Source organism: Gallinula chloropus (assembly GCF_964237585.1).
Source record: "Gallinula chloropus genome assembly, chromosome: 1".
Classification (NCBI taxonomy): Eukaryota; Metazoa; Chordata; class Aves; order Gruiformes; family Rallidae; genus Gallinula; species Gallinula chloropus.
The window spans coordinates 139,256,762-139,328,850 of record NC_140085.1 but is presented as its reverse complement, the minus strand read 5'-3'; the positions used below and the strand labels follow the sequence as shown (position 1 = coordinate 139,328,850).

Genomic DNA, 72,089 nt, shown 5'->3' with positions numbered 1-72,089 from the left:
ATTTAGTATGCCAGAAATTGTGAAGTGTAAATATTAGAACCTAAGAGTTGGATTTACTTTGAATGCATGACAGCAATTGCCTAAGCTCTTCCAACCTCCTTGATGCATCTGGGGTGCTCTTAATTAGACATAGTCTAAAATAAAAAACAAGTTGGTCTAGTTTTGTAGGGATATCATTTGAGAAGCTAGATGTTTATTAGGTATTATTCATATTGGCATTCATATCGTTCTTAGGTTCATTTCATATTCTGTAGCTGTGCTTGACAATAATACTAATGTTACTATTATGTTTATTAACGTATCAATAACAGGTGCTGCACTGTGCAGTAGTTCCATGGTGTTCTTAGAAGAGGCTTCCAGACAGAGACAAAGAATCACAGACTGGTTTGGGTTGGAAGGGACCTCAAAGACCATATAGTTACAACCCCCCTGCCATGGGCAGGGACACCCTCCAATAGACCAGGCTGCCCAAAACTCCATCCAACCTGGCCTTGAACACTGCCAGCGAGGGGGCAACCACAGCTTCTCTGGGCAACCTGGGCCAGGGCCTCACCACCTGAACAGTGAATTCCTTCTCTATATCTAATCTAAATCTCCCTCCTTCAGCTTGAGGCCATTACTGCTTGTCCTGCCACTACCTGCCCATGTAAACAGTCCCTCTCCAGCTTCCCTGTAGGCCCCCTTAGGCAGGCTGCACTAAGGTCTCCCCAGAGATGTCCCCATCATGTCTCTCCCTCAGCAGGGCGCTCACTCACCTGACTCCTGAGTGGCATTTCCAAACCCACCTGCTGCAGCTCTCGGCAATGGTTTCTTTCCTCCTCCATGGCTTGATGCATCTGCTGGAGGCAGAACCTGTGACCTGCTGATCACTTGTGTGCAGCACAGAGTAAAGGGAGTGATCCAGAACTCAGATTCCACTTTGTTGTCATGTTGTCCCCATCGTGCTCCCGCCCTCCCCCCGGTGGCACATTCCCCAGCAGCAGGAGAGCTCCTTTCCCTCTCAGTGGGGGCACGGCAGGAGCAGCTCCTGCGGCAGTGCCTCCATCCTCAAAGTCCTTCAGGCTGCAGCAGCCTCACTTCATGGAGCAGCTGCTGCATATGTCGGTCAGAACTCAGTTCTGCAGAAAGCTCTGGTCTTAACCGAATTCTTTTCTGAATCTAGGCGCTACGTCAAACCAGAAGATGGTTGTGGCTTTGATGCAGTAGATGGATGGTGACTGTCAACACAGAGGAGGGCTGATGTTTCTGGGGCTGTGTTTCAGGGACACGGATTTTTCAGCTTCAGCCCAGCTAGGTATTCTAGTTTTCATGCAAAATCACTTAGATTCAATTAGGCCAGACTATAGGAAATCATTAGGAGCTCAAAGATTTCTAAATTAGATCTAGCCAAAGGGTGAAATGTACATTTTCACGTAGCATGCACAGCAGCTGCCAGGGGAGGTCTGGTGGGGCCGTTCCAGCTCCCTACTAGCAACTCCCTTCTGACAGGAGTAAAAAAAAAAAGCACCAAAAGTTTAGCCAGCTTGAGGCATTATATAAGATCAAAAATAGGGTTAGAATGAAATTACAATTACAAAGTGCTAATTGAAGCAGAGGCACAGTGACTGCCAGAGCTAATTAGAAAGGGACATGATGCCTGTGTACCAGTCTCTCACTCAGGATGGGATATGCCCCAGTTCAGATTCTTTGCAGCACTTGATTTCCGCTCAAAGCAGCTACTGGCAGGTGAAGAGGTGTTTGGCTAATGTCATTTCCCATCTTGGCATTATAACTTAAAATACTTCAGGGAGAGGAGGGCTTACCAACATGTGATATTCTTCCATGTAAGATCATTCAGATTAAAACACAGCTTTATTGCACATTAGTGCCAGGTGAATGATAAATGTTTTGCAACTGTTCATGGGAGCATCAGAGCTCGAATTCTTCCAAGGCAAACACAATTACAAGAGATTGTTCATCAGGCAAGAATTAAGGAATATTAACAACAGTATAACGGAATTATTTCAACTGTGTGGAGGATTAGGCCTCCCTTCTTTTTTATGTGCTTTTAGTGGATGTTAATTCTGTTCTATATGGTATAATATACCTCTAACAACAAAATAAAAAGCACTGCAAAACTCATTGTTACCTTTCTAAAGCTCTTTATGCTTTTATTTCTCTTATAACGTAGGTGCTGTAAAAGATAATCATATGCTATTATGGATGATTTATTCATATTTGCACAGTTCTTTTAAAAGGAAGGAAATGGCTGTGTTATCATTGCAATTTTTGGCTATTTTTACTATTCTGCTACATTTGCCAGTTCAGCACAGAGTAGAGCAAAGTCACTTGCTAAATAAAAACACCTCTCTCCTAAAAGCAGGAAATGGGAGGAAGGAAAGCTTGCATTGGCGTGCTAGCTACTGCAAGAAGCGTAAATTACAGCCCAACTTTAGCTGCTATTATTTGGTTTGAAATAAAACTAAAATCCTCTACCATTTCTGGGCTTTGGTAATGTGTATACTTATGTTAAGTATGATACTTAGGTGTGCGCAAAACTGAAGCGTGTGTGATGTGTCACTGCCTGAGAACGAGACCTATAAAAATCAACAGCATATTGACAGACTCAGAAGGAGGTGAAAGTGGGAGATATTTCACCCCCTGGCATCATGAGCTGAGTTTTCCAGTTCAGCAATGTGGAAGTGTTAGAACAAGAACAACCTATATACTTGTTAACCAGCGTGACCAGCAGGTCGAGGGACTGCGGCCAGCTCTGGGGTCCCCAGTGCAGGAAAGAAATGGACCCATTGACACCTCCCATCTGAAGACAGGCTGAGAGAGTTGGGCTTGTTCAGCCTGGAGAAGAGAATGCTCCTGGGAGACCTTAGTGCAGCCTACCAGTATGTGAAGGGGGCCTACAGGGAAGCTGGAGAGGGACTGTTTACATGGGCGGGTAATGACAGGACAAGCAGTAATGGCCTTAAGCTGAAGGAGGATATAAGGAAGATATAAGGAAGAAATTCCCTGTTCAGGTGGTGAGGCCCTGGCCCAGGTTGCCCAGAGCAGCTGTGGCCGCCCCCTCCTTGTCAGTGTTCAAGGCCAGGTTGGATGGGGCTTTGGGCAACCTGGTCTAGTGGAGGTGTTCCTGCCCATGGCAGAGGGTTGGAACCAGAAGGTCTCTGAGATCCCTTCCAACCCAAACCAGTCTGTGATTCTCTGATTTACACAATGTTGTAGTTTTGTGTGGCTGGGTTCTGGTGGAGAAGGGGGGCTGCAGGGGTGGCTTCTGCAAGCAGCAGCCAGAAGCTCTCTGAGAGTCCGACAGAGCAAACACCAGCCGGCTCAAGGCCGGAGTCATTGCTGACCAAGGCTGAGCCCATCAACGACGGTCACAGCGCCTCTGGGAATCACATTTAGGAGAAAAAAACCACAAGCAGCCACTTTTTGCCACCAGAGGAGGGAGTGAGAAGATGTAAGAAACTGTGCAGGCACCAAGGCCAGGGAAGGGGTAGGGGAGGAGGTGCCCCAGGTGCCAGAGACCACAACCCCTGCAGCCCATGGAGAAACCCATGGTGGAGCGGGTGTCCCCCTGCCGCCCATGGGAAAGGACGAGACCCCAGCTGCAGCCCATGTAGAGGCCCCGCACTGGAGCAGGTGGAGACATACAGAAGATGCTGCGACTGCGTTGTAGCAAGCCCCTGCCAGCAATTGCAGCCTGTGGAGAGAGATACAGACACAGAGACAAGAGACAGAGAGAGATCCGTGCCAGAGCAGGTTTGCCTGGGGGAGGGCTTGTGACTCCATGGAGAGTCAGGCTGGAGCAGTCTGGGCCTGAGAGTCTGAGAGACATTCGATGATTTATGACTGCACCCCATAGCAGTGACCTACGCTGAGGCAGTTCGTGAAGAGCTGAAGCCTGTGGCAAAGGACTCCCGTTGGAGAAGTTAGTGGACAACTGTCTCCTGGGGGTGGGACCCCACAGTGCAGCAGGGGAAGTGTGTGAGGAATGCTCCCCCCCCGCAGCCCCAGCTAAGGAAGAGAACATCTCATGAGAAACTGACGAAAACCCGCATTCCCCCATTCCCTGCCCCTCCCTGTGCCACAATGCGGGGCCAGGAAGAAGGGAGTGAAATCATGACTGAAGTGAAGTCTGCTAAGAAGGGAGGGGTGGGGGGAGGTGCTTTAAGATCTGGTCGCACTTCTCATTATCCATTTCTGGTGTCACTGGGTGTGCAGTGCAGTGTAATAAATTAGAGAGTTTCTTTCCTTTATTCTGCGTTGAGTCTGTTTTGCCCGTGATGCTGATTGCAGAATGATCTCTCCCTGTCCTTATCTCAACTCCTAAGCCTCTCAATGTGTATTTTCTCCCCTGTCCAGTTGAAAAGGGGAGTGATAGAGTGGTTTTGGTGCGCATCTGGCCTCCAGCCAGGGCAAAATTACCACACACATTTTCTACCAATTCATTTTCTTTCAGGTATCACAGGTCTATGTTGGTGGGGTTTTAGCATGTTATCCATAATTACAATTTATTCCCATACCCCCTTTTACAAATAATCCTTCCAAAATAAGAACTAACTGTTACATTCTTGTTTTACAAATAATCCAGAGACTGGAGATTGCTTGTAAAGGATATCAGAGGGATGAAAGAATGACAGAAAAGCATTGATACATTTGCCAATGCAGTTTTTATTTTCATCAGTACTTGTAAATAAATATTTATAAATTATTAAATCAATATTGTAAAGATAAAGGCTGTGCAGCTCAAGGAAAGATGAAGACAGCTTCTCCTACCATAGGCTGATTCAACATTGGACTGGTCTATTGCAGTTCTCCCAAGGAAAAGAACTGAATATAATGATGTAACAACGATGCCAAAAACATGACCAGAATAAATTTTTCTAGATGTGTACCTTTAACAGCATCTAGGAGACCAAAACGCAGACCAAACTCTGACTAGATTAGGTGCTGTCTAGAATTTGAAGACTGCTCCTTATCCAAAAAAGTAGGAAATGTATGCTAGAGGGGATACAGCAAGGCTATCAGACTGGAAGAGACCTTTTAATGCAATGCCTTGTGAGACAAGTGTTTGTAAGATACAGGTTTTCAACTATATCAGACCAAAAGATGACAAAGGATCAGGCAACAGAGGAGGGTGGAAGGAACAACTGTTGCTTCTTGCAGGGGAAATGGACCTTGCCTGCATGTGGCATCATGCCTGGAAACTGGGGAGAGTTGGTCCTAAAGGACCTAAGGTCTCTTATGAGTGTTTCTTCAAATTTAAAAGACTTCTAGGAGTCTGTCTAAAAGAATGAAAAGAAAGTATTTTTTTTTCCATAGCAAGTTTATTTTAGGAAATTAAATAACATTAGAAATCCAAACACCATCAGAGTATTTCAGCACTATTAGCGGCCTCAAGACTTTCAGAATGTCCTTGGTTGTGTATCATAATTTCCAGAAATATTGGAGAAAAAACAAGCTCCCTTAAGTCAGCTCATGCAATGCCAAGTAAAGGAAAAGTTAGGCAGAAGTTTAATTAGGAACTTGATCCTATTACTCTAAATATACATTGAATAAAAATATGAAGAGTTAGAAAAGGGGATCAGAACCGGCCATCAAAATAGAACAGAAGGTAAATATAGTTGCTAATGTCCTCACATGTCTGTAAGCATCACAGCTCATATTTTTTGTCATGCTCAGGCCAATAAACATGAAGAATGCAAGCGGCACAATAAGGTGAGTTACAAATGCCAGACACTTGGACGGCACGGAAGGATCTGGCTGGCTGTAAACACCAGGTAGTTTGTGGAGGCGAGTGATTTTCTGAACCCAGTTCACTTGTATCCTGCAGTAATCTCTTGCCAGCCTCATTTCCTACAGTTTTGCTCCAAGCAGTGAGCTCAGTATCTGCAGCAAAACCTCGGAGCATGGTTCAGGTGAAGCATTTTCCCGGTTTTGTTTTTGAGGAGAGCCGAAGCTTTCAGGCTCTGGCGACGCTTTAATGCGTTGCCCCTAGATGGCACTCTGGAAGGATCCGAGTGAAAACACCGCAGTAAATCCTCCTCAAACTCGGCTTTGTGCACTTCGCTAACCGGTTACACCGAACTTCTTGTAAAATGAAGACAAATTTACAATTTTCTTCTTCGCCAGCAGTAAGAGATAAAGGCGAAGGGGGTGGGGAAGTAATGTTCCTGGTGCTTTGCACCCCAGATTGGGTTGGGAAGTTCTGCTTCCAAGGTCAGGGGGGAATAATCCTTGCTCATCCTCACGTGATCACTGATGACTCCTTTCTCTTTTTAATCTTTGTTTATTTACAGATGATCCCTCCTGAATACGATCTTGCCACTGGCAGAACCGCATCGCGTATTGCTGAGCTATCTTTTGGTTGAGGCAGTCCCGCAAGCTGGAGGGGAAGCAACTCACTAACAAAAGTTTCCTGCTGCTACTGTATGTCTTCTTTTCTTCTGAAAGATAATGTTAACAGAGGGGGGTACTTCACTTCTTGTTGCTGTCACCTCACCAGCCCCAGGAGGGCGGGTTTTTTCCCTGTGGAGGTGTTACATTTCCATGAATCCTCTCTCCTTCGTTTTTCTATCATCCTCTGAACGCCTACCTCTTGGACAGCATGCCAGACCAGCATTCCAGCCTGAAGGATTAAAAAAGGATGCCTGTTTTTCTGTTCAGCCTCAGATTTGAGCATAACCTCCAGGCCTAAGTGTGGAATTACATGCGGGACTGGAAGCAGATCCTCACGCACACTTGGTTGCTCCTCCTGTATGCTGGCCAGGTGTCCGGGGACAGGCAGGCTGCAGAGGTGCAGCGCTGGCACAGGACACTTACTGCTGCCCTCAAAACCCTTGCTCAGAAAAGTGTAGTCTGTATGACCCCTTCATAGCTCATAAAAGGCACCTCGCTCAGGATTAAGGGTATGTAGCCAGATGTGGAGTGGAAACAGCAAGATCTCCACAAACCTAGACTACCTAGGTTTATGTTCATCATCAGGTTCTGTAAGCAGAAAACTGAATGGTGATGTCCAGTGGATGCTCTACCTTTTATGCAGTGTTGAAAATGGCAATTGAGAAGAAAAGAAAGGCAAAAAAGCCTACTATTTGTAGGAAAAATCTAAACAAATCCTGGTATAGTGGAGGGTGTCCCTGCCCATGGCAGGGGGGTTGGAACTAGATGACTGTTAAGGTCCCTTCAAACCCAAAGCATTCTGTGATTCTATGATTATTAGCAGAGACATCCTAATAGAACAATTCAAGTATCCAGAAAGGCTTGGGAAGAATGACTACATTCCAGGGTTTGCCATGCATAGACTTCACTATGATGTTCAAAAGAGTCTTCTGATGAAGATTGATGCTTTCCATTATGTCTAGCTGGGGCCAGTATATAGAGAGCTGAAACCAGTGCCTGACTAAGAGGTAATTGAACTCTACAGTGGTACACAGCACGTCCCCCTGTACCAGATGGGTGACTTCTATGGCAAGGGTCCATCACTTAAGCAATTTATGGACATTTTTTCTCTTCCTGAAATGACACTGCTCTCTTCAGTCATTGACTACTTCATAACCCATGGCACTGAGTTTGACCAGGTGCATCTTTACAAGGATATATCTGATGCTATTAGAGATGTACATGTGAAATGAGTGATGTAGGAGTGGATTGAAAAAGATCTGAAGCAGTATATTCTGCATGGGGATGAAATCTATGCTGTGCTAAACCGACTGGTGAACCACCAGAAAAAATTCTTCCTCGTTACATAACTTTGCCCAGTGGTATTCTGGGGGCTAGAAAGGGACACAACAGAATAGAAGGTAACAACTGTGACAACTGTTTGCAATAATCTTGCAAAAAAAAAACTATTAGGAGAGCATGAGAAGGTGAAAGGTGGATGTAAGATTGATTTTTTTGGAATTCAGTTCACTGTCAGCACAGCAGGGGAGTTTCACTAAAGGCACAAAAAAAGGCTACCCCAAGAACTGGGTAGGATTTCTAGGACTCCAGAGAGCCAACCCACACACCTACGACTGGATTCATAATGTGCTTCAGTCAGTCCTAGCCCTCTGATCAGAAGTCCACATTGCCCAGAGGACTATAAGCTATTGTGGGCTATTCTAGGATGGATTTTTCATAGCTGTTTGCATCCAGCAAGGACAGGTCTTTCCTAATTTCTAGAGGAACTGCTAAGTACCTTTTATACCCATTTCTGCTAGCAGCTCCCAGCACTGGGAACTGCTAGGAATCATCAAAGGCTTTTCTCAAAAAGGAGAAGGAGGACAACAAAAGACAATAGGCTTAAAAGTGCACACAGTTACAGAAGCAAGGCCCTTGAAATCAATCAAGTGGAAAGAAAACCCCACAGGAACAATCCTGTAATTCTGTAATCCATCCCAGATTTAAAGGTTGGCCCTCAGCTCTTCAAGTCCATAAACAGGCTCTCCAGATCAAGCCACTGAAAGCAAAGACTAGGGCAGTGATATGTTTAAAAGAATTCAAATATGCTTAAATAATGGATGTTACAGCTTGTGTATAGTACTTCACCAGCATCTTTTCCCTCTTTATCACTTGCAGAAAGCATGACTGCTGTCTTTTGAGAGGCAAATAATTTAGACTGTGTCTAGGAGAGACAAGATCTAGGATAAATAGTGATCATAAGTGTGATGGAGGCTGAGACAACATGGCAGAGAAGAGCTGGGGAGCTTCATGATCGCAGTCTGATTATTAGTTTGGAGACTTGTTCTATCTGTGCTAGCATAAGAACAAATTTCTATAAATACATCATAGAAAGGTTGTAATTTGTTCTTCATGTAATACCTGTTTTATGCTCTAGTGGAGCCAATTGAGTCTCTGAAGTATCGAGCACCGTTACAGTGCTGCTTTTAAAAGGTATTTCCACAGAATCTGAAATTGTGTCTGCCTGTAATTATTTTATCATCAAAATTTGTGACTATTAATACCCTGCTCCTTGCAAATTGCAGCTGCAATACTGACACCTATTCTTTGAATTGCTAATGTAAGCTGCTGCAAAAAAAAAAAAATCAAGGTGCAGAGGTTTCAGGTTGGACTTTCCATGACAATGGAAAGATTTTCCCTTAGTTCCTCTGCATCTCAGTTTCTTCTCAGTCAAATGGGGAGGGCACCAGCTCATTCTCCCACAGGAACACTGTGACGATGAATTCAGACTCCTGAATCACCTGTATCAAGGAACACAGGAGGAGTCATGGAGAACACTATCATGTGAGCTGGGCTGGGATAATCCCCAGTAAACAACAAAAGAGGCCTCCACAGAGGAGCACAATGACAAAGAAGGAAATAGCTGCTCCGGAAGTAACTCCATCCCCCTTGGTCACAGAGGGGGCCAGTGGGGAAGGAAAGGGAGAAAAAAATAACCTTTTTGAGACTTATTTTATCCTACAGATTTATCCTTTGTGCACAAAGGGCACAAGCCAGCATTTAAGAGCTGCAAAATTGTGCAGCCCTGGTGTATCTTTACTCTTGGAACAGTAAGTTTGTAACCTCACAGAAGTACCATTAACAATTTGGTTAACATTACTGAAAGCCTTTGTCTTATTCACACAGACAAGACGAAAAAATGAAGTCTTCTTGAGCTACAGAGATCAGTCAGATTAAAATGAAATCTAACTTTTCAGCTGTATCCAACCTCCAAGGCCAAAAATGAGCATTTTTTCCCCTGTTAGAAAGCTGCTCACAGCTTTGCACTGGAAAAGCTGTGTGCTGTCTTGTGCTGCTTGGTCAGTATTAATGTATGAAGAGCTGGATACTTCTAAAGGAAAATGCAATAAAACACACTGAAAATATATTTAGCTGTCTCCCAGCCCTCATCTACGTGCCTTCCCACAGAGGGTGACTAAGGGTCCTTTTTCTGCCTTGCATCGAGGACCAATGGAAATCAGGTTTACAGAGAAGAGGGGGAGAGCAGCCACTGTGAGCAGCACTACAGCAGGAGGTGCCTGTTCCATATAGTCCCGTTAATTGCGACATCAGAGCTCCTGACCCAACCACACCCATCCTGGCTTTCAGTGACAAAGGGCTCAGTGCTAAGGGCACACAGGAGGCACCATTTCTGCTGTTGCTTTCGCTGGTTAGGAGGCTGCGAAGCAGCACCTTTATTAGGTAGTCTCACAAACAGCCCTCTTGAACTGCAGGGAAGGAAATACTCACCCAGAGAACGTAGCATAGCACTCAGCACTGCCTGTGCTCTGTCAACTGGCTTCAGAGAGAATAAGGTACTTTGTGGTGCTCCAGATGCCAACGTTCAAAGTGCAGACGTAAAATAAGCTTTGTCTACAGGGAGATGCAGGCAAGTTCCTAACTCTGCATGGAATCTACAGGTCTTTTTTTTTTCCCTCTTTATCTGGAAAGGCTTTTGGTGCCTTTCAAAGGAGAAGAGTGAGCATAAGGTAACACCCTTTCTTCTTGGAGTTACTTACTTGATATACATAAAGCTCAAGTCTTCCTCCCAGTTCTCATATCCCAGGAGTGCATCCTGGCCAGTGAGACGTGCTCATTTGAGCTTCTCTCAACCTCTTTTGCTAAAACTTACTTAAAATTTCACTGGATAAGATGAATCAGAGCTAGAGTCATGCAGAACCCTCCACACTGCACCTGCAGGAGGCACATAGGCTCTCATTTCTGAAGACAAAGAACTTTAACCCTTCCTTATGAAGCAAAAACTCCACCAAACTTAAGAAGATGACAATGAGAGTGTTGCCATGAAAGGGTATCCCCCTGCACACTGAGGTGAGAGTTCTGCAGTGCAGGTTAGAAATGTTGATTCAGCTTCCTTTACCAGGGTTCTTCAGACTGCCTCATAAGGAAACTCAGAGAAGGGAGCGATCGCTGGTGCTTTTTCTTCTCAGGCTTACAGCATATTTAAAAAGCCAGTATGAAAAATGCCCCATTTCTGGGAGAAAACATCTTTGTTCTGCTTTTGCTGACCAACACTTCCGTGCATGCACCAGAAAGCCAGGAAGTGCCCTCCTACTTTGGTTCCTGGATCTCTCCCTGATTTCATCTACCCTCTGCAATGTTTCTATGCCTCAGTTTCTCCACATAGCACACTGTCTTGGGGTATCAGCTGCAAAATAAGGAGAAAAGAATGTGGACACAGGAAGTTGGGAGGTCTGTATTTCTGGAAATTTTGTTTCAAAGTGTTATTAGAAAACTTGCCAGTCTGTCCAACTCCTTGGTAGCCCAAAGGAATGCTCTGAAAAAGGGAGGTGTTTTACACACTGAATACAAACTGTGAGGCCAGTTGGGAGGAGGTGTCATTGTACATCCCCAGCTAAAGATGAAGATGGGAGGGAAAAATAAACCACTGCTGCTAGAAGTAGCAAGCAATTAGCTGTGGTGGACACTTGGAGCAGTCAGGTACATTGTTTGCAGGGACCTAGATACATTTTCTTCTGCTGGAATTAGAACCCTTTTTTTTTTTTTTAAATCCACCATTACACCAGTGGGAAGCAGGTGGGGTTTGTAAGACTGGGAAAGCTAATTTTGGAATAATGAACTGTGAGTCTTTGGCATGAAGCCAGGTACGGTTTGGAAAGCATGAAGCATGAACTATGAAGGAAGTGGGGTTTTCTGCTGTTTTTTTTTTTCATTTAATCTCCAATACCTTGAGCTGGATAAGGCCACCTACCAATCAACAACGTCTCTGAGAAGATGAACAGGGATGTATCCACTTTTCTGTATGAGATGTCAGCTTCTCCTGCTAAGTTTCTACTGTGCAGCTTCATCATAAAATTTCACACTGGGTTAAGTTTTGGCATGATTCAGAAGAGCCAGGAATTAATGAAAAGGAAGATTCAGCAACAAAATAATGGGAAGCTAATGCTGCTGCTGTTTCAAAAACGGGTGGGGGAAAGAAGAGGAAGGGAAATGCAATCAGCAAACAGCATTTGATGTTCTTCATTCTTGTTTGGAGCTGCAGTTCCTCAGAGAGATCAGTTGATCACCCACGATCATTGTCAACAAGACCAGTTGCTTCAGTGATTTCATTACAACCTAGAGATAAAAAATCCAACTTGTGGGGTTGTTGAATACCATCTGCTACCTGGACACCAAGAACTTCTTATGAGGTGGATGAAATGATAATGCCTGATTCAAAGGCTGAATACAGAAGAATTTGTGTATCTGTAAGTTGGGCCCATCCACAACAAATGTTAGTAAAGCAGATCTTTCCTTTCCCCAACCAACAGAGGTATACACCTCTGTTAAGCTCAGTCTAGCTACATTTCTGCTAAAATGGATAATATTAAAAAAGCTCTTATACAAACAAAGCCGACAGTGCTTCCCTTGACAATATACATCCATTATAGCACTTGCACAGAACTCTGACTGTGTGTCCTTTTGCTCTTTACTTGCTCTCCAAGGAGTCAGGATTAGTGTTAAGATGACATCTCAGCTAGCTCTGCTGCTAGTCCCTTATTATAGGTTCTACACTGCAGCTGAGATGAGACTGCATGTCTTATTAAGCCTTGTGATGCATGCTTGGAAAGCCATAACTTTTGTATTTATGAAACAAAGAACAATATCATTATCTTGTACTGGAGTTCTCTCATAACAAGATTTTGCTGTACAAAATTCAAACTGTTATTTCCTCCCTCTATCACTCTTCCAAAGCCTTACCTAAGAGGGCACTGAAGTGATTTGTATAAGGACTTCCTAACAGCTGTTCCTTTGCTATGATTTTCCCTTCCCTTCAGGGCTGTGGAGTGTAATAACTTTCTGCAAAAGAAAAGCAAATTAATCATGATTATTTTTCAGTGCATCCTCACTCATACAAGCCATCATTAATTATCATGTAGGCCCTGCAATCACCAGTGGTGACAAATGCAAAGACAATGAAGTCATCACCTAACTCTGAGGCATGTTTGCCCCTTCAGTTGAAGGAAAAAATGTCTGACAACAGTTTCTTTTCATTTCACATGTAGGACAGGCAGTTGTAGCTGAATTACAACAAAGCCTCCAGGAGGTTCTTAGGTGAGACAGACCCATGGGTCATTTGTTCCCCCTAAGGATGTTGTTACACTTAGGCATACAGCAGTGCAAGGCAACGAGTGAACATCTCTGCACAGCTGGTGCAGAAGCAAGAGTGTGTGCACAACTAGTGGCTTTCGTGACAGTCGCTACTCAGTTTCTGCCTGCTCAGGTTGTTACAGTCTACTAGGTACATGGTCACCTCCCCCCACCCCTCCCTTCTTCCTGGGCTCAACTTCACTCCTGTTCTCTCTACCTCCTCCCCTCACAGCAGCAGAGGGGGCTGGGGAATGGGGGTTGTGGTCAGTTCATCACACTACTAGTTGCCTCCACTGCTCCATCCTCCTCAGGGGGAGGACTCCTCACACTCTCCTCCAGTGTGGGGTCCCTCCCATGGGAAACAGTCCTCTGCAAAATTCTCCAACACAAGTCCATCCCACAGGCTACAGTTCTTCATGAACTGCTCCAGCGTGAGTCACTTCCACAAGGTGCAGAACTTAGGACCAGACTGCTCCAGCATGGATCCCCCATGGGATCACAAGGTCCCGCAGCAAACATGCTCTGGTCTGGGCTCCTCTCTCCATGGGCTGCAGGTTTTGCCAGGAGCCTGTTCCAGTGTGGGCCTCCCACCAAGTCACAGCTTTCTTCAGGTGTCTCCTCCCACTCCAGCATGGGGTCCTCCACAGGCTGCAGGTGGAATCTCTGCTCCCCATCATGTTCCATGGGCTGCAGGAGGACAGCCTGCTTCAACATGGTTTTCCATGTGCTGCAGGGGAATCTCTCTGGGGCCTGAAGTGCCTCCTCCTCCTTCACTGAGCTGGGTGTCTGCAGAGTTGTTCCTCTCACATCTTCTCAATCCTCTCTCTGGCTGCAGAAGCTACTGCTAGGTTGTCTTTCCTTTTTACCTATGTGATCCCAGAGGTACTACCACTGTCACTGATTGGCTCAGCCATTGCCAGAGGTGGGTTCAACCTTCAGCCAGCTGGTATTGGCTCTGTTGTAGCTGGGGAAAGCTTTTAGCTGCTTCTCGTAGTCCCCCACAGTACCAAAACCTTGCCATGCAAACCCAAAACAATTCAACATTCTTAAGGATGTTTCCTGATTAGAAATCTAACATTGCCAGCTGTGGCTTTCTGATCACCTCAGCATGCTCCAGGGTCACTGGTCACATACACATTTTACCCAGCAACAACTTAGTAGCAAAACTCATGTCTATAATGGTGGGGGGTTTTTTGCAGCTCCTTTCATTAATATCCATTTAATTAGGGCAATGCTAGTGGTGATCCCTTCAAGTAACAGAGTCCAGAAACAACAATGAGTATACAGTGTGACCAGAAATGTAGTGGCCTTTTAAGATCTTAAAGAGATGTGGGTAAGAGAGGGAGAGTTAGTCTCCTAAGTCTGCTCTCTGAACAGAGGTGCACTGGAGAGGAAACTGAAGCCATCTCTCCTGTCATGGACTTGCCATGTCCAATGACTACATCATAGGTCACTATCTGCAGCTCCACCTCTAGCTCACCCATATTCACATGGATCTACAAATGCCAGACCCTGTCATGTAAGCATAGGCCTCTTCCTTTCTCCACCAGAGACCCAGCACAGCCTTATCAAAGAGTAACAGGCTTGTACAGAGATGGCTCTTGTGGGGTGGCTTAGCTTGAGGCAGGGTGTTGTGCCATAGCCAACTGTCTTCTCTCTGCTACAGCAGAGATCTGAGCGTCTCATGAGTCAGCTCCAGTTTGCAGCCCAGATTTTTGGTTTACAACTCATATTTGTCACAGGTTTCAGGTCTGTAAATGTCAAGACAGGTTCAAAACACCCACTACTTCCAAGTGCGAGATGTCTGATGAGAGAAAGCCATGCAGCTCACTAATCTTTCTCTCAGGCTCTGGCTTCCAGTTTGATTGCTTCTTCCAGTCAGATGGAAACAAGATGAAACTTTGGAAGACTCGAGTGGTGTTGAACAGCAAAGCAGTGAAGGAGCACTGCCCAGAGAAGACACTATGGGAAGTGCCCTGGAATGGGGAGATGAAGAGGAGGACCTTTGCTCAGCTTCCTTTCTCCTTTCCATGAGGCTTTATGAATCTTGCCTCGGATTTACCTCTATTGGATTAGTATTCTTTATGGGAAAAATGAAGGCCCTACCCCAGGAATTAGGTCACACACATCCAGCAATAAATAATGGAAAAAGAGCTGAATGGAGATATCAGTCAACACAGGGGTGTGTTTTCTTCCTTAAAGCCAGGAAGTCAAAGGTCTAATTCTTTTCTGTTACCCTAATCATGTGAATTTATGTATCTTGGCACCTTCAGGAATCCTGGGAGGTTATCTTTTCATTCCATTAGGCAGGTCATAAATTTTATCGTAAAATTTTACTATTTTTGCTTGTTAGTATCTATTTACTATAACCAAACGGTTCACCCAACTCTAACACAGCTGTGTCTTTTGGTCAACATACACTTTCTGGCAGCTAATCAACTTTTCCTTCTTAAGTTCAGGTTTTATTAAGGCTGGTTTTAATATTGTTATATGGGGGGGGTGGGGGAGGGATGTTTAACTATTTTAAAAAATATTTATTTACCAAAACCAAACCCTCCAAAATCAAATCCAAATTCATCTGTCATCCTGGGCACCAAGAAATATTAATTACTTGATGGCCATTAGCCTCATTTTCCTCTGGACTATTCCCCTCTGCCCCACGTGTCCTGGTGCTTTTACTCAGGCTAGGAGGCCTCTGGAGACTGTGTAGCTCTGTAGTACAGTCACAGAGGGAGGGCGGCCGTTATCAGCACAAGCAGAACACTCAGTGGTCTGCTGACCCTGTAACAGAGCTACAGAGAAAGCAAGATTATTGGCAGCCCTTTCACTTACACCTCTCTCATTCTGTGGAGTTAGGAATTAGAGCAACATGAATCTGGAGGGGCTCTGTTGTAAAAAGCTTCACTGAAGTCAGAACAAAACACACAAATTTAGGTCTTAAAAGAGAGGGGAAACTTTTAGAAGAAGAGCTATTCCTTTAAACAAAACCCTATATAAGATATTCTGTATCTGCAAATAAATAGGAGTAGGAAAAAGACCTACCAGAAGTAAACCAGTTCTTAGTGAAAAAGTTCTGGGGAATCTTGCAAAGTCAGATTGGATTTACTTTACTGCAGCATAAAAAGCCTTTTTCAAAGACAGTGGTATCTGGCTGAACAAGACCTACTAGGAGCCTTCCTTCATTGATATCTGCCAGTGGTAGGCAATACAATGTGGAATGAAGGAATCTGTAGTAACAATGGGAACTTTTAAAACCATGTCATCCTCAGAAATGAAATATATAAAAGTTAGAGGAGCAAACTTCTAAATTAATTACCCCTACTGACCCCTGGAGTCAAACCCAAGCCCTCCAGGAGATCTCTGGGGGGGGAAAAATAATCTTGGGGTTTTATCTGCTCATTTAATTCTAAGAGATCAACCCCTTTGTAGCCTTTGGAAAACCTAGATGCAACATGCCTGACACATTAGTCACATAGGGAGGAAAAAGTCTCCTGTAACAAGAATCTTTACGAAGTAATTAAACAAGTAAAGATGGAAAGCAGGCAAACAATGTCAGGGTGGGGTACATGTACACAAGGGGGGAAAAATTGCAAGCATGACAAACAGGAGATGTATATGAATCACTGAAGGTTATGTGCTGGGAATGCAGATAGCATCAGTAAGAATTTGAAGCTTCCAGAAGAGGGAAGCAAAGAATAATTATCCACATTTTAAGATTTCCAATTAATTCATCAAGATTTTTCCCTGCTGTATTGTTTCTGAAGCTTTCAAACCATATCAAGAACAAGTAGATTGAGCCTCTCCTTAAAAGTTCATGATGTTAATTTAGATTGGCTATTGCTTCTCCTAAAATGTTTGCTAGTTTTCATAGCTGAGCAAAGTCTGAGGAAATTGTTGGTTATGAGATTCATTTGCTTCACAGTCTTGGCAGGCCATTTATAACCAGTGCTCTGCTCAAGGGCTTGCCTGTTAACTCTATTCCATGAAACTTAGCATGTAGTCTAGAGTGGATGTGACATACTCTTTGCATCATTCCAAAATCTCTGCATATATTTCTTTTTGTCTTAAACTTCAGCTCCTAGAATCATGTGATTAAGGGAGACTGTCTAATTTTCATCCTAATTGCAATTCTGCACTTTCTAAGATCTTATGATTTTAAGCCACTGCCATGGGGGTTTTTTGTAACCCAGTACTTATTTGTTGATCAGAATGAAGCTTGTCCCAAACAACTTGTCCTGGCTGACCCTGCTTCGGTAGCGGGAGGTGGACTGGATGATTTCAGAAGAGTCCTTGCAACCTCAATGATACTGTGATTCTGCATTTGCAATGTCAGACACTTCATTATACTTTTAAAGGAGTTCATCTTGTGAACAGTAGAGAGACCTGTTGTTTTCCATTGCTACGTGCTGATCATTTCCCAAACACTTCTTCCTGTGTATGAGGGCACGCACACACGCTGCCCCTTATGCACAAACACACACACACACACACACAGATGTGTCCCTGCTCTTATCTAGCCTGTACAAGTAATGATTTGGGTATACAAAAAGCACAGCTGGAATGTCTTTTAAATGCCTGTGTCAGAATGATAATGTGAGCCAGCATGGAGAGGGCAATTCATTTACTCTGTTAAGTCAGTGACAAACATGAAAAGTATGAATGTGCCAGTCTCAGAATTGTCTCAAAAGCAGCTTGTTATGAGCCTCTGATCTATCTCATCAAGGAGGTCGTGAGATTTGAGAGATAAACCTTCATAGGCACTTACCACTTCCACAGTGACCATGCCTCTCTGTGGATCTGTGTGAAGAAGAGCATTTCAGGAGACTCTTATGACACTGGCACACACTTTAGCTCACCACTTTGCCAAGCAATCATGTGTCAACATGTCTTGAGCAGATCACTTATAGAGCTTGAGCATCGTGAACCTGAAACACAGCAGGAAATCGATTGATGTAATTGCACTGTGCTATATGTTAAAGCTAAACCATACAGCGCAACCTGCATCTAAAGTAAGTAACCATACCTTGCCATTTTTCAAAATATCTCCTTCATGGTGTCTCTTGAGTTGCTGAAGCCACTGGGTCCAGAGCTCTAATGAAAACATAAATAGTGGTCTGCCACGTACCACTAGTTTTACAGCAACTCTTGCCAGCATTTTCTTTCTGCTATTAGCACTGCAGGACTAAGAATAGTAGCTCATTTGCTTTTTTTGGGTCAGATTGCAGGTATTTCACCAGGAAGACTCAGATTTTTTTTTTTTCAAAAGATAATAGCATGAAGAATTGTTTTGAATGCAAATACCTTCTCGAAGCACACTTGAGATAGTATACTTACAGAGGACAGTAGAAAGGAAATCTTGCTGAGATGCAAGTAAAAGAAAAAATTTTCTTTCATTAAAAGATGTAACTATACATGCAGTATACTGACTGCCCAGCAAAGAAATCCTGCAGGAGAGAGAACACTAGATCCAGTTACCAAAAACATGAATGGCTTGCAGAGGGGGATGACCAGCAGTGGAGAAGCTGTGAGGAGCACTTGCTGATCACCTTTCATGAATATATTTTGAATATATTTCAAAACCAGGGACATGCTTTCAAATTCTCAAGTTCCACTAAATAACACACAGAAGGGAAGGTCCAAATGTCAGCATCTTTCAGCATTTTCACCAGCAGCTCTCTATCTGGTATGCTACTCAAACTGTTTAACGCAGCTGCTTGCATAAATATTACTTATTTCCTTGCTATGTAAACTTAAAGTCTCACTGAAGATGGCCATAAAGAAAATATGCCTCCGGCTAAAGGAAACAGTCCTTAGTTTATGGACTCAGGATTTGCAAACGAATGTGTATCCAAGACATCAAGACCAACATTTCCCTGACGCATTACTCTGTGCCTTGCAGTGCTTCACCATCAAAAGTATACAAAACCCACTTAGCTGGTACCTCATCAGTGAGTCTTTAGCTGTAAATGCTGCATTCGTTGAGACTTCCAATAAACTTTTCATATTTAGCATCTGGAACTGCATCAGCTCCATCAGGCTCTTCCAATAGCAATCCAGCAATGCGAATGCAGTAACCTATTTGAAAACCACCATCTGCCAAATGGTAGGATGTTTTGTTTGGCACGGTCAATATATCAATACAGAAAGTCTTACACAATAATATCTACCTAATTTGCCATTCATCTAGTGATGAGAGTGGTCACAAGTTATCATTTTACTGAAAAACCCCCAGAGCAGTTGTTCTAGCTGCAAGGATAGCTTCGCTGCTCGAAACGCCTTAAACTCTCTTTGTGTCTTTTCTCTGTGGACAAAAAAACATAGCATAAATGAACAGGGACTACAAGGTTAAACAGAACAACTGACATTTGTCTCTTGTGCATTCACATTAATCAACTGTTAACAATGTATTTGTAATAAATATTTATGGAACGTTTTCTCTTTGGTCCTGGGAACACACTGTAATTCTTAACATCCGGCTAAAAGCCAAATGTTTCTCTCAGACACACTACTGCACTACTGAATACTTCTTCAATGTTTATATCTATGTATGAAGTGAAATTTTCTCTCTGTCAACCAAGAATAATTAGACATTATTAATAATCATTTATTATTAAGAATCACTGCATATTCTTTCTACAAATATTTATTTTTCTGTGCAAATACAGCTGCAGAATCACTGAAAGTTAGCTGTTCCCTCCATTTTTACAATAGATTTGTTTAGATTTCTGGTCTATTGACCATCTGAATATACAGATTTGTATTGTAGGGCAGCTTCATGAGGAGGCGTAAGCACTATTCCCATGAGTCATCCTGCATTTTACCTAGTCACTGCTTTATGCAAAATACAGAAACAGGCCAAAGACCTTCCCTACAGGCTAAAAGCTCCAAACCTACAAATCCCTTCTCTGTTCCTCCTACTTCTTACATCTGTGGCTGTTTTGTGGGAAGTTTCATTACAAGGCCTTAGAACATGCTTCTCATCCATCCTACATCCAGGTGGCAAAGGCATGGACTATGAGGAACAGCAGAGATATCATGCTAGCTTAGTACTCCTGAACAATTTTGGAAGCAACACTGAAGCAACAACCAGCAAAAGGTAAAAGGTAAGAGAATAAGTATTACTATACTTTATTATCCTGCTTTCTTCATTAACTAGTTAGCAATTGGCATTGTGTTATTTTCTCTAGAACAGATTTCCTGCACAGAAATCAAACTTATGCCTAAAACAAGGTGGCTTCATTCTACTTGTGGAAACCTCTTTCTCAGGGCAGGAAGGAAGCGGGATGATCTCCAGACATCTGTGTGAGTCACAGCACACTAACACAAGACAGATGGATGTGCTTATTTGCCATGACTTTTCTAACCTCTCATTTGGTCTAACTATTCCATTAGCTTTTTCCTTAATTACACTGACATGAGGGGAAAAAAAGCAACAGGTCCCAGGGTGTCTGACTCGGATTTGCCCTGATTTGCACAAATGTAACAGATAAATATTTCAGGATTTCATAGATTCAGACCAGGTAAAGGCAGAGACTTATATAAACCCTTGTTTAGGATTCCTTTTCCTTGAATCATATTTTGAGAACATCATCTTGAGGAGGGGTTTGGAAAAGCTTGGAGCTAGTGCTGTTCATACTGAAAAACCGCTAAAAGCACATCATCTGTCTTTGTTGCTTCAAAATACATATTTTAGTACTGTGTTTCACTAGCTTCAACAGTATCAACCCAGAGAGCTTTGCATGGAAGAGCCGGAGGCCCAGCAGTAAGGTTTAAATATTATGCTTTTCCATGAGCTGAAAGAGGGTCTAACCAACTGCAGTGAAAATGGGCTGCTATTGCCTAATCCTGTCTCAGGCACAAGGTTTCCGGCTTGCTGATGCCACTCTTAAGCTAGGCTGTTACTTCATAATATGTTATCTAAGAGCAGAATTTTTTGTATTCTGCCCAATGTGCTGCATGCTTCTCCCGGAAACACAAAACTAGCTCAGCTCCAGTTTGAGAGAAGAAAGGATGTATCACACAACCAAGAGTCCATTGGGCAACACTGGGCAACTTCCTTCACTGTCAAGTCCACATCTGGAGATGGATGTTTATGATTTTCTTTAAACCTGTTATCCAAGGGGAAAAAAAGATTTGTCCGCACTAACAGGTGGTGATAAACTGGTTTTGTTAGCTGGGTGATGCCTGGGAAGGGCAGAAATAAAAAGCATTCACACTGCAGCTATGCTGGCCTTCAGCACTCCTCACAGAGAGAATACTTGCAGCAGAACAAGGGACTTAATGGTTGAGCATAGATGCTGTGGGATGTAGAGCTCTGCCATACATAAACACTGCACAGGGGGAAGAAAGAGTACCTCCACGCTGGCAAGACTTTCTGGGCTAGGCTTATTTATTTGGACTTTGCTGAGTGTACAGTATTAAATGGACGGTCCATGAATTCCAGTTATCTGATTTTTTTAGCCTGTATGAATAAATAAAGCATAACCCAGGACAAGATTACTGGCTGTTCTCACTGCTGATAAGTCAACCGGTGTAGTAGTCCAGGTTTCTGCTAGTTAAAAGCCTCTCAAAAACTTATACCAACACAAAGTTAGAGTCTCATAGCTGCATAAACAAGCAAATCTCCTTCTAAAGGAATAATACCACAAACTGCAGTGCCTGGCATTGTGCCATTCAGCAGGCATGGCAGGACTCCAGGAATATTCGCTCTTGACTGAGGTTTTGAGGTTTTGCTCTGAAGTCTCCTACCAAATCCAGAGCCTGCAGAAATCCTGTGATAAGTTAAGATCCTCCATGCCATCGGGAGAACATGTACTCTGAAGTTGCTCCATCACTGAACGAGCTCTCTGGAGGGAGGGAAGACAATTCAATCTTTCTTTGGCCAGAAAGTTTAGACCTCTGCACAGACGCAGCTGCGGGCTGTGCAATGCCCGGCACCCTGCCCCACACAGCTGCATCTGGCCTAAGCACGCAGCTGGGATCTGCCAGGGCGTGTAGAACAGAAAATACTGATGACTAACACTTGCCACTTACACCCTTGCGTTACTTTTGGTTTGACTTAGGCAAGATTGCCTTTTTCTGGAATTTTGGCTTTGTCTACCCTCACTTGCTTCCAGAGGGCAATCTTCCTGACATGCCGATTTTTCTTAGCTGGCATTTGATCTTTTGACAAAAGCCAGCATTTAGTGCCCAGCAGGCAGTTTTAGGACAGCTGAAATGCTGTTTTAGCAATCACAGATGAGCTGGTTATATCACACAAAAGCCACTTTGTGTCATGACTGATTTCAGATCCTCCCTACTTCTCAGGCAGATTCCAGCCTTGCTCCCTTATACACGGATAACTAAATTCTGTGCCCGTATTTCCTTCTGGCTCTTCTGCTGGGACACAAACTTATGCAGAACAAGCAGATGAGCTGGGGAGGCAACACAAAGACGTCACCAATACCACTTGCTACCTACCTGGTAGGGCCCCTTTGCATTTCCCTGCATGACCGTCCCTGGCACTGAAGGACGGCAGGATCCAATCTTGTTCCCATAACAGCACCCTCAGTCAAGGGCCCTCTTTTTTTTCTCCCTTTCCCAAGGACAGTTACCTGCAAGTACAAACTATGGACTGAAGTCTCATGCCAACATTGAATTTTTAGCTTTCTGTGCTTTTCTGCATGTTCTGGCTTAGGTCAGAGAAGCAGCAACTCTGTTAGGCATGGTAAGTATCTCAACAAATCTGTGTTTTCTACAATGGTCCTGACTAACATCTGCTGAAGGATATTCCCCTTCACAAGCACAGCAGGTGGTGTTACAGACTTTCATCTGGACTTTGCACCGCTGCAGCTACATGCAAATGCCTAATAACTGCAAGACAAACCTCAGAAGAGGGAAAGTATGACTGCCTGCCTTATTTATAGGCTTGTTATTCTTGAAAAGAAGCCATGCTCATTATGGAACACAATTCAAATATGAATAATTAATCTATATTATTGTGTGCAATTTAGGGCAAAATAAGGCTACAAAGAGGAAATAACCCCCAAACAAATATATTGCTCCTATAGAAACAAAGACTTCACTTCTAGACTAATTCTGATAGGACAGCTGTCTCGCAGCTTCTGCTATTACGACAAAATCTGGCATGCATCCCCCTTCACTGACTGAGTGTTGCTTCTTCCTTTGGTTACAGCTCACTATTCACACGCTGCTTTGAATATTTCATGAAAGTAAGAGACATCAAGTGCATCAAAAGGCACTCTTTATGGCTGCCTCTGCAATGACAAAGCAACTCTCCTAGAACTATTTTCTACTGACTTGTGTACATGGACTCCTTGCAAAATAAACATGCCTTCAGTTTTTGAGCACCTGTGGCTATATTTACCTCAAAGGACAGACATACTTCAGAGCAGGACCATACCATGTCTTGATTCACAGTCACCATGATTATGGGACCTCCTGAAAAATGTTGCAATTCCCTCCCATACCTGACTTTCCAGGAGAGATGTGTATCTGGGTCTTCACCTGACTCAATACCACCAGGAAGGTGCCAAGTGGCATGTCTGAAACCAAGGGTAGGAATCACTCCCAGGCACCCCTGGTGGAAGCACAGCTGGGGAGACTGCTGATGCATTTGAGAAGCTTCTACAAGTAAAGTGGGTGTAAGGAGTTGCTCCCATTGCTCATGAAGATATGCATGTTATCATAACAATTCAGGCATGTTTCGGTTGTGCATAATTCTATATAGCTCTGCTTTCCCAAACACAGACAGCAAGACTAACAAGATGTAATTTTGAGTGATGACAATGTAATTTTAACTTGTGACATTATGTAATCCATGCTTTTTCCATGAACACTGGAAGAAAAGCCCTTGAACTCTCTCTGTTACGTATTAAACAGCAAGGTCAAAAAGTGCTGAAGAGCCTTTAGGGTGGTCCCCTGTGCCACTGCCTCCTTCTGGACTGGTTTCAGTTTCACTCCTGTTGCCGTTGCCCCAAGTGTCCTCAGGCTGCAGGTCCATAACATTGCTCCACTGCCAGGGGTCACTTCTGGGTCCCCATTTCTAAAGGAAACAAAAGCTTGCCTTGGCTTTGCAGGCGACCTGTCAGCATGCCTTTGCAATCCAACATGAGGGCTGGCTCCCTTCCTCAGTCCTTCAAGGACCAAGGGCCATGCCCATATGGCTTTCAGAGCTTTCTCCCACCATGCACTTTAACTCAAATAAAAGCTGGCATTGAATTTTTTTCCTGGTCTTCTTCATGACAGCAGAGGCCAGCTTCACTCAGCCAACAACAGGAACCATCCCTCAGCCCTGTCCTCCTCTGAGATGTGTTTAAGCAACCAGCCAGCTGCTCTGAACAACTGCACGGCATTAAAAGCAAAGCAAGTATTTTAAATTCTGCGCTAAGCCTATAGAAGTAATTAGAGAAGTATAATCAACATAAAAAGTAGCGCTGAAAATTACTGTTTGCATATGTGCTAGAGAAAGCAAAATCAAAATGATAAATATTCTAGCACAGACTTTATAAGAGAGATACAGAAACGAACCAACCAAGCACTACAGGACTGGCCTTAGAGCTAGAGATCTGAACGTTTGGTTGTCTTTAAATCAAAGATTTTGTAACCAACTCTTATTTGGGACAGCTTTGTCAGTAAGATTTACAGCAGTTTAAGAACAAAAGTACAACGCCTGAGGCTGGAATTGCCTCAGATTTTTTTTCTACAATTTATTTTTCATACTGTGTTTAGTCCAAAGTTTACAAGTCCGGTACAAATAAGAATACTAAAAAAAAAAAATCTAAATTTTCAGCCTCAGTTGTTCCCAGCATAAACTATGCTGACCTTTTCCATACAATTACATAAAGCAGCAATGATAAGCAGTAGGGATCCCTATTAAAATACAACCCACGGCTTTTGTATGTGTGCATGCCTTCTTTCTGGCCCACAGTTACTGGCTACGCTGGAAAAGATTTTTTGAAGAAAAACAACAGATATGATAAATTCCAGCAGGAATCAGCTTCCAAATATGAATGGCAGGCGTAACCACGTCTCAGTCCAGCATTTGCTTAATTCACCAGGGATGGTTTGAGACATCTTTTATCCTTTATACTCAACTCACACTAGGCATGCTCGTAAAACCCCACTAATCTGTTTCATGAGTCATAGGCATCTTTGTTCTGTGCGCTTTGCTGACGGTTTCCTTTATCTGAGGGTGGAGAATGTGCTTTGTATAAAGTTTCCACTGGTCTGGCACAGGGCACGTGCCCTGCCCAAGAGGCTGTTTCTATTTACCACATACTGCTGCAGCCAAAATCAGATGAAAATCGGGAGCAGGAAATCCCTTAACGTGACCTGCGGAGCTGGGCTTGGGTAGCCTCTATAAAGGCAGTCTCAGTTACAGCTTCCTAGAGATTCTATTGCTCACCTACTGTGCCAGCCACAGATCCTGTTCCTCACCCCTCAGCCTCTGCAAAGAGATGGAAATAAGTCAGCAGGGCCTTTGACTTTTAACATGCAGGCTAGACAGTTGTATTTTAATAAAGCAAGCAACTAAATCCAGCTTCTAATAGTTGCTTGTTGGATCACCAGTACTGCGAGCGCAGATGGGAAATAAGTTATGTTGGAGCTTTTTTTGTAGACAATGCACTTTTCTGTGGAAAAGCAATGGCAACCTCCTCCACAGTTTGGAGGAGATCAGGTCTCAGTTCATCACTACTCCTCTCGACCTCTCCAGCTAGAACAGGCATTTCTGAGATATTCCCCAAAGAGAGTATGAGGATGGCAACACAAATGATTTTTTTTCCTTGAAAACACACTCAAAGACACAATCAGTAATGCACGAGTAGCCACACTAAAACACATCTGCATCTCCTTGCAAAAGAATGTCCTGCTTCTGAAAGAACATACTTGTGCAGATGTATAGTTAATGATTTTCTTCCATTCTCTACTAAGGAATGTTTCTGAGCTCTTAAATAGCCCCACCCAAAATTAATGCTGCAGAGAAAATCAAGGGTCTGTGAGCCAGATGCTTGAGACTTTGACCGAGTGAGCAAGTCCTGATTTTTACCTTCCAGTGTGATTATCTAAAACACTTGAACAAGGATGGAAACTTAAACTTCTAGGCTTCTGGTCTTAAGACACATTAGCTGAAGAACTTGCTGTTTTATACATATATAAAAAGATATACAGACATGCATATATGTATGTATATAAAATTATGCATACAAGGTTTCACTTCTTATACATGAGAAGTCCTTTATATCATTATACCAGTACCTTACTGAAGAAATTGTGCTCCTGTACTTGGCATTGGTGAGGCCACACCTCGAGTACTGTGTCCAGTTCTGGGCTCCTCACCATAAGAAGGACATTGAGGTCCTCGAGCATGTTTAGAGAAGGGCAACCAGGCTGGTGAAGGGGCTGGAGGGCAAATCATATGAGGAGTGGCTGAGGGAGCTGGGGATGTTCAGCCTGGAGAAGAGGAGGCTGAGGGGAGACCTTATCACCATCTACAACTACTTCAAGGGAGGTTGGAGAGAGGTGGGCGATGGTCTCTTCAGCCACGTGACAGGAGACAGGACAAGGGGAAATGGCACAAAGCTGTGCCAGGGCAGGGTTAGATTGGACATTAGAAAAAATTTTTTTACTGAAAGAGTTGTCAGGGCCTGGAACAGGCTGCCCAGGGATGTGGTTGAGTCACCTTCCCTGGATGTGTTCAAAAAAAAGGGGTAGATGAGGTACTTAGGGATATGGTTTAGCTTAGGATGGGAATGGTTGGACTTGATGATCTTCAAAAGTCTTTTCCAACCTTGTGATTCTGTGATTTTGTGAAATGCTGGGAGAAGGCAATTTATGGCATGTTGTGAATTAGTCTGTTACTTAAACATACCTGGAAGCTCACAGGAAGCTCACAGTAACTATGAATATGCAAAACTGCAAAAGGTTACCATTAATTTTCTAAATTAAGATTTTCTTCAAGAGTTATATAAAAAGTTAAAAGAAGTTATATAAATTATTGTTTGTAAATAAAGATGAAGAGGCATGTTGAAGAACAGCAGAAAGACATTGAGCTGTTGCCAAGCGAGGACAACAAAACAGTAGAACTGGTGTGTTGAGCTCATGTTTGTTTTAAATCCCATTGTGTTGAGTTTAAAAAGTTCAGTGTGAAAGCACTGGGCCAGAACAGAACTTGTCAGGTCTGATTCTTGTTTGTCCAGCATTTCACCCTCCTGATGCATCCTCTCCTGCCCAGCGCTACTTCTGAAGCAGAAAATTCATTACCATAAGACAAATAGGTAAGCAAAGCTCAATTTTCCTTCTCATTAACCAGCTTTAGGATGCGAGCACTAAGGCTGCTGAGTAGAGTTAATGCAGCAGAGAAAAAGCACTGTGGATCTGAAGGTGTGTTAAAACATTTTCAGCTGTGCTTAATAGAACAAGAAGTTTCTTCTACCTAGTCTTCAGCAGCACCGAAGAGGAAGTGGGCTAGGAAGGTATTGTACAGTGTGGCTGGTGGAAACTTGACGTGTCTTCTGTACAAAGCTAAACCTCTGGAATCAATGTATGGATGATGTTGCCATGTGAGAGAAACAATACATTGTAAACATCTGCTTTATGTGGTGGTGTCAGTTCTGTGCTGCCCCATCTCACTAGCACCAGAATGTAAGAAGATACCGCTGAGGCTCAGGATGCTGCATGCTCCTGGTAGCGGCACAATCTCTGCAAGGATGTTGCAATGACGTTTGGGTCAGTGTTTCAGCTGTGTGCACTCCAGCTGCCAAGGCTGCAATGTAGCTTCCTGGTTCTGTGGCCAGGAAGACAGAAATGACTTTCGTGCCAGTTGTGGTCTGTGCAAGTCATTCACTGCACCCATGTTGGCTGTAACAAAGGATTGCACCCTGAACATTGTAGCTTGTCAAAATAATTCAATTTTGAAGGCTTCAAGGGTCTCAGTCCACTTGGAGACCTATGGAAAGAAACAAGAGGAAGAGATTCTGCTGTTTCCAAGATCACAAACCGGGAACAGAAACAAATCTCAACTACTCAGCTCCCTGTTTACATCACTGAGCAATCACATATTTTTTATCATAATATGGAAAGTCCTCTTTTGAACCTTTACACAAACCAAAAATCATCCTGTACTCTAATGTAAAGGCAGTGGTCCTCTGTAGGGCTTGGCTACTTTAATTATAAAAGGACAGCTCACTCCCCATAGTCACAGTCCCTCACAGAGAGAGAGTCTAAGTGCAAATTTTCTTCTACTTTTCAGCTGAAGTTCACCCAAACCATAGGCCACAGCTGTCCCTAGTGTCCTATTACATCATAGTCTCCTATAGGAACCAATGTTAGCAGGATGCATCTGGATGGAGGGAACTAAGGTGACGTATATTTGTCACTCAAAGCACGGAACTGTATACATGATTAGTTCTAACTAATGAGCAGGAAGAAAGAAATTATAGATTTCTCTATAAGAAGAATCTGTAAGATTCCCCCTGGAATGTATATCAGCATATGTCTACTGCTGATATTGGTAGAGATTATGGTAGAGACAGTAAAAATGTTCCGGACAGATCCATAAACTTTGCCTCCCCTCTGAGATATGATGAACATGGCACGTTTCACTTTCTTAGATGGTTTTCAGATAGCGAAATCTGTCACTGCGCTCAACAAAGTGTGGACTGAAGCATAACAAATCATCTTAATCATTAGGGTTTGGCCTACTTTTGCAGAAGAAATGAGATACAGCACAGTCAGTAGCAATGCAAGACCTTATCAATACATACATTCATGGTTTTGATCCCTCTTCCACATCAGATATCACTGTGTAGTTTTATTTTCTTTTATATCCTGGCAAGCGTAAAGTTTCAGACTTTATATTACAAGGCTGTGGGGCAACAACCTCCACACAAGTCTTACCTCTGATTCTACAGTACTAAACATATCTGACTGGACAGTGCTTGAATCTAAGGACATTTCCTTTGCTGGCTCCTGTCTAGAGCTCTCAGCAGACAACAAGGGCAAGGTCAAATGACTTTTCCTATTACCTAGATACAAAAGAAGGAGACAAGGCAACAAAATGGAACAGTATGCGAGGAAAAGAAGGTGAAGCTATGATAGGAAGTGGCAAGCAGTAATGCTTTGAGATTTTCAACCTGGTAATAAGAATCCCCAAATATGAACCAGTGAGACCTCCCTCCAAATCCTCATTAAAAATCCCCATGAAAAAAAGCCAGGAGGATTTGCTGTCATTTGTTTATGCTTCCTGATAGCACTCTGGGCACTTAGGAAAAGAGCAGTGTGAAATAAATGAGTCAGAAAAATGGATGAGGGGATGACAAATGCATGAGCTATTTTTCTCAAGTGATGCTTGCTTTCCACATTTCTTAATTTCTAGAGAGAAGTTATTCACAGTTAGTGTTCCCAGGGCAGGTACAGTTCTGCTAGCTTGTTTTATGAACTCAAATTTTATGTGATCAAATGGAAAATGCTGTATTGTTTGTTTGACTTAATGACTTTTCCTAAACTACACAGACAGGAAAAAGGGAGAGTTCCAGCTGTGTGGTTTGTATTTCATATACATAACATTTTTTCCTGTATTTATTTTTTCTTTATAAAAAATCAGACAATCAAGAACATCGCAAGGTACTTTAGTAATAAAACAGAACTTGAATTATTTAGGCTTACTAACTGGCTTTCTGTTATATGTGGCTTTTCCCACATAGGCCGAAGCAGAAAGGAAGCAAATATTTAATAGAGAGTTGGAGGAAAAACTATTTTTCTCAGCGCTGTGGAAAAACCTTTATAATGTTACTCCCACCCTTAAACTGACTTTAAATTGCCAGTTTCAAAAAACAAAAGTCCAAGTTTGAAGCAATTGATTAATTTGTGAAATATCACTCACTGTAAATGGAACCATGGAATATTTAAAACTGGTTTTGGTTTCTTCTCAGCTGGGCCATGACATCAATATCAACATCCCCTCAATTTTTTGCTTTTTTCTACCTGGGCCAGTATCTCCACTTCCCCACCGTTTCGCCCTTCTCTCCGCCACTGCTGTACAGACAGCTTCAAGGGAAAGAATTCTAGCAGTCATCTTTTGGGAACCAAACCCAGGAAATCAACTGTCCTGCAACAAAATACATGAGCACAGTCATGAATTTCTGTGTCATGATCCAAAAAAAGCTCCATGGACTGAGGAGGGAGCCTTGTGAGCTGGCTAATCAACATCATTGAGCACAAAGACACAGACTGTGATCTACTTCTAAACAGATGATGAGATAAACTGCAAGATCCTAAAGCAGAAAATCCACTCGAATATTGTAATTTATTCTTTAAAGAAGAATTTTAAAGTTTGCAAGGGGAAATAAGAACAAAGGTTTCCTACCCGCCTTCTTAAGCACCCACCTATTAGGGGGGCATTTGCCCATTTGGGTTCATTTGTTCCTCAGACCCTGCATGACAAACAGTGCTTTTAGTTCTGTGTGTGTGAAAGGAGATTGATTCTGGGAATTCACATCTTTAAAGCACTGCGAGTTTCTTTACATAGCTCTGTCTTTTTGAGAACAGAATGTGTCTACCTGTCCTGGTGCACAGGCACCAAATGTCTTTCTGCACACAAGCATGGAATGCAGGGGGAATCAGCCAGCCCCTTTTCAGTGGTCTGTGGGGACAGGACACGGGGCAATGGCTGCAAGTTGGAGCACAGGAAGTTCCGCACCAACATGTGGAAGAACTTTTTCACAGTGAGGATGACAGAGCCCTGGCACAGGCTGCCCAGGGAGGTGGTGGAGTCTCCTTCTCTGGAGATATTCAAGACCTGTCTGGACGCCTATCTGTGCAATATGAGCTGGGGAGCTGCTTTGGCAGGGGGGTTGGACACGATGATCTCTGGAGGTCCCTTCCAGCCCCTACAATTCTGTGATTCTGTGATTCTGTGACTTACTGACATAAGCTTCTTTGGGTCACATGAGTCCCCAGCCAGGCTATGCACAGACAGAGGCCATCATCTTTCAAACTACACCTGGGCCTGAAGTTTTCACTTAACAGCTTTAATCATGGAATCACAGAGCGTTTTGGTTTGGAAAGGACCTTAAAGATCATATAGTTCCACCACCACCGCCATAGGCAAGGTCATCTTCCACTACATGAGGTTCCACTAAACTATCCCTTGTTCTATCACAACACTCCCTGATAAAGAGGTCCTCCCCATTTTTCCCGTAGGACCCCTTCAATCCCAAGTGCAACAAGAGGACACTCCATAACACAGTAGAGCTGCTGCTTCTTTTATTCTGAAGCACACGACTAGATAGCTTGTGCCTGTCTTAAGACTATAGGAAGCTTCACTAAGGGCAAGTCATGCCTAACAAATTTGGTGGCCATCTGCAATGGGGTTACAGCATTGGTGGATAAGGGAAGAGTAACTGACCTCATCTACCTGGACTTGTGCAAAGCATTTGACACTGTCCCACTGACATCTCTGTCTCTAAATTGGAGAGACGTGGGTGTGACATATGGGCCACGGTGGATAACGGATCAGCTGGATGGTTGGTTGTTGCACTCAGAGAGTTGCAGTAGATGGTTCAATGTCCAAGTGGAGACTGGCATTCTGCAGGGGTTGGTATTGGGACTGGCACTGTAGAATACCCTTTGTCGGTGACGTGGACAGCAGGGAAGGGAAGGTCAAGGGAAGTGACTCCCCCACTACTCAGTTCTGGTGAGAGCCCACCTGGAGTACTATGTACAGCTCTGGGGTCCCCAGTACAAGAAAGACATGGACCTGTTGGAACAGCTCCAGAGAAGGGCCACAAAGATGCTCAGAGGGCTGTAGCACCTCTCCTATGATGACGGGCTGAGAAAGTTGGGCTTTTTACATTAGATATTAGGAAGAAATTCTTCATTGTGGGGATGGTGAGACCCTGGCACAGGTTTCTCAGAAAAGCTGTGGCTGCCCCCTCCCTGGCAGTGTTCAAGGCTGGGTTTGATGGGGCTTTGGGTAGCCTGGCCTAGTGGAGGGTATCCCTGCCCATGGCAGAGGGTTTGGAGCTAGGTGATCTTTGGGGTACCTTCAAACCCAAACCAGTCTGTGATCCTGTGATTCCATGAAGCTGCCAAGAGCATTTGCCACAGCACCTTGAGGAAGGACTCTTATATGGAGATCTAAGCCAGAAATAGAGACATGTTTTTCTTTTATCAGTGCAGCTCAAAAGATTTTGCCCTGATGTGATGCATCTAGCGTGCATACAAAAATCATTAGGAACAAAATGCCTTTACAAATGGCTGCTAAATTCTTGCCACGTTTGTCAGATCTGCTGGCCTCTTTCAAGAATTCAGCTACACCCCTGGTTATGAAACTGAGCAGTCACATAACCCATGCAACATTAACAAAGGTGGAGACAGAGAAGACAACAATCCATGGAAGAATAATTTGCTCTGATTAAACCTTAGCTTTCTTCCCTGTTCTAAAGCAGTTGTTTCAAACTCTAGTCCTCAGCACGGCACATAACCTGGTGCTATCTCATTGGATAACCACTGAAATTCCTAAATCCTGGTTGTCAGTAAGGTTCATGCAGTTTGATGTCAAACTAACTGCTCCTCAAGGCAGAAGGCAACTGGTCCAACTCCTGTCTTTGGTGCAGGTGGCCTTGTGGCTCACACTGCAAGAGTCTTTGGATGAATGGAGCAGAGGGCACGCAGGAAAGCCAGCCCTGGCAAGCCCCAGTTACCCACAGCTATATTCCTGAGGCGTGGAAAAGAAGGGGGACACATGCACTGACACAGACAACTGCTTTCCTCAATTTTTAATGGAACAATATTTTTGGGAAACGATTCTGATACAATGAGACATGGAGACTTGAGCTTGAAAGGGAGATTTCTCAAGAACTGAGGAACCTTCTGCTTTTTTTACTGTCTAGACCATGTCAGTTCTAGGAGTATCACAATATCACGCGGTGCCTGAAAGTGAAGGCATTCCAACTTTGTTTTACTTCTTGTGAATGTAACAGTTCATAAAAGTGAGCTATTTTTCCTTCAAGGAGAAAATGCAAACAACAACAGAAATATTAAGTAGGATATGTTCAGATAATATGGCAAATGTCAACAGTACACAAACAAATAAAACATATAGCTGTATGTTCCTCTTTTATAGAATAAAACACCTCTAATACATATCAGAAGTGCACAGATTGCATTCATTTAGACTCAGAAGGATGCAGCTCAATCAAACAGCATAAACTAAATGGGGCACTTACCTGTTTAAGAACTGCTTCAGTCAGTTTTCTTCTTTCTTCCTCTCTGAAGAGCAGAGGGAAAAGGAATTTAACACAAAGAAAAAGAACGTATAAAACCAGCACCAAGTTATCGCCTTAAAATTGAATTATTTTGTTCTTAGGGAAAAAAAGGAAAAAAGATGGACACAACTTTAGGTTTTGGTTTTGGGTTTTTTTTGGTTTTAATGTAACAGGCACTTCATTACTGAAAATGTCACTTCCCCAGAAACAGAGGAAAGGAATTCCAGGTTTTCTTTTCAGCAAGTCAAATATTTACATTAAAATAGAAGTGACTTAAAATACATTAAAATAAAAAAGTTTCATGATGAAATGCAGGTATAAGAGAAACAGCTTTTGAAGGTTATGTAGTGAACCATGAAATCTGAATCTCAGCAGTTAACTTACAAAGACAGATTTATACTGTTAGTATAAAATTGTAATATTACTACAGGAATGAAGAGCTCCCATCAGCAGAAGACTACTTTATTTTCATTGACACAGCTACACCATAGCATATCTTACTTTTAGAAAAAGCTTTTTACTGTAATTGATAAGCCTATGTAGACTGCTATAAGCTGATTTCTTTCAGCATTTAAACTAGATTAGTTATTTCTAGTCCATACTATTATGAAGACCAACTTTTATAAATGGCTCTCTAGACAGAAAAAATCTCAGCTTACCAGAATTCAGTGAAGATACTATATTCTATTGAAATGACAATGAAAAAAAACCCTTTAATTGAATAAATTGACCATAAATAATTGATAATAAATAATAATAATTTTAACACACTGCAGCAACTGTAAAAAAACTGTTCCAAAATAAGAGGAACTCACAAAAAACCAAAATAACAAATAATATACCCCACATTTGGCATGCTTAAACTAAAAATATCACAGAATTAGTTCTAACAAAGACGATCTCTTTATTTCCTGATTACTCTGACATCACTAGATCTTTCAGAGGAACTGTTAAAACATCTTAAGAGAAGCACTGCTTATGTGTAATTTAACACCCTAGATGTTGGGATGCTATTTAACACCTGATCCTAAGAAAAAAGTCCTTGTTCCAATTCTGTGAGTTATTCTGGAAGAAAATGAAACTAGTTTCAAGAGAAAACGGTTGCAGTTGCACCTATTAAGTAAGAAAACTCCTAAGAAAAAGGGACAAGAGATTGTAAAGAAGAGGTTGCTGAGAAAACTGTAACACAGTCCATCAAGATCTATGTATTGCTTAAGTAAAGATACTCAGAAAAGAACTATCAGTGAGTACCTACAGTTACAGAGACTGAGATTGATACACTTAAATAGCCTGCATGTCCTTAGCACAGATTTGTTTGGCAGTCTTCCTGTATTCCACTGATGTATGTATAAAAGCATAGCTGAGGCTCCATATAGCCAAAGAAGAACATGTTAAAGGTGGTTTCTGCAGGCTGTGTTTGCTTGGAAAGCGTTTTTCAAGAAAGCAAATATCCCTCTGTTTCTGATAAAACAGAATGAGGGCTTAAAATAAATCTTATAAGAGTAATAAGCTATTTCATTATTTCCTTAATCAATAAGCTGCATGTTCTGTTATGGAACTAAACTTCAAACGCCATCCATGTCATACAATATACAGCTACTTTATAAAATAACTTTGCCTAATGTCTATTCAAATGTAGATTAGTATGCAAAAAAAAAAAAATCTATAAAATCAGATTTCTCTTTATGAACTGTTAGGGAAAGCCATAATAAATTTTGGACATAGAAAGGTCTCTGGATAGTCTACAGGAAGTGTAGTCAAAGTATGTACAGGTGTTACTAGATAAAAACAACAAAACAAAGTATAAAGTTATTTGGGGCTTATCTGAAAAAGGAAACACTGCCTGGCTGATAGTGACAGTAGAAGAAATCCTGACAGCAATAGAAATGGGATGAGCTTTAAAGGAGATGGGATCTCAGTTGCTATAGACCTTGCCTTGCTGCTTTGTTACCCAGGGTAGTTAGCTTTGAGTCATGCAGGCATATTGCAAGAGTTGCTGCTACTGGAAGGGAGCAAGTGCCAACAGAGAGAGGGTATTTACAGAAGGGAAAGCTGAGGGTGACTAAGACCAGGTAATTGGCCACTGCAGAGGTTGTTCAGGATCTACACATCTTCCACAGAAACTCCATTCTGAAATTACCTTTATTACTGAGCTGGCTGTTATTGTGCTGCTGTGTATTTTTCTCTGGGCCAAACCATAGACCATGTATGTCTTTTAAACATCCTGTTCCTTAGAAATAAGTCTCAAGGTAACCTTCTCTCCTTCTGAGGCGTCTTCAGATCAGCCAAATGCCCAAGCATTTCTCAGAGGCTTCCTGGTAGACGCTGTGGTCAGGACACAGAGTGGAAGACCTGTTAGAACAGCCACTGCAGGTTGAGTTGGCCAAAGATACGTGCTGACAGAAGAAGCGGGTCACACAATCAGATAACCAGCCCTAGTACTAAGTTATTTTTATTTTTACAGATGTGAAATGACAAAGCTGGGATGTTTTTTTCTAATCTAAGTTTCACACACGGAAGAGCTGGTAACCACAACTAAAGACATTCATTTTCACGAGAGGTAAGTGAAAACTTCAGATCAAAAGATTAGTAAGCTTGAAAAAAATTACCTGATATTCATAAATATGGAAAAACTTACTAGCCATTAAGTGGCTAATGGCACAAACTGTACTTGTACAAGCTGTGCTTCTAGGATCAAACCAAGTGAAAATGGTCAGCTCTAGCACAAAGCACAGTTATCTCACATCTGTTCTAACAGGAGGTTGCCATTACCTCATCTGAAGATGGTTACTTTGACGCAGACTAATTTTGGAAACAGGAAGTTACAGGGCCCTGACATGGCAATTCCAGTGAGATAACTAGGCTTCCTCTGTTAGTTCGGCAATCCTGAAAAAAACAAGTGGTTTGGTACAATTTAATTAAATAGGGAAGTGTGCACCACTCTGAGGCACGCCAAGTTTCTTGTTCTTGTCACAAGAGCAACTTCTTAGATGATGCTTAGCAACAGTTGTAAACAAACACTCTGTTAAAAGAGCATCCTTTGAGGAACATTAATAATCGCCTGTGTATGTCCACATAGCGGTAATGACTGGATAAATATTGCTGGATTACACGATGTATATGCACGTGTTCAATCTTACCTTCTAGGCTTGGAGTTCAGAAAAAAGGAAGCTGCTAACAAGGATGTAATGTTGACTCCACAAGTGTTAATGACTGGAAAAAACACCTCTTGCTTTTCCGGCTCTCCTGCTGGAAGTTCTCAATGGACCCTCCAGTACTACTCATGCAAAACTCAGATATTTTAAAGGAATGGCTCACCCTTAATTTAAAATGCAGCATCATTTTACGATTAAGTATATTTAAGTTTCTTAGTACAGTTAAACTCTTTATTGTTTTAGGTTAAATCTAAAAATGGCTTCGACTAGTCACTGTCAAGGAGGAAAAAAAAAGATTATCATCAGTTTATGAACTGGTGACAGTGATTCATTAACTCTGTGATTTTCCACTTTTCCAGCTGGCAAGGTCCTACGAACACTACCGAAGAGACACAGACCTCTCTGAGGAAAGTTTAGCCCTACAACCAGTGCACCCACGTCAGCTGCACATCTCCAGTTACCTTCTAAATCACATACTGTGCCTCACTGAATTGCTTATTATCCAGTCAATAATCAGAGCATACTTGGCAAGTGGGAAACCAGGGTTGGGGATGACGAGTTCTTCTCCTGTGTGCCAGAGCAGAGCTCTGCACGATTCCCACCCCGACCCACGGCAGCAGCGCTTCAGGCTGCTATGACAGCACCCAGGGGAGTGACTGGCCCTCATCCAAAGGTGAAACACCTGTCAGAAAAAGGACTTGTACAAAACCAGGATTTTTAACATCCCGTCTTCCCACATCTAGTTGAGAAAACCCAGCCCTGTACTGCACTGAGTTCGTATTTCTATCTGCATGCAGGGCCAGTGTGGCGTCGCTTGCAAACACAAGAGTCAAGGCAATTTTACCATTTTCTGCCTGACCGGAGGAAAAATCAAGTTTATAAGGGCAAGGTTATTAGGTGCTGGTAACTTTCCCGGAGGAGAACCACGAAGGGGAGTGCCAGGGTGAGGAGCGGGCAGAGGTGCAAGGAGAACGTGGCGTCTCTGCTGCTAAGACCCGTGGCCAGCATTCAAGCCCTGCAGCTCGTTCCGTCTAGAAAACGGGGCTGCCTTTCGGGGCTCGCCTGGCCGGCGGCACCCTTTTTTCAGCAGGCAGCCTGCACCGGAGCGGTCGGGGTTGAGCAGTCTCAGCTCGCACGCCTCGAAGCCCTGCTCCTTCAGCCCGCCGGAGCCGTGAGGACTCCGCCCGGCCTACACGGGAAACCCGACTCCCGGCCTCAGCGCGACGCCTCCAGCCCGCCAGCGAACGGGACTCGGCCACCGCCCTGTCTCCCCGAGGGCGGGGAGCGGCAATGGCGGGTAACGGCCGCCCGAGCGCCGCTCCCTGACGAGCTCCGCGGGGGCCTCGCCGTCCCGAGGAGAGGCCCGCCGTCCCGCCGCGGCGGCGGGAGGGAAGAGGCCGGCTTTACCCCACGAGGAGCAGCCTTGGCGGGACCGGTGGCCCTCGCTTTCTTCCTCCGGGCGACAGCGGGACAGGGAGGCCTGGGCGTGTTCCCCACGGCGCACTCACCCACACCCCTCCCCTCTCCCCCCCCACCGGTGCCGCCCTCCTCCGGCCAGGCGGAAGCGGCTTCGGCGGGTGCTGAGGCCGGCTGTCACGGAGCGGCGGGTGTGTGTGTGTGTGTGAGACGTACAACCATGCGGCGCTCGTGGCTTCTTCCTTCGGTGGTGCTCCTCACCGTCCTGGTCCCCATCAGAGGTGAGGAGGGGCGGTCGTGCCATGGACCCGCCCGCGGCCCCGGCGGCCTTGAGGAGGGATCGCTCCCCTGCCCTCCGTTCCCGGGACCGGGGGCTAAGCGCTGCCTCTCGGCACGGAGACAGGGCGCGGGGGGCGTTGGCGGAGCGGTGCAGGGAATGAGGAGAGCCCGGGAGGGAGCTAGAGCCGGGCAGCTGGCGCCCTGGGACCTGGGCGGGTCCCAGGGCGGCAGCTGCCCGGCTCTGTCCGGTGCAGGGAAACGGTGCTCTCTCCGTTTTTGGGTTGTTTTTGTGGGGTTTGGTTTTAGTTCCCCCCCCCCCCCTTTTCTCTTTTCTCTTTTCTCTTTTTCTTTTTCTTTTTCTTTTTCTTTTTCTTTTTCTTTTTCTTTTTCTTTTTCTTTTTCTTTTTCTCTTCTACCTAATAGGGAAAGTATTCCCGAGCTTGCTGTCCGCCTTCCCGCACTGGGAATCCCGTCTTGCTTTTTGATCTTTTCGCCGAATACCGCGGTACCCGCCCCAGCGGTACCCGCCCCAGCAGCGCCCTTGGGTGCAGAGAGGTCCGGAAGGAGGCTTGGAGCGGGTTTCGGGGCGGTGGGGAGCTCCGCTGGAGCTCCGCTTCCATTTTAGGAAAGAAAGCGGAGTTAACGGCAGTCCCGGAGCATCGGGGGGCTTAGTCGCTCACCAGAAGACCTGCTGTGGGACGATAACCTTTTTAAAACAAAACAAAACAAAACGAAACGCGGGTATGGCAGAGCTGCAGGATAAAACGCGCCAGTATTTGCTGCCGAGAGGCTTCGCCCAACATCAGTGTGTTGCCTTGTATTTGGTACAAGGCGACAGTTTTGGTAGGGGAGGAAAAAAGGGAAGGTCCCAGTACCTAGTTTTGGTTTTCTGGGTTTTGTTGGTTTTGTTCTTGGTTTTGTTGTTGTTTTTTTTTCCAGGGGAAAGGCTCCTAAACTGCTGTCCATAGTCATTTCACATCTACCTGACTTATTTCTAAGAATTGTTATTTTTATCACCGTGTTAATGGTTCCATGGTGCTATGCCTAGGCATTTTCTTCCAGGCGCTTTGTAGAAGTAGCACTTCAAAACGTAAATCTCCCTCTCTTTGCTGTAAAGAGGGAAATTATCTGTTCCTAGCTTTGTCTGGAAGCTATACATCCTGTACGCAGATTGCCGGATGAACAGATTGGCTTCAAGCCTGTTGGATTTCAGTTCTGCTATGGCCTAATAATGATCTTCACTGTTACATTAGCAAAGCTGAGCTCTTGAGAAAACAGTATCATTTTAAGGTAACTGCCTTTTAAAATGGCATATGATTCAGGCTGCTGACACTGAAACGTTATCTCATAATCATGGAAAATTTACTCCTTTACCTCTGCGAGCAGTCCTCACAGTGAAGTACAGCAAGGTCTTTGGTGTGATGCTCTTAAGATGTGGAAATATTTGGAGTCGCTCAAAAAACAGAGTTTCAAAATGTTATGCCAAGAAGTTTGGGGGTGAATAGAGTCTGTCCGGTTTCTGCTTCACCAGAGAGAGAGAAGGTACACAGAAACTGTCTTTGGGGGAATTGTTTCAAGTTCTGAGTAAAAGTGGTGCTATGCTTTTAACAGATTGCTTTTAAAAAGATGGTAATTTATCTGGGTGTTGGTTAATGCTGATAATACAAACCGAGTAAGTAGGTTATAATAATTTTTCCTTAAACAAAATGTGTAAGACCTCGAGGACTGTTGAAAATGCCAGTCTGGGGAGGGTGGGGCCTTTCAGAGGAATTTCGTATTTGTGGTGGTGTGATCATAAATTAAAACAGAAGCAAAACTTGAATTACATACTTCAGAAAAATTAGTATTTTCTGTTGGTAGGCTCTCTGTAGTTTGAATTTGCAGAACTGCTACAGAAAGTTGGGGATCTTGCCTTCTAAGCCGTTTGGTTGTTGTGAGATGGTTTGGAGGTGGCTGGTTTCATGATTAACAAGTCTCTGCCGTGGGACTGAGAATTTCTTAGGGCATCATATATTTCAGGCATGTCAAAGCTGTTAATGTTAAAGCAATATTCAAGGTATCGTGAGGTTTTGGATGTGTTATTAAGCAATGGTGAACTTTGTTATTTGAGCTAGCTTAGCAAAAGAACTCGCCGTTTGAGCCTCAAACTGGCATTTAAGTGTTGTCTCATTTGCCAAGTCCAAGCTCTGCAAGTCAAGCAAAGCTGGAATTTAGATATCGTCGGGGCTGCATCCAGAGGAATGCCGAATGTGAGGTTTTGTATCATCAGTGTCTACAGGCAACCTAACAGCTTGGGGGCCTGCACCGAGATGATTCAGTCTGATAAATCTGCAGGTGACTAATCGGAGTGAGCAAGGGAGTGGCAATGCGATGGGTGCAGGGGAGGAGAGGGCAGGAGGCTTCCTGCTTTGCCTGGCTGTGAGGTCTGAGACAGGCATAGCTGTTTCACGTCTGCAAAACCCCCAGGTTAGCCTAGCCTCTAATTTTAGGCATCTGGTTTTCAAAATGCAACATTAACAAAAAATGTTAGGCAGCAGAACTGTACCAATTCTGTGAAGAGCACAATGGAAGGAGAAATGAAGAAAAAAAATCCATTCATGATGAGTGGCAGAAAACCACTGCATGCAGCCACAGGGCTCGAAAGTGTCCCTTGAGTACACTGCAGAAAGATAAAGGCATAAAAAGCTGCCTGCTTTCTGAGGATCTCAGTTTGGAGTCTCTACTCAATAGACTTGCTTGTCTATTGAAACATAGTGGCCCCAAGAAACTGTTGTAGCAGTGAATACCAGGAGGTGAGCAAAATACGCTCTGGAAGCTGAGGCATCTATGGTGAGATCAGTAGCCTAAGGTGAATTACAGGTAGAGATCCCATCTTCGCAAGACCTTGGTAATTATCCAGCTATGAGCAAAGGGAAGGAAACTCTAGTGCCCCTGGCTTCTTTTTGAGGCAAGTCAGTTTTGGGAAAAATGATTAGTAGGATGAAGGATGGAAGATGGTGAAATGAGCCTGTATGAAATCTAAAGATGGGGCTTTCAGCTGGGGCAGGGAGGTGGCTCAGGGACTCCTGGCGACAGATCTCTGCTTTGTGGGCTCCGGAGTTGTTTGCATTTTAAATATGACAGAGAAAACAACAACCAACCACCCAACTTTGAGTTTAACAAGTTTAGTAGCAGTGCTAGACAGCACATGTTTTTCATCTTTCTGTTTTCTGTAAGTCAAAATGGCTGAGATGATTATTTTGATGTGTTGTTATTTATATAAAATGGCCACTGCACCGCTGCATCAAAATGACATCACTGCAACAATCCTTAGGCTTTCCATAGTTACAGTGATTTAACTTGGCAAGAGTTAAGTGTGACTCAGCCTGCTGCCATCCAGCCAAGGCCAATTTCAATATTTTCCTGATGTTGTCCTGGTGCATGTGATGGGGTCGCCTGCGCAAAAGCACTCTCTGCTTTAACTCTCGCTGTCTTGAACCTCTCACTGCAACCAACTTGTATTTCATCAGGTGAAATGCAGTAATAATCGTAATCTTGATTACTTAAGATCATCTTGCCAGGGGCAAGCCTCTTTTAGTCAAACTTCTTTTCCATGGTCTGGCATGGGAACCTACTTTTGGAGTCCAGTAAAAGTGTTGAGAGAATGTTATGAGCAAAACAGTCTCAATGTGGGGAACTGAACTCAGCTTACTGCCAGTTAACACAGAATTTTAAATATGGATTTGGGAACTGAGAGAAAGAGAACGATCAATCAAACCCCTAAGGTCCACCCCTTTCCCTGCTTTCAGCTTCAGGCAAACCCCCCTACCCACACCATCTCGTCTTTCCTGGTTTTTGCTCTAGATTATGCTCAGCCCATGCTCCTTTGGTGAGGTGATGAGTAGAGAAGGAAGGCTGTATCCCTCGTGGTTTCTTTCTGCAGCTCCTCCTTGCTTCCTGCTGATTTTCCTCTGCTCCTCTTTGCTTCTGCATGTCCCTGCCTCAGCGTGGGTGGTTTATGGTCCTTCAGGGCTGTTGCCGCTATGGTATGCGTGTCCCTGGTGTGAGTCCCTCAGGGCTGTCCTTGCCCTGATGTGGGTGACTCATAGCTGCAGTCACTCAGGGATATACCCTACTGGTATAGAGCTTCTACTGCCCAGAGCACATCTCCAGCCACATGTCCCCTCTGCAGTCTCTCCCTCTGCAAGTCTCTCAGACCATCACCTCATGTGTCTCCTGCCCCTGCTGTCTGATGCTCTTTCTTACCTGTGTTCAAGCAGGAATGCTCGGTGCTTCTCTGACCAGTTGAAGGTTTGGTGCACACCATGGGTGTCAATGCCAACATGACATGACTGAGCAGCACAGGGCAGTTCATGTTCTCTTCCCAAACAGGGCACCTGGCAGTGTGTGCCTAGGAACTGTTTGGGTACACGTCGTGTTTGCAAAGACATATGTCTTGTGTCTCCAAAACACACAGTGTGGTTTATGAAGTAAAATAGGATTATTTATCACAGGTAACAGCACATTATCACTTTTCCAAAGGCCACCTAGTAGGTAATTCCTAGTTCTCAAGTGATAAAGATTCCTTCCTTAGGGATTTCAATTGCTGCAGGTGGATAGACACGAACCTGTGTCTCAGTCCTGGTGTCCCCAGGGCTGACTGGTCCTTTGTCACACAGCTGGATTTGGGGTAAATGGTTTTCTGCAGGGCTGTTAGGACGGATTGCTCCTTTTATGTTAACTAGCTCCCCCCAGTTAATAGAGGTGAGATTCCCTTTCTCTGGAGTGCAGTTTCAAGCAAGCCATTGTACCGTTCTACCTTTTCAGATGCCTGAGGATTAGAGAGAATATGATACACTCTCTCTGTTCCACAATCTTCCCCTCAGTCTTGGACAGCTGTGGTTTTGAAATGACTACTGCTATCTGAGTCTAGCCAAGGCTGCATTCCATCATGCCAGCAAATATGTTTGTTTGTTCCAGCTAGGGTGCTGCGTTCACTTTCTTTCCCAGTAGAAAAGTTCCTATCAACCCATTTCTAGCTTTGCCACTGTGAGGGCACAGCACCTGCTGGTGCTGCTGAAGAGGAAGGGGCTGATCTGCTTGATAGGCTTCTTCAAACTTCCCTTTCTCCTATCACATGATGTGATGAGGGGGCCCAGAATAGGATCCGGAAGACTTTCTACAGAGTATTCCAAGAGTCATAAGGAAAATTCCTATGATAGTCCAAGACCGTATTTCTTTGTGGTGTAAGGCCTGTTTATGATAGTTTTTCTAAATATATAACAGTTTTTCTATATATAGAACAGTTCCTTTAAGATACATAACTAACGTCAAATGCAGGAATCATTCTAACGTGTTTTGGGGAAAAGATAAATTTAAAAGAAAACATTTACATTTTAAGTCAGGTTTCATCATACAACATTGTTGTCTGTGTAACAAATGCAGTTGGTTTAATCTATACAGATTTCAGTCACCTGTGAAGAATCCACATGCTATAAATATTTAAGAAGTAGCATCCTTAACTGTATTTGCAAAAGGAAAACCTATTGACTGAGGCAGCTGCTAATTAACTGCTGATACTAATTCTGCTCTACTTTCCTCATAGCTTGAGTCCTGAAAAACTCCCATTAGGTCTCTTATTTCTTCAAAAGTTTTCACAAGAAATTGTATTAATTTCTTGCTGTATGTGAAGTATCCCAAAGAGTTTTAATCTAGTTAAGAACAAACTTTGTTTACAGGATAGAAGTTGCTCTTTTATGTTGACTCAGCACACAAGTTAATCTTTCCATGAATAAGACATTTTTATTAAATGTCAATTTCATTGGTAAAACCTTATTTGATAAAAATCTACCCATATTTTTAATTATAAAAATATTTTTGCATTTTTCTCTCTCTTTTTTTTTTTTTTTTTTTTTTTTCCTAACCACAGAAAGTATTTCTTGCATCTTTTCTGTTTGGGGAGAATTCCATTATTTTAATGAAAAAGTGAAAAATTTATCAAACAGTTATTTCCAGACCAGCAAATCCTGCAAGCTTGGTTATACTTTGTAATACCTGTGGTGCTCTTGTTTTTGTTGTTGCCACAAAAATGATACAATCTAAACCTTTTCAGTCTGAAAAAAAAGTAGAGTTACAGTGTTTAGACTTAGATTTTACCACCCCTTGTTTCTTTCCTGTGATTTGGAGAGAAATGTTGAACCTATGTGGAGAGGGAAGGCGTTAACACTGGCATTAGTGGTAACGTGATGCAGTGAATTAAAAATAAGTGAGGCAAATGTGTTGGGTAGGGTACAGTTTTTATTAGAGCTGATGCTATTGTTTGACAAAGCAGACAGCTCTGGAGGCACCCGAGTCCTTGTTAAATTTAGAAACAAGTAGTTTCAGGGTAAAGTTTGGGGCAAGGGTTTGGCAAAGCCTGTGTAGAAAGTTTTTGGATAAGGCTATTTTCTTCTATATTTATATCTTTTTCTACATTTTAATCTTTGAATCTTCTGTTTCCTCCTTTGCCTCCAGCTATCCATGCTGTCTGTGTTCTCCCTCTTGGAAGCCAGAAATCACTGCCTAGCTCTGTGTTTCTTCTCACTACCTCCTGTATGCCAGGCATCTTGCGATTGAATCCCACATTCAGTACTTAAATCAACTGTTCCCTTCCCTCTCCTTCACCTCTTGTCTGGACCAGAGTTGTTCCTGCTTGTCTTAGCCATCCAGTTTGCAATCTGATTTGTGACATCCCTCCCTCCACCCTTTTCACAAAAACTTCCATCTTTCCTTCTTGGTATTTTGGGTTTCTGTAAAGCTCAGTTCTTTCTTGAGCTAACTAAGCAGAGATGTGGATCTTTTTTTCCCCAAACAAGAGCTTGTGACTGTGGTGAGCTGACAACTTCTCTGCATCCAGACCTCTCCCACTCTGTCTCCCTCTTCCTTGCTCACTGCTGCTTCTACTCCTTCTCCTTCAGTGTTGCATCTTTGTCACTGTCTCAGCTGCCAGTCCTATCCCCAGGCACAGCTCCCTTCAGCTTGCAATTCTCACCTGTCCCTAGGACAATTTTTTTTTCATCCAGTCCAATCACTTTCCTGTGGTGTTCTACAGGATTAGTGAATTTATAATGCAGACTGAAGCCTGGCATGTGTGATGGCAACCTGCAGGTGAAAGCACTGGGTCATGAAATGCAGTTTGCTTTAGAAGGCATAAGGCTCCCATATCGAATGCCGCAGACACTTGTCTTGACACAGGCAGGGATGGGCTCATGATAAGAGAGCATCAACCAAGAGCAGGACCTACAGGGGCAGGATACCATCCTGTGAGCCAGCTCCCCTCCTGCTCCTGTAACGTGGAGGCAAAGACCACCTGCCTTCTGCATGTGTGTGCTTGTGAAAGACCATCACTCAGATGGGGGGAGGAAGCAGTGAGCCCCCCAAGATTCCCACAACCCACTGACTCATTTCTAGAACACTTCTGAACATTTACGAGCACCTACTGACCTGCTTGGTAGTGACAAACTCCTGCCTATGGGGCAGGCATATTTGTTTATAAAAAGGCGAACCGCAAGTTTTCAGCATGCACCCGCTTCCTAAGGAGTACAGCTGCCAGCAGAAAGCACCGCTGGATCCAACGGTGGTCATATCTCTTTTTCCTTCTTTCTTTCTCACTTTCTCTCTGCCACTGTCTGCCTCTAACTTCCTTTTAGGCACATTAGGGTAATATCATTACAAGTTTTGCTGAGCCCTTTTATAGTTGGGCTGAATTTTAAGTACCTTTGTAATTTGTTTAAACTTCTTGAGTTGTTACTCCTGACTACTGCATAGAGAATTAAAAAGTTAACCTCATCCCACTGAGTGGGATGGGACAGGAGGTGATGGAGAAATAGAGTGGAGATGGTGAAACTATTTCTTAGGGTAAACGGGGACAATTCTTGATGAAAGTTTTTGGCTAATTATAGCAGAATAGAAGTACTTTCACAAGATGCACTTGACCTGGAAATGCTTACAATTTCACTATGAATGCCTCCCAGGTGTTTTGCTGAGCTCATGGATTTTTTGGAACGACTAAGAATGTAGCCTTGGTACACAAGCAAAGTTTTATCCTGTTCCTTAAGTAACACATTACTTTGGGAAGTAAAAAAAAATATTTTTTTCTTTTTTACAAGAAAAAGAAAATAAGCCTTCACCTGACAAAACCTATGTCACGTTTTTGGCTTGCCATATATCTGTGACTGCCACTTAGCTGGATTCTAACCAACCTATTTAAGTTATTTATCTGTCTGGTTTGAGCAGCTAAAACTAGTCGCACTGACCTTTCTCCTTCCAGTACCTAAAAGGGGCCTACAGGAAAGCTGGAGAGGGACTGTTTACAAGGGCAGGTAGTGGCAGGACAAGCAGTAATGGCCTTAAGCTGAAGGAGGGAGATATAGATTAGATATAGAGAAGGAATTCACTGTGCAGGTGGTGACACTCTGGCCCAGGTTGCCCAGAGAAGCTGTGGCTGCCCCCTCCCTGGCAGTGTTCAAGGCCAGGTTGGATGGGGCTTTGGGCAGCCTGGTTTAGTGGAGGGTGTCCCTGCCCATGGCAGGGGGGTTGGAACTAGATGGTCTTTGAGGTCCCTTCCAACCCAAACCAGCCTGTGATCCCATGACCTGGATGTATGCTCTCTCTCTTGCTTGTGTGCCTCTCCTTCAGAAGTTGGTGGAGGGTTTTTTAGGTAGTAGTTTTTAATATATGATACAAAGTTGATTGAAGAAATAAGCCTTGCTCTCCAGTGTGCCTCACCGCCCAGAGAAGCAGGCTGCTGTCACATCGTATGTCCCCTGGCTGAAGCTGGCGCACACGTTTCCAAACCAATGCTGGGGTGAGGCAACGGAGCACAAGCTGCGAAATCCTGGCTCACTGAAGTGTTGTTTAATGGAACTGTGTCTCAATTAATCCCTTAACAATAAATACCTGCAGGAAGAAAAGTGTCATTGGTGCTATTGAAACGCATCAACTTTTGAAGGTTGAGCAGAACAATAGGTTTTGTTATAAAACAAGTTGATTAGTGCCAGGGCTGGTTCAGTCTCAGAGCAATGGATTTAAATAAAACTTGAATCATTGCAAGTCACTGTACTGAGTCTGGTTTCCTTTACCCCCACAGGAAACCCTCATTGTAAAACCCCTAAGTCTTCCTCTTTTTCCTTTTGCAAAAGCTGTAGTAGCTATTTTTAAGTATGCAAATTAAAAAGACTGAAAAATCTTTTTAGCTATTGTTGAACAAGCCAAGATGAAAGAAAAACAGGCATTTTTACTGTTTAGTTAATGTTTCTGGCTACATTACAGATTCTGTTGGAATTTTGTTCTCAGTATACAAATTGTTTAGAACTGGTATGACTTCTGGTGTAGAAGGTAAAAGAAACAGGCTGTGAAATTAAATTGTCAGCTTACAAATACCAGCAGATAAAACAGTCCTGATTACTACAAGGCATCATTTTAGTGTATTGCTGTAAAAATAAGAGTAATCTTGACTTCTGTGCACATTGCAAATGTACATTTCCACTCAATTTTATTTTAAAGGAGGAATTTCTAAATGAAGGGTGAAGCTCCATATACTTGTTTTCAATTCTTTGTCCTTGATGAGAGTGAGGATTATTTACCACTCTTAACTGTTGGAATTTATGGAGCTTTTGCTTCACTGACTACCAGATCACAACTCTTGGTTTCTTAATACTTCCTTCTTCCCTGTGCTAGAGTTTTACAGTCTCGTGCGGGCCTCCCTAACCTGCACTTCTCTTTTCCTCCAAGCCCCATCTGGGACTGCCCTTCCTTCTGTCCCTCCCTGCCACAATTCAAGAGGCTACCAGAGCTGTAAAGTATGAGTACATAAGGATGCAGACAAAGCAAAATTCTGGTGATTCATGACCGTTTGGTGGGGAGGGAAACCTCCAGTCCATAATCTTAAACAGTTTATCACTGTGTAAACTGTTTTACTGAACATTGGGATGAGCAGAAAAAGCTCACAACTCTTGAAGTCAGAGCTCAAGAGATCACACAATTGACCTGAAAACCCTTTTCCCTTTCTCCACACAAGCATAGAATCACAGAATCACTAGGTTGGAAGAGACCTTTGAGATCGAGTCCTACCATACCTGTCCTCTACTAAACCCTGAGCACCTTGTCTACCCATCTTTTAAATACATCCAGGTATGGCGACTCAACCACCTCCCTGGGCAGCCTGTTCCTATGCCTGACAACCCTTCTGGTGAAGAACTTTTTCCTAATGAACCTGCCCTGCTGCAGCTTGAGTCCATCCGCCCCTCATCCTATCACCTGTTGAGGGGGAATCATAGAGTCGTTCAGGTTGGAAAAGACTTCTGAGATCATCTAGTCCAACTATTCCCCTACCACCTCTATTACTAACTAAACCATGTCCCTAAGTACCTCATCCAACCTTTCCTTGAAGACCCCTAGGGACGGTGACTCCACCACCTCCCTGGGCAATCCCTTCCAATGCCTCACCACTCTTTCTGAGAAGAAACTTCTAATTTGTAACCTGAGCCTTCCTAGGTGCAACTTGCAGCCATTCTGGGTATTGAACCATGCAAATGCATATAGAGGGTTTCAGTGCATAAAGAGAGTTTAGAATGTTGTTATCCAAACAGGAGTATAGGTAAACATCTGGTTATAAGACAGCATTAGGTTACTTGATGCCAGTTGTAGCTACTTTCAAGAAAACCAATGAATTCAGCTATACAGTACTGAAGAGTTTGCAACCTGCTTGGATAAAAGATTGTTAAATTTGAGATTAACCTTTTGGTTAACTACCACTTGTAGCTTTTCCAGTGCGTTCAGCTGTTAATTTATGGTGCTCATTGTGATTTGGGTTGTTATCCCAGTGAAGCTTAACATTCATGAATCTGTTCATGAATGTGAGAAGACTGAGCATTCAAGGGGCTTTGAAGGCATGCCCCTTCCCAGCTCCACCATCTCCTGGGGCATCCATCTTAGTGCCAGCAGAGGGTATATTGCACCTCAGTTTTCAGAATATAGTTTCAACTGCTTGTGATACGCCCACTGTTTTGAAGTACACACTACAGGTTTCACAGATGCTGGTTGGTCAACTGCAGAAAGGTTCACGCCAAGAATTCCTGAAGCTATTGCCATTGGAGGTATCTGCTAGTGAGAACTACAGAATTACGAGGGTAAATAGTTACTCGTGCATGGTAGGTGTCCAAGGCAAATTGGGGCACCCCACATGTAGTTTTACACAGGGTTCTTAAACACCTCAAGTAAAGGTACAACATGATTTGACTAATTACTAACACCCACACTAATGATTATTAATTGTAGTAAAACTTTGCAAAGCAACTGTATTTCTGCAGCATTTTTGCTGCTTGTCTGTTGATCCAGACACCCCTGGAGTCAGTCTTGCTGTATTTACTTACCTATGATGCCTGCCAACACTGGAAGGGTTTCAAAGAGGTGTTAGAGGGGTTAGGATGCTGGCATTATCTTGGTTGTCCATGACATATCTTTTATCCCTCATGGACAGCTCTAAGCTTCCCAGAAGTAAATTCCTTATTTACAGGGCCAAGTTTCCTTTGTATTTTTTTTACTTAAGCATGAATAACACCAAAGTCTCCAGTAAAATTCCACTACCTCACTGCACGGCAATGTATGCGAAAGAATATATATTAACAAAGTCAATATACTTTCATCCTGTAAAGACTGATTGATATAATAATAGTTAGGGAAGGGAACTTTCATAACAAGAATAATGTGAGCCTTAGGGTAAGACTGCACCTGGGCATGGCAATTTAGACTGTGAGTAGTAGCTGCAAGGCTTGCCAGCTTTGTGAAATCTTGAAGTCCTGTCTGTCGAGCAGCTTACATTTTGAAGCTGTATCCTGTGAGCAACACGTAGTTAAAGGATTTTGGTTTCATAGGCTTATAAAAAGTAACTACTGACATTTCTTATGCCAAGACAGAATTTCAAAAGTGGCTGAATGCAAAATAGATGCCTGCTGGACCTTGGTGACATTTGAGAACAGGGTTTCCTTAGGCTGCTTCAGAGCTTCCAATTCATCCCTGGCACAAGTTTCTGAAGAGGCAGCAACATGATGGACAGCAGAGGTGTCTTGCCCATTGTGCCTGTTCCGTGAGCTTCCCTGGAAGAATGGTGATTGTGCTGGCAACTTAAAGTTGGAAAGAGGGGCAGGGGGTGCTCCTTGCCTGCCCCAGGGGCAGAAGCCAAGGGCTGGCTTTGGTAGGTGCTGTGTTGGAGCAAGAGAAGGCAGTGTCAGCGGTGTCCCCAGCTGTGGGTGACACTTCACAGCTGGGGACTGGCGCTGCTGACATCAAGTAACTTCATGTTTCAATGCACAGGGTGATGTCTCTGTGGTTTAGAACTACTGCAAGGGAGAGTACCAAAATTCAAGAGCGGTTACGTAGAAGGTTGCAAAGTTCAGTGTGCCTAGCACTTGTAGGTACAAGTACCAACATGCAGGCTTCAAATAATGTACAGGTGGGCAATACTTAAACATCTGCAGCTTCATCTGATCATGAGCTGGCAGTGTGCCCAGGTGGCCAAGAAGGCCAACTACATCCTGGCCTGTATCAGGAATAATGTAACCAGCAGGAGTAGGGAAGTGATAGTTCCATTGTACTCAGCTCTGGTGAGGCTGCATCTTGAGTGCTGTGTTCAGGTTTGGGCCCCTCACTACAGGAAGGACGTTGTGATGCTGGAGCGCATCCAGAGGACAACAAAGCTGGTGATGGGTCTGGAGCACAAGTTCTGTGAGGAATGGCTGAGGGAGCTGGGACTCTAGTCTTGAGGAAAGGAGGGTGAGGGGAGACCTTATTGCCCTCTGCAACTACCTGCAAGGCGGCTGCAGACATGTTGGGGTTGGTCTCTTCTCTTGGGTGACGAGTGATAGGATGAGAGAAAATGGCTTAAAATTGCACCAGGGGAGATTTAGGTTAGACATCAGGAAGAATTTCTTTACTGAAAGGATTGTCAGGCATTGGAACAGGCTGCCCAGGGAGGTGGTGGAGTCACCATCCCTGGAGGTATTCAAAAGGCATGTAAATGAAGTCCTTAAGGACATGGTCTAGAGGTGAACTGGGCAAGGTTAGGCTGTGGTTGGACTCGATGATGTAATGGGTCTCTTGCATACTAGGCAATTCTGTGATTCTATGATTTGTCAAGGGCATGCTGCACTTGAATGCATGCAGACAAAGACTACGCTTCTGTCTGCCAGCAGTATTTTGCCTAGTCCTTGAATTTACAAAAGAGGAAGTTTAGCCTTTGCTTTTCAGAAAATACTTTATTAAAACAGTCACTCATTTTAGGAATGCATTTATGCTTGGTAAGGTCAGGTACTGAGTTGAAATAGCAATAAGCATTGTGTATATGGCATTTGCAGTCCTGAGGTGTGATCAGGCACTCCTGAAGTTACAGGGAGGAAGAAATGAGTGAAAGAAAACAAACATCTCCAATATTATTTGTTGTTGTTTCTGCTGTCTGGATTAAAGCATGCCAGCTTTCAAAATTTTCCCATCCTTTTTTGACTCGGAAAAAAACCCCACCTGTTTTGCAAAACCATTTTCCTGTCTTCCCTCCTCTTATCCAAATGCCCCTAAACTTGTCATTTCTTGATACAAAGTGCTATGCCTCTGTCACCCAAATGTTCTTCTAACAGCCTTTGTTAGTGTAGCTTCTGTTTCTGCTTACAAACTTCATGAGACAGAGCAATGTCTTTCAGTTCACATCTGTAAAAGAAATGGCAGAAGGGCAGAGTGATTTATTTTTGTCTGAGTTTTTAGGCATTTTGTAGCACAAAAAATTTGGTCCAGTGACTAGAATTGGCTTACATCATAGACCCACAGGGTGCTGGGGCTGGAGGACACCTCTGGAGACCTTCCAGTCCCACCTCCTGCTACAGCAAGGTCAGCCACTGCAGGTTTCCCTGGACTGTTGTCACCCAGTTTCTTTCCCTGAAGCAGGGAAAGTACTTCAGTTGTTTCCAAGCTGCTGTTAGTGACAAGTGCTTTGAAAGCTCATTTATGCTAAGGGAGGACATCTGGCACTTGTGTGTCTGTCATTTGATGTTTGATGTCACTTTGCCAGCAAGGGTTGTAACCAGAGGGAATCACCAAGCATCCAAACAAACCCTTGGTTGGAGAGAAAGCGGTCACATTGGTTATGGACATGCAGAATTTCAAACTGTAAGAAAACAACCAGACTGTGGTATACAACTTGTCACCACACAGGTTGTGGTGCCAAATATTTGCATTTATCTTCATTACTTGACTGGAGAGACTCATGCGAGTTCTTAAACCCTTTGCAACTGCTGTGTAGTTCTCTCACCCCATAAGCAGCTCAGCATTTGGCAGGACTGTTGCCAAATTGACTGTCAATTCTCTATCATGGAGAAGCTAAGGTTTAGGGCCCCATTGTATTTTCCAACATTTTACCACTCAAAGGAGATCAAAAGTTGCCCAATGCATAGGAAGCTTTTAGACAAGCATAATTCCCCAGGCTGTGCTTCAAAATATGGTTCAAAATAAGCCCAGTAAATGGCTTGTTTTACCATGTTCTGTTAAAAAACCCTCACATGACTACCATCAGTTAAGAAGTTTTGAGCCAAAATGTGACCTTGTAGGCTTTTCCACTTGTTTATTTAAAATATTAAATTGACATTCCTGGGTAGAGGGAATACTTAATAATTCAAATATTAAAATAATAGGCTAAAAACTATTTACTAGCAACCAGATCAGAAAAAAAAGATTAGGCAACATAATTACCTATCTTTTTCTGTACTGTATTTTCAAGAATGATGCAAATAAAGTAGCTTTTCTGGGAAGCGGCTTTTGGATCACTGTACAAGAATAAATGCAAAGTTGTTGGGTTTTATTTTCCTCTTGCTCTGCAGAGAAACTAAACTTGAAAAGCAGCAATGATAGGTTAGTGCTTATAGGAGGAACTAGGAGGAACAGGGTTTGAAACCAACTGTGTGGGATTTAATTTCATAAGAATCCAAGCAGGGCTAATTATAAACTGCTGCTTGGCAGCGGGAGTAAACATCCCATCTGCGTTGCCTGATGCAGAGGGATCTTGCCTGCAAACCACTGCTGGGGCTGAAAGGAGGAGTTTTAAGTACATTCCTCCACCCACAATGAATGGTTTTCATGTTCCGTGTTCTCCATGTAAAACTTTAGAAAGGCAGTTCTGACAGCCAGGTATGGGGAACCATGTCACCTTTCTCTCTGGCCTTTTGTGGGGAAATTGCTCCTCTTGGATGTGTTTGGAAATAACTGTCGGAATGTGAGCTGAGCAATAGAAGTCTTTTAGTGTAGGTAACTAATGCTGGTGGGGCAAATCCTGGGTTGGAATCAAGTGCTGGTAAGTTTAAAACACAATTGTATGGGATCCAATGGCTTTACTCTGTTATTTAAAGTGTTTTGTGAACACGTTTCAGTGTGTTGCCCTTCCTGTATTTTCTGTAGCTTCTGTTGTGCTTTGGTGTTGAATATTTCTTCTCCTCCAGTTTTTATCCCCCAACGGGAAGGAGTGAAAGACATGGAAGTATAAACCCCAGTTTTCCTTCTGGGAGTTGCAAGAGCTGCTTTTTGCCTGGATGCTCAAGAATTTATGTGCTTGTGGCTAACAGCATCCTTATTGCCCAAGAGGGCTGCCAAACCTCATGTAAACTATATGGAGATGAGAAGCCTCCTTGAGCTCAAGATTCTTGCAGGTTTAAAGGAAATGAGTGACTAGACAGCAGGACAGACCCAAGTTGGGCAATCACCAACCATATGAAATTTAACAAGAGCAAGTACCTGATTTTGCACCTGGGATGGGATTATCCTGGTGATACGTAAAAATTGAGGGACAAGAGGCTGGAGAGTCCTGAGGAAAGAGATGTGGGGATTTGGGTTATGGCAAGTTGAACATGAGTCAGCAGTGTGCCCTGGCAGCCAAAAGAGCCAACCGTGTCCTGGGGTGCATCAAGCACATCAGAGTCAGCTGGTCAAGGGATGTAATTTTCCCACCCTACACTGGTGCAGCCCCACCTTGAATACTGTGTGCATCTTTGGGTGCCTCAATATAAGGACCTCATATGGTTGGACTCAATGATCTTATGGATCTTTTCCAACCTAAATAGTTCTATGAGACTATTAGATGTGTCCAGAGGAGGGCAACAAAGATGGTGAAAGGCCTCAGAACTGAGTGGCTGAGGTCACCTGGGTTTTTTGGCTTGGAGAAGAGAAGGCATCTCCAAGAAAAGAAGAGAGGGGTGACCTCATCACCATCTGCAGCTTTCTCAAGGGATGCAGCAGAGGGGGGGAGGTGTTGGTCTCTTTCCTCTGGTGACCAGCAATAGGACACGATAAAATGAAATTAACTTGGATCAGGGAAAGTTCAGATTGGACATTAGGAAAAGGTTCTTCACCAAGAGAGTGGTCAGTCAGTGGAACAGGCTCTCCAAGGAAGTGGTCATGGCACCAAGCCTGACAGAGTTCAAAGAGTGTCTGGATGATGCTCTTAGTCACATGGTTTAGATTTAGGTAGTCCTACAAGGGAGTTGGATTAGATGATCCTTATGGGTCCCTACCAACTTGGTATTCTATGATTGTTAGTTGGCTACTGAGTGTCAGGTAACACCCCAGCAGTGGGACATGGACAAGCAAACCAGTGTCACCTGGTACATAGGCCTACAACTGGAAGACCATCTACAGCATGCAGACTCTGTGGCATCCTGTGGTGTAGGGTGCTGGGGAGGGAGGGAGGGAAGGAGGAGTGCACCAGCATTTTTAGAAAAAACAAAATTCAAGAAGTCTGTTGCTAAAGTCAGAAAGTTTTGTTTGTGATGATTCATCAGGAGTCTCCCTTCTTGGTGTGTCGCCATACGCGTGACTTATAGAAGAACTTTCCAAAGCACTTGTCTGCTTCTGCAGTGGAATGTAAATATGACTAATCCAATACCAGAGCAGTAAGTGTCTGAGAGTGGTGAAGAGCCTTTGCTAAAGGAATCTTATTTGTGTAATTACTTGGCTTTCTTGAATACTATCTAGCGGATCAGCTTTTCAGAAACTTTTGTTTTGCCTCCTGTTCTACCTGCTGTTTTTCCCCATCTGACACAAGCTGTCTAGGTTACTGGGGACAGCCTGCTGAAGAACTGTCTCTTGAGATCCTGGCATTTGAGCTGTGGAGATGGAAGGAAAATAGACTAGACACTCCTGAACTGTTCCTGCGCCTGGTCATGCCCCTAGGAGCTAGGAATACCTGCTGTATTGTGCTTTATACACAATATAATGTCTGCTTTATTTGCAAGTACCTTTGATTAAACTAAGAAAATGCTCATAAGCTTGGTTACTGTGGGTGCTCTATAAACCTGTGGGGAGTGCAGTATATTTGTACGTTTTCTTCTTGTATGATGCTGCTATCTTTAGTGTAGTCCTGTAGCTTTATCTCTTTTGTACAATTGTTTCTTCCCTGGAACGAGCTGAATCCCTGATTCTGAGCTTCTCTCCTTTTAGGCTAAGTAATTGAACTTGTAGTTCACCCACCCATACTAAAAGTTGACCACATACAGTTGTAAAATCAAATGTTTTAAAGACATATGAAGGTTTGCAGTGAACAGTGGAGAAACACCCTGTGTTTTCTGGGAAAGCAGACTGCCAGCACTGAAGAGTGCAAGTAATTTTAATGAGGTTCCTAAGTTAGGTTTTGACATTTTCTGCTACCGTTATTGAGATAAAGTAATGTCAAGAGCATGACATCTTGCTGCAGGCTTGTAAAACAGAATTGGAGTTGCAGAATATGGAATAATAATTCCAGTTAGTATAGAATCTTTTTTCCTTTACTAACTCTCAAATTGGTTTATTACTGTCTCAAAGCATGTCTTATGTGAGATTGGCAGTCAGCAGTCTCATCTTAAATTATTTATCCATGAAGATCATGTGTAAAAACATGTGGAGACTGAAGAGCAGCCCTGGAAAAGAGACACAGTTATGCTTGTTGGAGGGAAGCCACGGGAGCAAGTGATAAAGCTTGGATGAGATGGAATGTGTGGGGTCTTGTAGAGATGTACATTTGTGTGATGTTTAGCAGGGAGGTGTTATGGTGTGCTTTGTGATGTTCAGGAAGATGCAGACAGAAAGACTCCTGGACAGCAGGAGTTCGCCAGGGTGTGACAACTTTTTGTATAAGAAAGTTGTGGTTCTTGTGTTAATTAAAAAGTCCTGAAACCTGGCTCGGGGCTGCTGCGTCGGCCATCGAGGGGGTATAAAAGTTTTCTCAGTTGTTACTAAAGATGTCTTCAATCCATGACAATCACAGTCCTTGCCTTTCAATACATCACAAAAACAATTCCTTAAAATATCAGTTCACTGAATGCACACTCTTACACTGGCTTCCTCCTCTTTTGGAAAACCTCTGCAGCAGGAACCATTCAGAATTCTCAGACTAAGTTTCCTTGTGGCAGTGGGGTGCTCTTCAGATAGCCTCTTCTGCTCCAGGTAGAATTTCAGCCACACCATAGCTTAATGTTGAGTATTGTTGAACTTGTTTTTCCCTCTGCCATTTCTTCTAAAAAGTGGTAGTGCTCTTGAAATGCACCTACCTATGTAACATTCATTGACTTAGTGACACATCTTCAACCTTGCGACAGATGGTGTTAACAGAAAGTGGTGATCCAGTCTCTGGTTGCTACTCTGGTAGAGTGTTTTGAGGAGAATGAATCTTAGAATCATAGAATCATAGAATGGTCTGGGTTGGAAGGGACCCCAAGGATCATAGAGCTCCAACCCCCCTGCCACAGGCAGGGACACCAACCTCCAGGCCTGGATCTACACACGGCTGCCCAGGGCCCCATCCAACCTGGCCTTGAACACCTCCAGGGACGGGGAATCCACTACCTCTCTGGGCAGCCTGTTCCAGCACCTCACCACTCTCTCTGTAAAAAACTTCCCCCTAATATCTAATCTAAACCTTCCCTCCTTTAGCTTTAGTCCATTCCCCCTTGTCCTGCCATTGTCTATCCTTTCAAAAAGTTGAATCCCCTCCTGCTTATAAGCTCCCTTCAGGTACTGGAAGGCTGTAATGAGGTCCCTCCACAGCCTTCTCTTCTCCAGGCTGAACAAGCCCAGCTCCCTCAGCCTGTCTTCATAGGGGAGGTGCTCCAGCCTTCTAATCATCTTCGTGTCCCTCCTCTGAACCCTCTCCAACAGTTCCACATCCTTCTTGTATTGTGGGCCCCAGATCTGGACACAGTACTCCAGATGGGGGCTCATGAGGGCAGAGTAGAGAGGGACAATCACCTCCCTGTCCCTGCTGGCCACCCCTTTTCTGATGGAGCCCAGGATACCATTGGCCTTGCGAGCTGCAAGAGCACACTGCTGGCTCATGTTAAGTTTCTCATCCACCAGAATCGCCAAGTCCTTCTCAGCAGGGCTACTCTCAATAAGCTCTTCTCAATAAGATCTTCAACAGATCCTTCTGTCTGCCTTCTTAGCATTAGACTGACAAATACCTGTTCAGGTGCTGTTTTAGGCATTCCTCCTGGAGGACTGTACCCCGAGGCATGTGCATACTTAAGAAAACAAACCAACCAGAATTCAGGTTTGAGGAACAACTATGCAAATACTTGTCTAAATTTCACTTGAGTGCTTTGATGTTTTTTTACCTGGTAACGTGGAGGTGTCCTGGTGTAGTTTCAACAAAAGGGTAATTCAGAGGTAACTGAGATTTGGGTCTTAGCAACTGCTCATTTTACTGAGGTTTTTTAAGATTATATTTGAAGGTGATGTAAACTTCAGATTAACAAACTGAAAGTATTTTGCATTCTTTCAGTTTTTCACAAGCTAAGTATCTAAAAGATTATGGTCTCCATCTAGAGTGAAGAACACCAAATGAAATATCTTCTTGCTTTCTGTCCAAGATCTATACCTAATGACTTTATTTCATGCACCACAATGAAGCCATGGATTGCCCATTTCCATGAAGTGGCCTTCCACTGACCAAGCAGTGCTACCTCCGTTCTTGGCTGTGAGTGAGGTGGTACTGGGTTCAAGTGTTACAACATGGGAATCGCTGCTTAGCCTGAATTGTTTTCAGTTTCTGCTGTAACAGTTCAGTTGGGCAGACTGAAGACCAGCTTGCAGAGTGTTTTCAGGCAGTTGTAAGCCTGACTTTGACTTTTTTATTCCAGTTGTTATTCCTTGCTTCTTTATTAAAAAAATAAAAATGTATCTTAGTCTCACTTCTTCTTATTAGTGCAGTTATCTGAGAAGGAAAAGACATTTCAGTTTTGACCTCAGCTGAGATAAAATATGTTGCCAAGTATATGGGCATCCATCATCCCCCGTTCTAGACTTGTGAGTTGTCCTTGTCATAACTTGCCCTATCATGTAAGCAGAAGGAACATTCTGCTTGTGGTTTGATTTTTTGATGTTTGGTGTTTACTCCTCTCTTCAGACTTTGCAGTAGCCAGTTCTGATTCCTCTTCTGTAGCTGTATTCTTAGAGGAAAAGCTTCATAAAGCATCAATGCTCATAATGCTTCATAATGCACTCAATGCTTTATGAGTGTGTCTTCTGAATTCAGGTATTGCTGGCTGGAATTAAGTTCTGCTCCATCTGGCTTGATACTCAATAGATAGAAAAAGTCTTCCAGCTGCTTTAGGGCTGGAGCAATATATTTGGATGTCTTTTTCTTGAATAGTTGGTATCTATTTTCATGCCTTTTTCTCTTCCCATGCTTCGGTGAAAGTAGGGATGATGAACTATCAGAAATATCCCAAGCAGTTGTTTTAGCTGTCCATTTATCTTACAAGCTTCTACTGCTGAGATCACACTACTATATTCATGCTGTGAAACCAGTCTGTATGGTGAATATATTGAGTTAGTGTATTTGCAGTTGGCTGAGTAAGCAGCAGTAGCTCTAGCAACTGATGAGCGAGGGATAATGTTCTTTTCTTAAGGGCTGAAAATGAAACTTAATCTACCTGGAGTGGAGAGCCCAGAGTGGTGACAGCTGCATTTAGCTGTCTTTTAGGAAGATGAAGAAATTGCTTAGGATCATCTGTGCTAATAACCTAAGTACCTTCATACGTTAACCTTTGTTAGGGGAAAAGATAAGGTCCTAGAAACACATGAAAATTAATTTTTAATGTTAAGGTATTAAATCCATTACCCGATCATATCACTTTCATACAGACTTTGTGCTCCAAGGCATGAGTGGGTGCTTCAAGGCTCTTCTTCATGCTTGAATCTTGTAAATTCTTGTGAACTGGAGTTGTGCCCTTGCCTCAAGAAGGCCAGGAAAGAATATGCTGTGAATGGCACTAAGAAAGCATGTGATAGCCATGGCAAGAATAAAGGATTAAGTGTATTGTATTGACTCTAGGAATATATGTTCTGGACCTCTGGATCTTTTCCATAGAGACATTTTTTAGTATTATTCCTTTTTTTTTTTCCCCTGAAGAGATGTGCAGAATGTCTGTTTTCAGCCTTGACTCAAAATATTATTCTAGTCTGATTCAGGAAGCAGAAAACGTAGCTCAGGATAGATCAAAGACATGTTTATAACTGTAATGTGTTGATTTTGAGTTAGAAAAAACAGTGTTCTTACTGTTGCTTTTGTCTTTTACAGGCAATGATGACGACTTCAATTTAGAAGATGCTCTTGGTAATTAATACACTCTTGCAGATTTTGGGAGGTAGGAGGGAAAATAGTGGCTGCTCTCTTGACTTGTATTGCTGCATGACCAAGCATGACACCTTCCCCACATATGGTTTGTTCAGACTTCAGTGGAACAATTCAGCTATTGGTATGTCAAAATGTTGACCACGCAGAACTGAAAGGGAAATGTCTTGCTCTATGGACTTGATCTTGTGCTTTTCATTGTATAGACGTAGGCTTATAGTTGTCCTTCATGTGTCTTCTGAAGAGTGTATTAAATAGTATTTAATTTTTTTTCCTAACCATCCTTTGCAGGAATTACAAAGAAGCCTGTTCCATCTAAGAAGCCGTTACCATCAGATGTTGGTGAGATCTAATTGCCTTGTAATGCCTTTTACTGTGAAGTGTAGCTTTACAGACTAATTTAATGGCCTGAATTTTTCAACCTAGTGGCACACAGAGTTGTGACATAAAAGAAAACAGCTCCCTAACAGCAAAAGGATTTTTGCATTCTGGGATCTTCTGCTAGTGTTTTCACAGATTTACATTGTTATTTCAGAAGGTTAAAGACCCTGTGAGAATCCCTTTTGTTGGCTTTCAATCTGGATGTTTATTTTGAGCTTGCTTACCTTGAGCTGGCCCTTGGCAGGTACCATGACCAACCTGTAGTCTGATGGATAATACCTGATAACTCTGTGGTGCTTTCCCATGGGCCACTGTTGAATGAGCATGCCATTATACTCCTGTGTGCAGTTTCAGGTGCCAGAGTACAAGAGGGACACAAAAATACTGGAGACTGCCCAGAGGAGGGCAACAAGGATGGTGAAGGGTCTGGAGGGGAAGTCTTGCAAGGAGAGGCTGAAGTCCTGTGGTTTGTTCAGCCTGGAGAAAAGGAGGCTGGAGGGAGACTTTATCATGGTCTGTGGCTTCCTGACAAGGGGAAGTGAAGGGGCAGGCACCAGTCTCCTCTCTTTGGTGACCAGTGATAGAACCCAATGGAACAGTATGAAACTCTGACAGAGGAGGTTTAGGTTGGATATTATGAAGAGGTTCTTTACTGAGAGGGTGGTCAGGCACTAGAACAGGCTCTCCAGGGAAGTGGTCACAGCACTGAGCTTGATGTGAGTTCAAGAAGCATCTGGACGATGCTCTCAATCACATGCTCTGACTTGTCTGGCCCTGTGTGGAGCCAGGAGTTGAACTCGATGATCCTTATGGGCCCCTTCCAACTCAGGAGATGCTATGATTCTATGATTTTATGATATTCTTAGTGAAACAATGGGAGGTGCAGTTTTTGTAAAAAGAGTCTAAAACTAGTTCAGGTTTTGCATTACATTTAAAACTTCCCTTCTTTCTTTGTAGATAATTTCGACTTGGAACACGCTCTTTATCCTGGTAAGTATTATGTTTTCTTGCTCACTGGTACTTGTCTAACCATCCTGTATTATCTAAATGTAATAAGGGCACTGAGGTAAGACTGCAGATATAATAAGTGCAGTCTCGTTATGTTTATGTAAGTTCTTTTTTAAGGGTTTGGATCCCAACAACTGTATGTATTCCACTCATTTCTTAGCCAAATCCTACTTGTTTCATTGCAGTGTCTTCACTAGGTGGCACTAATTCCATAAACTATTACTTATGGAAGTACTTTTTAAATCTCAAGTAATCTCTCCACAAGGAAACATGAATCTCTTCAAAACAATATGAGGGAAGATATTATTTCTAATGCTCGTTAGCTCTGCAGTGTGGGCAGCAGTAGAAATTTCAGTACTGTTTTCACTCAGTAATAATGTGCATCCAGTTAGGAGATAATGCAGAGAAGCTTTACGATTAGCATCACGGGACCACTTAGGGTATAGATGGATTTTCTAACACAGGACATCAAGTTGCAGGACAGTAGCACTGGTTGCTACTCTGATTTAGCTCTTTGAGGTTTTGTCTTTCCTAAAGCAGTCTGTTTCCACCTGCTGACATTTTTTTAAATCAGAGTTGGCTAATTAAAAACAGTTGGCTGAGTGGATCAGAGGGATTGGGTAAGCCAAGAGGAAGGGTCCTTTATAGGGTGGCAAGCCTTAAATTGAGAGTCTGAAGACTGAGTTCTGGAGGTGCCTGCCTCTCTGCTTTGAATATACAGACAGCCTAGGGAGACCTGATCTGACCTGGGCTAGAGCTGAGAGGAGGCAACACCATGCAACATCATGGAGAAGTAGCATACAGAAGAATTGGGCTGCTGGATTGGTTCAATTGTTGGCAAAAACAGAGTTATAGAACACCACTGCTGGTGTGTTAATTTGATGTAGACAACAAAGACTGTGACCAAACTCTACAGAGATAATCTCTTGTTCTTCTCTTTTGTGGAAAGCTAGATAAAGTGTCATTGAGGGGGACCATATTTCTACTTCAGTCATATGTATCTTGGGTTTTTTAGTTGTTTTGGTTTGTTTGTTATTGGGTTTTTTTTTAAGTAAGATGCCAACTATTGATCAAAATCTGGTAGTTTTGACAGATGAAACAGCCAAATAAACTTGCACCTGCTAGAACAATGTTCAGTGCTTGAAACTAGGTCTGCAAACTAAAATGCTGCCTAACACTTAGTGAGTACATTCAGTTATAACAAAGGTCTGACATACAGGGGAATGTAGCAGAAACATTGCATTAAAATGCAGAATTGAACCTAAACTAACAAAAAAATTACAGCATTAGCTAGTGAAAGGAAAGGTAGATGACATGGGAAGATAGTCTTTCAGGGTCACTATGTGCTCTGCTTTTGGTCTCTTCACACTAGTAACTTTATATTATTCTTATTTGTCTACAGATGACCCCAAGGCAACTCTGCCTGCAAATCCCAGAGATCCTGGTAAGACTGAACCAACAGGAATTTCTGAACAGTAAAAAAGAATTTGTTAATCTTTTCCAGTCCCTTTCGAAGTTACTGTATTGTAATCTGCTTTTGATCCCTCAATATAATTTTTTTTTCTAAATCTCTCATTTGTGTGTAGATAACCCCAAGCAAGGTCCACCTGCGCATCCTAAAGACACTGGTAAGGCTTCTAGTACAAACTCCTGAATCGTGACATGCTTTTACTATCACAGCTTAACTTACAATAATTAGACCTTGTTAGTTGGCTGCTTTGTATGTCAGATGTTGCACTGGATAAACATGACTGAGGAAAAAATTGCCTTACAAGTAAGCTTTGAAGCAGTCTTGAAATTCCATAACAAACCTGTTGAGTCACTTTCCATTCACATAAAAGCTGGGTAGGATGGGGAGGCGGAAGGATGGGATGTGTGTGCCTGGGGCAATGCTGCTCTTGGCTGCCCATGGTGGAGCACCTGTGTATTGGGTTGAGTCCTTTCGTCTTTATGGACTGGACCTGAATCCCTGCTAGTCATGCTAAAAAGTCACTGGGAACTCCTTGTGAACTGTATCCTTGAAGTGCCTAAATTAAAAGTAAAGCTCAAAGTCAAAGGGTTATATTTTTTTAGGTTTTTTTCCTAAAGGCTGCAGTTAAGGAATGAAGTTGTTCTATGTTTTGAAAAGCAGGCTTGAGCCATGTCTCCTTCTCTGCCTGTTGTGTTCTAGAAGTATTCTCTGTCTTTGCCTAACTTAGAATAAAATAGGTTCAGATGGATGCAGCTGTGATGATGCCATTATTTAGGAATATGATGGCAAAGAGTCCCTACCTGAAATGAAAGCGCTGGATTTTGTTCCTTCTCCTGCCCTATTTGCAGCAGGTATTTGAATTCAGGTCTTGCATGCCTTGGTACAGTGCTCTTGCCACCCATCTAAAACATCCTCTGCTGCAATGCTTTTAGTTTTGCTGCTTGAAACAGATTTACTTTGCATAAACTAAAGAAACATTTGGCAGCACAGGGAAGGAGCAGAACTCAGGGCCTATGAGGTAGGGTTCAGTGGTGATACAGATGGATTGGCTCAATGTCCTGTAATAAATCAGAGGAGAAAATTACGTTCGGATCCCCTTATTGCTGGGCAAATACTGTAGCCACTGAACTATGACATGTTGAATTCTCCTTTCTCCCCTCACCACCCTCTGCCCCCATAGCTACTGTGTTGTCTGGGTTCAAAAGATTGGTTATGACTTAGAAAGCCAACTTTGAATAAAAATTCATAGCAGCAGCCTTGAAAATAAATGATCCTTTTGGGTCCATGTCCTTTCTCTGCTTTAACAGGACAGTGCGACTTAGGCTGTTCCACTTACGTAGCTTGTAGGGCTTCTTGATAGTTCAGCCTACATCTTATGCAGTACTACCTGCACTTGGACAGTGACTTCTCCCAGTTGTTCAGGAAGTCTGGAGGCAGCAGTGCTGCTGTCAAACTGTGCAATGTCAAGCTAAAGGGACTTGAGATTTGCAGGGCTTTTGAAGCTTGATCATGTTGTGACTATGACACAGAGCCTAAAACCAAAACAAATTCAGCTGAGTGATCTAGAGAAATCTTTCATGTCATTATGTACCTTGAAGTGTCTTTTTCACCACTACTAAAATGTGTTAGATAATATTATTGTTATTTTTACAGGCAACATTGATGATTCAGACCTATTGGATGGCAGCTCTCCGAAGGGAGGCAGCAGTGGTAGCGGTGGCAATGGTAAGATAGTAGGTTGCACTTCGTATGGATTCTCTGGCTACCTGAGCTTTTCGTAAAAGCTCGCTCACAAGCTGGGCCATGTGCTCTAACTTGTACAGACACTTTTGGTTCCAGTATCTGAACTGTAAGAGCATACCTTCCATTTCAGAAGCAGCATGTTCTGTCTCTGCCAAAAAAATCCCAGATTATTGGCTTATCAATACTTAAAAAGGGGTCATACAGGAAAGTGGGAGAGAGACTGTTCACCAGGGAGTGCAGTGATAGGACAAGGGGTAATGGCTTCAAGCTGAAAGAGGGTAGATTTAGGTTAGACAGTAGGAAGAAATTTTTTACTATAAGGATGGTCAGGCCCTGGAACAGGTTGCCCAAAGAGGTTGTGGAAGCCCCATCCCTGGAGGCATTTGAAGGCCAGATTAGATAGGGCTTTGAGCAACCTGGTCTAGTGAGGGTACCCCTTCCCATGGCAGGGGGGTTGGAACTAGATGATCTTTGAAGTCCCTTCCAACCCAAAGCAGTCTGTGAGTCTATGATTAAGAGGTAAAACTGGGCAAGGAACCTTCAGCAATTTACACTGTTAAGCTAAGAAAGATGGGGTTTAAAACTGAAACATGGATGTGTTATTTCAAGATTCTCCTTGAATATAGTTCTTAAAGGAATTCAGGTATTATTTACAGATTTGTGACATACTCTCAGTTGTCACTTATGATACCACTGTTCTTTTGACATGTAAAATCTAAACCTTGTGTTCATTTTTACAGAACGAAAAGGCTCAAGTCCAAATCAAGTTGATGACTCTGAGGGTAAATGCATAAATTTATGTGTAAGATGATGTCTGCATGTCTGAAGCTAGTTTTCTAGGTTTTTCTGTATTGCTAATATCCTGCTAGAATGGTCACTGATGGTGGTGGATTTCAACTTAAAAACTTTGCTGGAATCTAGAATTCTTACTTTCAAGCTCTGCTTTTGTAATTCTTTAAAATCTCTATGCTGCAAATGATTCAGAAGTGTTAAGGTCTCGAAGATGCTAGTGCAGTGATTGAATGCATGCAACTTGGATTTTGGCTATGAAAGGGTAGCTTTTTTAATTAGTGGAAATAACAACAGGGATGCTGAAGTTGTTGAACCATAGGCATTGCTAAGAAATCAATAGTTATGAATTACAGGATTCACTTTTCATTAATCACAAAGTCAGAAAGACTTGATTACTACAGTTTCACGTAGGAATTTCAGCTTACTGTTTTTTGGAAGTGTTCACAGGGTTTACTCTGAGACAATACAAGTTTGACATTGCTTTCTATTCTGAAACATGTATGCAAACCTCTTCTTTTTTTCAGCTTCTTCGGGAGCAATAGCTGGAATTGTGAGTGCTGTGTTCGCTACTGTAGTTGGAGCAGTCTCTAGTTTCATTGCTTACCAGAAGAAGAAACTCTGTTTCAAACAAAGCGGTAAGAATTCTAAAGTAGACTTGTTTTCTACTGCCTGAAAAGCTGCAGTTTTGTGTTTATATGGGGGCTGTAAATTGATCTTCTGCACGAGGTAGTTTTAACAGCAGAGTGAGTTTGTCTTCACAAGGAGGAACTAACATCTCTTAACTAGTCATTTAGGACAGGGTGCCTGAAGAATGCCTCACCCAAAATGTAGACTTTCAGAAACAGACTTAAGGCTTTGCATTACTTGAATAAACACACTTGCTGCTAAAGAGTGAGCAGGAGAGACTGCAAGAAAATGTTTCTTTGAGGAAAATCAAGCAGAGGTTGGGAACTGGAGACAGTTTTCATGCTGGAAATTACCTTGTCATTTCCTATTTTGTAAATTTTGCCTTTGTGTCTTCACAAGGTGCTTGCCTACATATTAGGCTTCTGACAACTACCTGGGTGTTCACCCCCAAATGATTCTTTCTTCTGCAGTCATCTATTGTTTGCCATTTACTTCCTTTCCATCTAAATAAGATATAACTTGGATCAGAGATCTTGGGGAGTACTGTGGATGATAGATGGGGCAGAAGCTTTGATTTTGTCCTTTCTAGTCTTTCTGATGGGTTGGTGAAGGGAAATGATAGAAGCAGCAATCCAGCCACTGCTGTACTACTATCAGTAGCCTAGTTTCTTCAGTGCAGTTTCTTCTCTCAAGTTATCTACTTATCAAGAGCTTTGAAGATAAGAGAAGTTGAATGTTAAACGTCTTTTTTTTCCCAATAGATGAAGAGAATGTGAATATGGATAGCCATCGGGGAGCGCAATCTGAGCCACCTGGTAAGAGAAAAATCTAGATGGAAGATGAACTTTGTGGTGTGGATCCTATTAAATGCTCTTTGTTGACACCTACCATAGTGGAGAAAATTACTTGCTTTGTTTTGTTCCAAAAATAATGTTTGTAAGTACCATGACAACTTAGAACTGAATTAAGATTTCAGTTCTGATATGGCCACTCTTCTGTAGATTTTTATTCTTTGAACAGATTGGTTTATTGCCTCGAGGAGTCCTTGAACTACAGGAGCTTAAAGAAAGTAAAGAACTGAGTTTTCCCTGCAAAAGTATTGTTAAAACAATTATGACAGCAGAGGCCTGCTCCTTTAGCGTGATACATATCTGCGGTTAGCTGACAGAGTTTTATTAGTGTATGTTGCATCTGATTGGAATCTGATACCTTTTTGGATTGCAAACCCATATAGAACTCTGCAAGAATGCATATTCAAAATTGTTAATGGTGTTTGGGCAGAGATGAAACTATGCTGGAGGCAAGGAGAACTGAACTCACTAGCATGTTGTTGTAATTAAAACATTCCCAGTTGTGAACAGAGAATGATTCTTACATGATAGAAACATCAAATAACAAATATTTGTACAACAGCGACAGCTGTGGAAGGATCTGTTTTAAAGCAACAAAAGCCCTAACAGCCTCACCCTTACAAGTATGGTTGTCTTGGGTACTTGGTCGATGGAGCAGGTGGTTATTTCCAAGAAAGCCATAGACAGATCTGGAGGAAACTGTATAGGTGAAAACTTGGTCTTCTAACCCTTGTGACTGGGCAGCAGAGGAAGAAGCAGTACACCCCCATTACAATCTCAAAGCAGCACAGATTTGCACAGTACTCTTCTCTGAGCTTGATCTATAACCATGAGAACAAGTTCTGGTCTTTTTAATAATTTAACAAAAAAAGAGAAATGTATACCTTTTCAGGTATTTCATCAGTTTGCTAAAACCTTCCCTCTCACTCATCACCCTCTCTATGACCATTTTTCCTTTAAGCTGTTAAATAGATAAAAATCTCTAGGAGAAAACATTTCCTTGTGACTGGCTGTTGAAGTCAGGACTGAAGATAGGCTGGTATCCTCAGTTCAGCTGTGCCTTAGTGCAGCATGCAGCATTGTTCAAGGACCTCTGCCAAAAACAGTTAACATATGAGGTGAAGTCAGGATAAACTAAAATTCCTGCCAAGATTCACCAGAACTCAGGTGTGAAATGCATCAGATAACACTTATTTTATTTTAGCTAATAAAGTTAAAGCTGGGATGTTATCCTAAATGATTACTCCTGCCTACATATTGGTGTGATGTTAAATCCCAAATTTCATACCTCTGTTACGTTTTGCAGGCAAGTGTGAGCATGTTTTGAGCCAACAAACTGGGCAACCATGGTCAGTGTGGTGCTGCTCCTGATCTAAGTTCTGGGAGTCAGCAGCCATGAGCTCGGCTTTTGGTGATACAGTGTGGACATTCCTGCGGGGCCCCTAGATAGAAGCAGTCTTGCGTTCAGCCAGGTCAGGCAACATGTCAGAACAGGTTTGTGTTTTGAAAATCTTATGGAGACTTATCTTTAACTCCTAGAAACTGTAGATCAGGTAGGCTGGCACTGTCCTTCAATAACCTGCTTTTTCCATCCACCACACGGACTGTACTCCATTTCATTTTTGCACCAGCAAAACTGCAAGTCCCCAGCTGGGATGTGTAGAGAGCTGGGATGTGTAGAGACCTAAATGCATCTATTAGGATGTGGTTCTTTGAGTGAGAGAGCTGGGATGTAATATCCTTTGGCATGCAGGGTACTGGCTGCACGGAATCAAGCCTCTGCTTCCCTGAATTTATCCCTCAGTTTCAAATCCTGACCTATCTGTTGTCCCTCTATACTGTTGCATGGTAACACATAACTTAAAATATGCTAACTTACTTACTGTGCTAATCTTGAGTTGTTTTTCACTCTCTAGTTCAGCGCACACTCCTGGAGAACTAATTTGAAGACAACACGATGAAGAACAGACCGTTGTAACTGGATAGAGAGCCTGCATTCTGCCTGGAAAAAAAATAAACAAAGGAAGCAACCAACCAAACAAACAAAAAAAAGAAAGCAGAGTCTGAAGCTGCACGAGAAAACAATTCTTGTTTGAAACACCTCTGGGAGTGACAGACCTGAGTACTTCTGTATGGTTAACCCTGTGAAGCATTGTTGCACACTAATACATGGCCTTAATGACAGGAGCGTGGAAGTATGTTGTGCCTTTACCTTCTCTCCTGTACTCCTGTGACAAGCGGGTGTGTCTCAAGTGCATTCAGTATGGTTTACCTTTCTCCTTACCTCTCCAAAACCAACAAGCAACTAATGTTTAGTTACACCATTGCTTTCGGGCAATGCAAACAATGTTTTTTGTTCTTAATGTCCTGTACGCAGTGGGCATACTGACCAAACAACTTGGCATATGTTGTGGGCATCTGAAAGCAAATGGCTCACTGCGTGTGGATAATGGATCTGGGTGTGGGTGCTGCTGATACAATCTGCATAGCTGCCTGGGTCAGCCACCAGGGAAGGGTTACTTGTTCTTGAGCATCTGAGAGACAAAAATGCAGTTTTGTTCTTACATTTTATTTTTTTTTTCATTGCATCTGTCTGGTACAGATTCAGAACGCCCTAACTAGTGCACACAGACCCTTTGCCCTTTCTGGCTCTTCCTGCTTAACAAACACTGAGCTGGTCAGATGTGGAAAAGCTTGATTTGCAAATCAGAACCATAATTATATTCTGCACCTCTGGTGGGATGGATATTTGGCAATGTCTGAACAGTTGTGGGTGAAGTGCTGTGGAGTGGGGATTAATACCTTCAGACTTCCATAACCAAAAATGTAACAGAAAATAAAGTGATACTTTGAATTCTGAAGGGCTGTCTCAGGCACTTCAAAGAACACAGAGTTTGGAAGGTCATAATAGCAAGTCTGACCAGAACAAGTCAGCCTCACTGCACAAGCACCCACTGAACGGTGTAAGTAGTATATGTGTGCAGAGTGCTTTTGGACTTGTGAAGGTCTGGCATCAGGATGGGGACCTGCGATTGCATCCTCATCTGAAAGCACTTGTGGGCTTTGCTGTGGCTCTTGAAAGCCATGGGAAGGTTTCAAGGATCTGTGGAAACAAGGAAAACTGTGCAACTCATAACAGTCATAGGACTAAGTCTGGAATAATAACTAGTTCTGTCTGGAAGGAATAGTCTGACCAGTTCTGTTGGCTTTCATTCTAATTGTTTCCAATTTTCATGCCATTTTTCAGTATGTTTCTAACTAATGTGGTGCAGCCACCTGGCAAAGTTCTACACAGAGACGGCATTTCACAGAATATTTTAGGAGATTATCATTATGAATTTGGAGATTAAACATGTAAATATATCTGTGCATTCAAATATGAATGTATGCCAAGGGTAATTCATTTAAGAATGTCATGTACATGTTTCTTAGCTTGCAACAAAGCTTTACATAGACTCTAGTGTTTTATCATGGAATTAATTTGTAAACTTCTCTTTGCCCCACTTCTGCATCTGGACTAAAAGTATAAAGCCTTTAAGAGTGTTTGAGGGTGGAAAATTGGAGGGGGCTATATAAATGTTTGATACAAATACAGAAAAATGAAATGTACTGCTTGCCTTCATGAATAAACAGGTATCTCACCTCAATCCAAGTTCTAGAGAAAACTGAAATAAACCAGTGTTTGTTAGGGGTACAATGGCAGGGGAAGTTCAAACTAGCTTTTAACTAAACAGACTTTTGAATCCTTCTTCAGCTTTTGCAAGCCTAAACATTACTTATTAAAATTTCTCATCAACATTGTGATTTTTCTAGAAATAAATTAAATAAAAATAATAAAAAAAGAAAATGCTTATATATTTACCTTCTTAATAGCTCTAGAAACACAAATTATTTTGGTATTCTACCAGAGAAGTGGTCTTCAAAGGAAGTTTGTCTTTCTGCTCCATCAGCAACTGAGGTTTACATCTTACAGACATTTAAATCATTTTAGAAGAAAGCTGGCCACTAACAGCAGAGCTGTGAGCTGCTTTCACAGGGCGCTTAACCAGTGTGAGGTGCAGAGGAGACTTCTGTCTCTCTGAGGGACAGGCATGGCTCTGGAAGACAAACATCTAGCTCTGGTAACACAGAATCTACTGAAAATATGCATAGCAGTAGAAGGCTCAGTATGAGCAAACTTAGCAGGGTTCAGGTTGAGAAGCAACACTGGCTGCTGCCACCTAGGAAGATGGGAAGGCTTGCTGTTTCAGGCTGCTCTGCTGCAGTGAGCAAGAAACTGCCCCCTTACAGGGTTTCTGCTACTTATCTGTGGACAAAACGTAGCAGTTCACTTACTACCCTGTTATTGGGCTGTTGGCCTCTCTACCCTTTGAGGCTTTGACCAGGTGCCTTCCTTGCTCAACTGCTATTGCTTGGCATGACAAAATACCCTAATTCATTCCTTCTCACCTTGGTTCTTGGGACAAGAAACAGGATCAGTTAACAATTATTCATTGCCCTGCTGAAGTATTTGGTCGTCTCCCACAGATCTGCTGCAGCCCATTGTGGCCTCATGGACTGTCAGTGACTTTCAGATCCCAATATGGGAATTAGCATTCTAGTATCCATACAGTTTTTGGTCAGGCCGTGCAGTGGGATGAAAAAAAATACTGTTCTTTCTGGGCCCAAACTGCAAATTCACTCCTGGTGAGGAACCTTCACCATTAGTGGAGTTTAAATGGGTGGCAAGGAAGAGCTCTGTCCTGTTCCTGTGGCACACTCTTCTATTTCATTTTCTTCCTCCTGTCTGGAGGAGTTACCCTCACTAATATGAGGGAAAAACCAAAGCAAGATCTTCTTGCACAGTATCATGTCACTTTAGCTTCTACCATGGAGCTAAGGTGGCAGTTCAATTCATCCTATCAGTACAAAGAACTGCTTGAAAAAGTTTTGGCAGTTTTGAAATGGGATGTCCACTCCAGATACTTATCTAAACTTATCCAAACGAATTCATCAGGCTGGAGAAATGAAAGCAGGCAATTCTTCAGCATAGAATGTGGCAGCTTTTTACTGTGCCTCCTATTCATGGCCATTTCGCTATCTGCCAAATTTTGAAAGCTGAGGAAAACCTTTTAGTGCAGTCAGCTTTCAGTGTACCTTGGGCTGAATTGCACTCCCAGTTGTGCACTTTGGTATCTTTCTCACTAATTCTTTTAGGCCCCTATCTAAACTCTACTGTCCTCTCTGTGTGTTACACTTGACAAGATTATGAAACAAACTGGAGCCTTCTGATAAACTGAAAAGATTTATTTTGGGTTTGCTCCTCTGTTACACAGATACAAAAGCATGCTTGAAAGAAAGTGATGATTAGGAACAGGAAAAGGACTTGAATGGAGCAAAACTACAGTTTTTCAGGCCCCCTGCATTTAGAGTAGTGTAAGAACC

At 43.0% G+C, this 72,089-nt stretch overlaps 1 protein-coding gene across 1 annotated transcript; it reads left to right on the top strand.

Annotated features, from left to right (window-relative positions):
* Positions 1–38,880: 38,880 nt before the first annotated feature.
* Positions 38,881–68,982, top strand: CD99 (CD99 molecule (Xg blood group); the record flags this gene model as incomplete). The annotated part of the gene is made up of 11 exons (XM_084279791.1): positions 38,881–38,980; positions 59,739–59,774; positions 60,084–60,134; positions 61,131–61,163; positions 62,584–62,625; positions 62,768–62,809; positions 64,306–64,377; positions 65,136–65,177; positions 65,712–65,822; positions 66,576–66,629; positions 68,582–68,982. 11 exons carry the CDS (start codon positions 38,881–38,883, stop codon positions 68,605–68,607), a joined length of 609 nt encoding a protein of 202 aa, XP_084135917.1. The 3' UTR covers positions 68,608–68,982.
* Between the last annotated feature and the right edge of the window lie 3,107 nt (positions 68,983–72,089).